General features: G+C 38.3%; 1 protein-coding gene across 1 annotated transcript; it reads left to right on the top strand.

Moving 5' to 3' along the window:
• The first annotated feature begins 16733 nt into the window (after window positions 1-16733).
• On the top strand, window positions 16734-51699 carry slc7a11 (solute carrier family 7 member 11). The gene is made up of 12 exons (XM_008419872.2): window positions 16734-17254; window positions 19988-20114; window positions 28045-28160; window positions 28869-28994; window positions 37913-38012; window positions 40553-40597; window positions 45544-45667; window positions 49085-49188; window positions 49784-49880; window positions 49997-50146; window positions 50567-50741; window positions 51242-51699. Exons 1-12 carry the CDS (start codon window positions 16975-16977, stop codon window positions 51295-51297), a joined length of 1500 nt encoding a protein of 499 aa, XP_008418094.2. The 5' UTR covers window positions 16734-16974; the 3' UTR covers window positions 51298-51699.
• Window positions 51700-72089: the final 20390 nt, after the last annotated feature.

Below are 72089 nucleotides of genomic sequence, written 5' to 3'. Positions count from 1 at the left end.
GTAATGTGAATGGGCCATAATTAAGAAGGACGGGACAGGATTTAGGAAAGACTATGGAGTAAGACTTCTGGTTGGCTTTTAAAATGTTTTGGTAAATTATTTAATGGCTCAGAAAGGGAACACAGGACCCATCTAGGACTGACCATGTTTGGTTTAGGAGAGCAACAGCAGACCTGGACTGAGGAAGCTGTCAGGCAGTGGAAAGGAGCCATTTACAGAACATCATCAGTCCATGAAGGAGAGAAACGGAGTCTATTTCTCCATGGTGGGAAATGGACTCACCTTGGAGGATGGCAAATCTATTACTGTGAGTCCACAGCAGTAGTTAAATGTTTGTTTCTGTTATTATTCAACTATAATTGGAGCTGTTAAAGGTAATTGGACATGAATTAGTGCTCTACAAATAAACTAACTTAAACTGAATTTCACACATTATTTTAACTATCCTCCATTCTTGGTGCAAAGCTCAGGAGGAGAACTCCAAATGTCACAGTCGGACAGTGGGGTGGGGAATGGGAGTTTGTCTCATCAGACCGTCAGTTTCCGAAACCACACATGCAAAAAAAATCTCATAAAAGCGCACACAGGGTCAGAGGGACCCTGCCGGAGCGCACAGAGTGTAAGAAATCTGTGGGGCCTAAATGACCCCTTCTTTTAAGGCTATGGGAAGGTTAAAATGACAAGTCTTCAACCAACTAACCAAACACAAAGTGAAATAGTTGTATTCCTAGTTGTGTTTGAGAGCAACAGATAAGACACATGTCAAAAAGTGCAAACACCTTTAAAATTTTGATAAATTCTGCTGAATACATCAGGTACTTTCAAACCAAGATAAAAGGATTATATTTTTTAATCCACAAAAAATAATTACAACTAATCGCAGCAAAACAATATCCGGTAACACTTTATTTGAAGGGGGCTGAATAAGACTGACATGACACTGTCATAAACATGACATAACACCTGTCATGAACATGAATGAGTCTTCATGAATATTTATGACTTGTCATAAAGTGTCATTCGGTAAATTATGATACTTTTAATACAAAGTTGACATTATTCAAAATGTCTTTGTTATGACAACTTGACATTAACCAAGAAATCATTACTGATATAAATTTGTTATAAACGTATTACTGATTGCACTTTAAAAATGAGGTAGCTTTATGTTATTAAAGGTAAAGTTTAAACAGTAATGATTTGCCACTGTATGATTTTGGTGCTAATCCAATACCAAATAAATACAGAGCTGGAATTGTCAATAACAATATAGATCACAAAACTTCTTTTAAAAAAGGTAATTATCATATAATAATAACTAATTTGGTGATTTGACTTCAATTAATTGATAAAAAGGATTATGACAAGTTTTTTCTTAATTTACTACTATAAACAACAAAATTGCAGCATAGACATAGGATACTTTTGTTATTAGCTTCTACTAAATAAAATTGTTTATTGTGACAATTGAGGCAGTAACTAATATACATGTAATTTAAAAAGAATATTGCTTTTCCATCAATAATTAATAATATTCAGTGATATTCATATTCCAGATTTTAGGTATATACAGTTGAAACCAGATATTCACATGCACTGAATAAAAAGACTTAAGCAGATTTTTCTCACTGTCTGAAGTTAAATCAAACCAAGCTTTTCTTGTTTTACTTCGGTTATAATTAACACAATTATTTCTAACTGCTAAATGCAAATACAAATGCAAATGTAAAAAAAAATTGTTATTTTCAAAAATATTTGTAATTTTCCTTTCATTCAAAAGTTTACATACATTTGGTCTTTTAAAATGTATGACTTGAGTCAACCTTTAAGATTTTAAGATGAACAAGTAGACATTAAAGTGTCATCCAAGCAGTGAGTTCATCAAGAATGTAATACTTGATGAATGTGTTTCAGCCTTTTCAGTGCAGAACAGCGCCGCTTTGCTTACTAGCTTATTTTTCTGTATGCACATTTAGTTTGTCCTGGGCTGGTGGACTGAGGTGCCTCTTTCACTTAACTAACATATGTGTTTGAACTGTGTGAAGATTGTGGAGTACCTCACATGCACAGGGAAAGCGTGTAAATGCCACACATAAAAGTCCCAGGATCTTCATGTTGTGATGCATCAAGAATTGTTATCAAAAGTTAAAATAGGAGAAATTATAGATGTAAAATTCTAATTTTGCCAAATGTACATATGAACTGCTATTTTCTACTGAGACCACAAATAAGTTTGAAGTATCTGGTCACACTGACATCAAAGGCATTTCCAAAACAATTATTTCTGATCAGTTTGACACTTAGAATTGCTTCATTATTGGATTTTGGCTTAAAGTACTGATTAATAACCATAACTGACCCCCACCACCTTCCTGTCTTTGCACACATACTATTTTCTAGTATCAAGATCCAAACCATGTTAAAAGCACAAAATCACACAAAGAACCCCAAGAGCTCCAGTTGATGTCCTAATACCCTCCAGGGTAGAAGCTTTGGCAATTACTGAAACAAGTTGGGAAAGAATGAAAACAGGAAGAAAGCACAACAGAGAATGATAAGTGAGTGTGGCTGTTCCGCCACTTATGAGATGTGTAGAAAATTAGATTTGCAGTTTCCCTCTGAATGCTGTTGCACAGCTGAGGGCCTAATAAATGACCTCGGAGTTAATGCATGTGTGACTCTCTCCCACTCCCTCACACTCTCAGAGTATTGACTTTTTCCTCACTGTGTTTATTTGAATTTCTCATTATCTTGATATTTTCAGAGAAGCTCATTTTGGCTTATTGAAATTGTTTGCTTCAGTGAGTCATGAAGCCACTGTTGGATTCAGGAGAAATCCACTGCGAGAAGAAGAAGCTGCTGTCGGGAGCCTGTGATTTATAGGATCTATTTAAAAAAAGAAAACAGCATAACCCACAGCTGTCAATGCAACAAATGTTGGGCTGCTGATTCCTCCAACTTGACGTCTAAAAGAGAATTTAAATAACTGACTATGTCTCACTGATTGGTTATGTGTATGTAGCACACATTACACATTACCCATCAACCAATACAGATTTTCTTCATATAAACTTGATATGTGTTTGAAAAATATCTCCACTTAGTCAGTTTCCTCCCTTTCACCTTCTCCATCAACATAGAATGCCATGGTACATTAGAGGTAAACAGTATATTTGCACAGTTTGAATGAGCTCCAAGCCACATGCTGGAAGGTGATGTGTTCAGGTGTGTTGTTAGGAGGAGGAAAAAATCTAAAATGACCATCAGTCACTGTCTCACGACCCTCCCAGGTTCACTACACAGTATCAGACTTCACATAGACACAAATCAGATTTCATACTTTAAACTTAATCGTCCTACAGTGGAACAAATAAAGAAGTAGTACCGTATTTTCCGCACTTTAAGGCGCACCTAAAAACCTTCGATTTCCTCAAAAGCCGACAGTGCGCCTTATAATCCGGTGCGCCTTATATATGGACCAATATTGAGCCACAACAGGTCTAGCAACTACGGTAAGCAGCCGCCGACTTTATTTTCGCCCGTAGAAGAAGAAGCGCGTGGTGCATGCTGGGATAGTTGTCAGAACGCTGGTTTGTAATCTATTAATAAAGTTTGACTGACCTATCTACCTACCGACCTGATAATCAGGTCGTCTGCAGGTCATTTAGCACCAGGTTCTCCACGAACATGCTGTGCACGAACGGCATGTTCGTCCACGTCTGGCCACGCCCCGGCCCAGTCACGGAAGGTTCTCCTCGCCGACTGGAGTCGGACTGTTTAGTTGACATTCCCTGTAGTGCAGCTCCATCTAGTGGATGCATAACGTAACTCAAGCCTCTACTGTAGCATCTATTCTATGCACCTTATAATCCGGTGCGCCTTATAGTGCAGAAAATATGGTAATTAAAAAATAAAGCTGAGCTCACCTGAGTTGACGACATTATTCAAAACCTTTGTAGATGAGTTGGCATGGGTGTATTTTGGACCATTAGTCAAGAACAATTAGAAAATCAAACAATATATAAAAAAAGTTTGGAGAAGATAAACTTAAAGGTAGTTTAAGTTTCCTATTTTGATAACAGTATTCTTGATCCTAATGTGATGGTTGAAGAACCCTGTAATGGGCCCCTCTACCACTGGCACTGGTTGTCCCCCGTCAGCACCTTCACTGTATCCATAAGCTTTAGCAATAAAGGAATGTTACCTGATTGGCTGCGGGGGTCCAAGCGTGGCCTGAACTGAGGGACGTGGCAGCAGTGCTAGGTCAGGTGTTTGATGCTCTGCGTCCCTCCCTATGCCTCTTTGACCTGAGGCTGTTGCTCTACTGATGAGCTACAGTACCTTTGCTCCACGGACCACCTACCTCTGCAGCAAAATGCCTGAGGCTATGTTGTTTGCTGGAGCTGCTGCAGCCTACAGGAGTCAGGGTTACCTGCCCTTTGCTGACCCAGGGCCCCAAAGTTTGGAAGGCCTTTATTCTTATCACCATTCTTTGAAACTCTACATGATAACTCCACATCTCTGATATAAGGTGGAGCTTGGGCCACTATTACTGGGTTAAATTGTAAGACAAAGAATCTTAAAATCTATCAGAATTCACAGGTGAAACCAATAATACTCATTGATCTGGCAGAATAAGGTGTAACATAGTCCGTTCGTTTTACCATCATATTTATTTTGCCTGGAAGTATATATAATGTTACCAACTGGTCCAGCCAGAGCTCTAACATGATAGAGATTCTGTAAAGTAAACATTAAGTTGATGGCAAGGTGGCCTTCAAAACATTAAAGATTTGAAGCTCATCATCAAAGATAATTTGTCAAAATATGAAAGGAAGGACACACCTGGACAGATCATGAGTCCATCACAGTAGATAACATCTGCTTATAGTTATTATTTTTTAAATGTGGCAGAGTGAAGTCATTTGTTTTTTTGACTCATCAACTCAAACATGACGACGTTGTGGTCCTAACCTGCTTGGTCATGTGGTGAAACTCCAACAATCATTCTGTATATTTCCACACTTTTTACTTTTGCATTCTTTTCCTAGACCTTACTGGTGTAGAGCAGTCTGTGTAAAAGTATTGGCCTCACAGTTTATAGGAAGCAATGATGACTTGTAACGGTTACAGACGATTTTATTATTTAACGGTGGCTTTAAAGGTAAAATATTACCTTTAAGAGGTAATATTTCATTACTGTATGTAATAGGTTATAGGCCAATATATTGTCTACCTTTAATTACATGAGTGAAAGTAGTTTTTGTCAGAAGAAGTAGATTAGGAATGTTTTCTCTGTTATAGCCTTGTAACATCAACACAGCGTAGTGGTGTGGGGGAAGTATAGGAGCAAAACAAAAGTCTGTGCTTACATGTCGGTTCTCTAGCTAACTGATCATGACGTTGTTTTTATTTCCACTTATTTCCTCCACATTCCAGTCAAACATACGCTCTAACAACAAGAGCTCTAAGCCCGCACACTGAGGTTAGACGGGGGTGAGTTCTTTGCAGCAAAAGTACGAAAATATTTTTTGCTGAGTTTTAATATGAGAGAATATTAAAAAAAGACTATGTATAGTATTTAATGACCTGTGCAGATATCCTCAAAGCGCTATTAAATGAAAATACTCTGATATACGCATGGATGGGAGGCTAGTTTGATGGGGTCTGAGTTTCTTATGTCCTGACTATATCCCTGTCATGAGTCGTGGTTTGTTGTTGATGAGGATGAGGAGGTAGGTTATGGTGAAAATGAAGGTTTTAATAATGGTAATGACGAGAACAGAAGTCCAGGCAGCACAGGTGAGCAAAAGGCAAGTAGTGCTGTATGGAGGACCAAAACTGACATAATAAGAAATAAAAGCATAAATATATATTTAACTTTTCCTTGTCCTTACACATGAGTTTCCGTCAAGTTAGAACAATTTCACACCTATTTTGACTCAGTTGGTCACATGACCTAGAAGCTATTGAAGAGAAATACTAAATTTAAACTAAAGAAATAGGTAACAAAAATAAAAATTTAGTTAAAATGGAAGAAAAATGGATGTGCCTAATATTTACAGTTTAGTTAGTACAACAATTACACACTGATTTCTAGTCAATGTGGAACACAATATGGAAACTATTGAAGAAAACATATTATTTAATATTAAAATTATTTAAAATATTGAATATGACTTGACATTTTAGTAGAGGGTTATGTAAAAGCATGGATTACCACTTTTTTGCTAGTTGGTCACAAGGTAAGGCATTTATTAACATTTGTTTGACATGAGTGTTCAGTTCGGAAATTTGTTGACAGCCCTAAGTCAGTGTTTCTCAACCTTCTTTGGGCCAGCGCCCCCCAGCCTTTATCCAGGTCCCTCACCGCCACCCACCAAAAAATTTGCAGGCTACTTTGCACTGACCATTTACAGACGTCTACGAAAAATGCAATGAACATTCAAGTTAAAATTGGTAGGCCTAACAGAGTGGAAAAAATATTCTTATTCTTTGCCATTTTCTAGTTGTTAAATGTTCCACAAAATGAGCAGATAAAAGATGTTCAACATGTCAGTTTAAACTTTGAAGTATTTGCAAAACAACTGAGCTCTGCAACATTAAAACATGGATAGAACTGTAACTACATTAATCATAGCTCTTCTTCTCTTCAGTGTTTGTCAGTTTCTGGTGGTGCAGCTCTGTGCTGCCTTCAGGAGAATGGGACATCAGAGTATCATCCATAAAATTTCACCCACATGGCATTTATTGTGCAAACCAGAGCTTTCAGTGGAAAAACAAATGTTCCAGATCCTTTTAATGCCACACAAATATGAGACAGAAACATGGATTATATCTTTATATAGATCTATTGATTTATAGATTAATAGTTTTACTGGACAGAATTACAAAGAACAAATCTGGTTCTTAATCAAATCCTAATGAGTCAAATTGAAAGTGTCATGGAGTCATCAGCCTCATGACATCAACACTGACATGAAAAATAATATTGAAGAAATAAATATATCAAATCTAATTGAAAACATAAATAAGTGATAAGTTCTTTACTGTTATGGTCTGTAAGATATATTTATTCTCAGTACTAGATGTGGTCTCAACAAACCCATGACATTTCAACAATATTTTTTTGCCTTTTATCTGGAAATAGTGTCTGTTTATTCTTGCCATACAGTCCTCTGTATTAATTATTGCTCAAAAGGTCTTGTCATACCAGTTTATTCCTCTGTATTTACTTTAGTTTCTTAGTTTATTCTTGCATTTTGTTCTTCATTCATTTCCATTTAGTTTCATTTGATTAATATTATTCTCTCTTGGTTTATTGCTATGTCCACTTTACTTTCTTTCCTGTTGCTACATTTATTTTATCATTTATCCATTATAAAACAAATAATATAAGACAAATAATCTTCACTCATCACATCGTCATGATGTGTTTCACATCATGTGTTGATTTTTTCACTGTTCAGCGTCGGATTCTCTGTTTTTATGCCATAATTCCCATCTAGTTCGTCGCTCAGTTCTATGTCCCGCTTCTCCTGTTTCAGAGTTTTGCGCAATGTGCGCGTCTCTTTTTTTTTTTTTAAGCCCCTAAGGTGCAGGGCAGCTGGGAAGAGTATCGATGGGGAAAAGGCAGACTGACATAAACCTTTTAAAACAACGGAAACAATTTTTGCATTATGAAATTTAAAAGTGCTGTGTTGTTCCATCACCCCCGTTTCATGTCGGACCACTTACAGCACCGGTGTTAACGCTATAAAATGAACACTCTCTATTGTGGTATCACCATGGAGGGATTTCTTTATTTAAATGGGTTCATTTTTCAGAGGGATACACAGTGAGGGTATCGTGATTTTAGCTACCAGTAGCAGGAGAATGGAGCTGCGCCAAGAAGCTAACAGAAGCTAACAAACACTGAATAGAAGAAGAGCTGCCATCGATACAGTTGCAGCCAAGCATGGTTTAATGTTACACAATACAGTTTTACCAAGTTGCTCAAAGTCTAAACTGGTATTGTTGTGCATTTAAGGTGTAAAGTTTACCTTCAACCAAACGCCCCTCAAAGGCATCCCAGCGCTCCCCTTTTGTAAAAATGTCCGCCAGCGCCCCCGGCTGTCCTCTGAACACCCCCTGGGGGGCGGTACCGCCCACGTTGAGAACCGCTACCCTAAGTGAACCTCCGAGTGCTTGAGAATGTTCATAAATTGTTGATTTGATTTATGAACGATTTAACGTTCATAAATCAAATCAACCTTGAGCTAAGCGCCGCTTGCTCGGCGGATATTGGATATTCCAATATCCAACTCGAAACTAACTTCACTGCAGTCGGTAACACAGTAAAACCACTGGGATAAAGTTTGTTTTGGACTGTGGCCTGTAAAGATGGCACTGAGCGACTGAGCGACTGCGCGAGACGTAAACGCCCCACAACGTCTGACGCAGTGACGTTGGTTCCAAAGCTCTGTTGGCCAATAGTAGAGGAGCTGGACATAGAAGGCAGATCTCCTCATGCACACGGAAAAGTAAAAACAGGAGAGGAGGCAATGACAAAAGAACGAAGGCTTTTATAAGGAAAAGACAAAATAAAATATTTACTTTTCTTGACAAAAACGCATGTTTAGGGGAAATGAAAAAGAAAATACTGATAGCAAGTCAAAGTACCACATTAACATTTTACTTAAGTAAAAGTAAAAAAGTCCTGGCTTTTAAAAATACTTAAGTATTAAAAGTAAAAGTACTCGCTGAATGCATCACCTAATCGCTAATATCATTAAGTGTGCCGATCGTATTTAATTTTAATACATCAGAAATGTGCCATTTTAATGAACACTACCACAGATTAAACGTGTTCTTATTGTGTTTATTCTCTGTAACAGTTTAGACTTAGATATGTGATTCTATGGATTATAATTTCAGGGATGGAAACATCTTGTCTCCTGTCCTAACATAACATAAACTTCATTAATGACATTTATATAGAAAGAAATCCAACTGAAAGGGGATGTAAAGAAGGTGTGGGCGGGGTGGAGGACATGCAACCAAGGAGCCATGTAGCAGAGTTGTAGTCAAGACCACCGAACCCGAGACCAAGACCAGCACCCTGTGCTACATGACACAATAAAATTAAGTTTACCAATCAAAATTGGTTTTCAGATTGATCTGAAAGATCCACATTCTCATAAAAACACCTAGATATTAAATACTTAGAGCTGAAATATATTTAACCAGTATCAATTAAAACTTACTTCATTCTGTTTTGCTTTCATCGCTGTGCTACAATCCGCAGATGTCTCCTGCTATTCCTAGAAAAATAACATCCTGGGCGGTTGCCCATATTGCCCATGTCAGAAACCACAACAGAAACATTGCAATTAACGGTAAATATCGTTCAACTATGAACACTGTCCAACGGCGCAACAAGTAACCAAGCAGAATGAGCACCGTGACTGTTCTCACCCTCCCTCCTGCTGCGATGTTTGCCACCATGACAGGAGATGAAATCAATCAATGAGCAATGAGCATGCTCTGTGTTCATACGTTCAACTTTTACTTATTCGGCGATTAAATAAATTTGTGTTTGTGTGTATATATATATATATATATATATAGCTACTGCAGTGTACACAAGAACAAAGAACGGCTCTCAGTGAGGCTTCAGTCCTTAGGACTTAGTAAAGATCCGTCCAGAAGAATCGGATCGTTCCTGAATGTTATATCACTATATTGCAGACTTTGGTAACAGCGTTGTCCCATGCGACACCTCAGTCAACACACAATAATTCAGCACATGAGTGACAATTTTTTTTATCGCGGATGCAACATGTGTCTCTGTACAGCAAACTTTGCTAGCATCACATCCACAGCGCTTACCTTTCTTTAAGCTTTCTTTCCAAGTGACGCTAAAAGTTGGACAAAGTTTCTACCGTCTGTGAAAGCGAAGCGACTTGGATGTAACGAGTAACGCGACAGTTTTGTAAAAATGTAGTGAAGTAGAAAGTATAGATACTTACTGTAAAATGTAGTGGAGTAAAAGTAGAAAGTATCCATTATTAAATCTACTTAAGTAAAGTACAGATACACAAAAAATGTACTTACTTCCCATCACTGCTGAGAACCAACACAGGTGCTACTGAGTGTCACTGAACGCCTTCGCATGATATACTATCTTAAAACTTCCAAATCATCTTAAATTCTGTGAAATCTTTGTTTAGTACAACTGCCATTCTGCAAAAACCTCTGTGGATGCAGAGATCCAGATATGTGCTGGAGCTCAGTATAAAAGAAGAGACCCCTCTGCCTGAACACTTAAGATTCATTAGTACATTATGCAAAGGGCAAAGTTAAAAAGGTATTTTTGTGTTCAATAGTTCAAGATGGACGTGGCCTGCATACCAAACAGTATTTCTTGGAGCTCGGCTGCTTGTCCTTGTCTTGTTCTTTCATCTCATTCAGCCTGGGTAAATGTGGAGGATGTTCTCAGTTTCTGCTTGTTCTTTTTTTGAATCTTTTGTTTTCCCATTTAAACACTTGTCCTCTCAACTTTATTTATCTGCATGCGCAGAGGATATTTTTCATCCCACACAAAGAGTACAAAAGACAAAAAAGGCTTTTTATTCCTCCAACCTCCCTTTATGCTGTTTGTCACCAGAGGCAGTTGTTCTCTGATGGCTCCTCTGAGGAGATCTGTTAGTGACACATTAGATACACACAGCGCAGGTTCAGCACTTATTTTGAACAGAAAAGTATTTTAGGACTTCATTATCCAACGGCGTTTAACTGAAGTCCTAAAGGGGTGCAGGTTGTAATGTTTTTTTTTTTTAATCTCTTTCTCACTGTTTATTTAATGTCACATGCTGTTTTTATTTTAATTATGTAAAGCACTTTGAAATGCCTTGATGCTGAAATGTGCTATACAGATAAATTTTGATTGATTGATTTATCATTGACATGTTTGTATACAATTTCAATAAAAAAAAGCCTAATTCCAACATCTATCCACCCCCACAATCAATACAATTTCAGTTAAAAATAAACATTAGAGAGAATAGTTTGATGCTAAAGCAATCAGTGTGGATTTTACCTTTTTAATATTAAAATATGGATCCGCATTTTACCAAAACTGTAAACCAGTTTATGCTCTAATGTGAAGTGGAAGGTGGCCAGTAAAGCTAGAAGTCCTTGCAGAATAAATTTTATAAGTCCAGTCATGTGCAGGAAGGTTTGCAGAATATTTCACTTTAGTTGGCATATTTTAATAACTGGAAAAAAGAAATGTAAACAGTGTTGACAGATTATTGTGAGTCAGGACCATCTATACAGCTGTATGCCTGGGCGAGAGGGAACAGGTGGCCATGGTGGAGTGAGTTGTCTTCTCTTAATTCAGCAGATTAGAACATCTTCAGCTTAAAGGAGGGGTATTATAAAGCTCAAAAATTATATATTTTGCATATCATATTGTAATGTTATTCCCTTATCTAAAACATACCTGGTGAGTTGCTTTGAATCTTTCATGCATGTAAGAAATCCTTGAATCTCCCATGGCAACCATTCGGGGTGTTTTAAATCCTGCTTATATAATGCACCATCTATTTACTCAAAGCTTAACCTCAGGTGAGCACCTGCCCACAGAGCAGGTGCAACCTTACCCACTCAACTCCTCTAGACTAGCGGCAGCAGCAATTAGCAAACATCCAGTGGATCTGAGCGTCTGTTGAGCTCTAAGAATGACTTTAAATCAATAGATGGCATCATGGAGAAGCATTGTTGTGATGATGTGCTGAAGGGGGAGTGTTGGAAGGGTAGGTTATTTCACGTTATCAGATACAGCATTTTCATAACAACTGAAGGAAACATAGCTACTGTATTGTGATATAAAATGGCACTATGTGCCTGGAACATACATACCTCTCTCCTCTCATCCCCCTTTAAGAACACAGGGAGCTGCCAGGCTGAGAAGTACATAGAAATTAGAACGCCCCCTTCAGTTCAAATGCTCTGTAACTGTGTTAATTATTAAACAAGCTAAATCTGTCCAGAATTTGTTTTATATGTTATCTTGCTTTGTCTCCAGTAAATGGAGCCACATTTTTATCAGAACAACCGAAAGTGACTCTTAGATCATGAAGAGTTACATGATGATAAACTGCCAAGGCAGAGAGATAATGAGATAATCTGAGGCACAACCTAATGTAGTGTTGATCTGCCATCTTGGTCAGATGTAGGATGCATCAGACATACGGGGATATTTAAAACCATCAAAGACCACCTAGTGTTGTATGCCAATATAGTTTGGACTTTAGACCTGTTTAAGAAAGGTTTTTAAAATGTTTTGGCCTCACATCATGCAGAGGGAAACTATAGAAACAGACTACCCTTCTGGTGGTTCGACTCCATTTCTTTTAATGCTATGAATTAACTAGAAAACATAATGCTGTATGTTAGTTAGTTACCACCAACTGCTCTTCCATGTCAGTATGGTTGTTAATGCATGTGCTTTTTGGAAATGATTGTGCAAAAGAGGCAAGCTCCAGCGTGTCAAAGTGAACTTGACAAAATCAGACTTATTATTGTGGCCTTTATCCACCACAGTGGAGGAGGAGACTGCTTCTCCATATGCATGATTCAGCCTGGAACTCCAGTGTTGCAGTGTTATTTCTAAGAAGTTGCTGGCGCTGTCTTGGAAACGATCTGAACCTTAATCATTCTTTGGGTGTCCCAAATTCTCCACTTTGCGCAACAGTGAGGATTTGGCCTTGAATTCCCCCAGTACCCTGTTTGTTACCAAACCAAACAGGGCTTCTGGTACTTCAGGGGAAAGGAATGTGGAAGGCGTGTGTGTGCTTGCCCTACAGCTACATACACGCTGAGCCAATTATGTTTCTCTAATTAAAGGTAAGTGAGTTTCCCACAGCGCCCTGGAAACTTGCTCACCATGTGAACGTAAGAAATGGTGTTTATACTTCTGTGTGTGTGTGCGTGCATGTGTGTGTGCATGCCTCAAATGAGCCAACCTTTTCTGATTAACATAAAATGTTATGTTCTGTAAGTGCTTTGTACCCCTCTGATTGAACGAAAGGATTTCACAGGTTGCTGAAGATGAGGTTCATCCCACAGTTCTTGTCTCTCTGCCTCTGACAAATACAATACATTAACAAAACGTTAACACAGCCACATAGTCAAATGTAAAGCTAAACCTGACTTTAAACACTTTTGTCTTGGATAACCTACCATCGTGAGAAATTATGAGTGGTGATGAACCTTTATTAATAGAAGATTTTTAATCAGAATTAAGAGTAAATCGTAGATTCTGACTCTCTTTCTTCTTAATATTTACTGATTCAAAAGTGTAGAAATAAACACAGATTGCAAAAACAGCTTTAGTTTGTCTTCACTTTCCCCTAAATGCCTATGAGCTGTTTGAAATATGGGACTCTGTTCGCTCTATGGAGCAGATATGCCTTTGGGTCTATAGGTTCATCATTAGACTGGAGAAAATACTTTGGTTTGCTTCGTTAATAAGTAATGAACTTTAACTTTTAACATGTGAACTTGCACTCATAAATTTTTTTTTGCAGTTTTTCTGAGCACTGTAACTCTTATCTGAGATGAATTTACTGAGTCACCATGGGGATGACTGGCTGCTTTCTCAAACGTTTTCTTCCCCTGAGTACACTTTTGGTCAGAATGGCAATAAAGAAACTATAAATGTCATTATAATATTCTTCAGATTAATAACCAACAATTGTTACTTTTCTAATATCAGTACTGATATCTGTCCACCTCAGTAAAGATTTTTGTATCTTTCATTATAATCCTTTCACTGATGATGTTACTAAATACATTAAAATCCAGCAGTTATTTCCTTTCTAAAAGCTATTAAAGTAGGATAAATGTATTCAGGTTTCCCTATGAATGTATATAAAAAATGAGAGAATCAGGTCAGTATCGTCAAAGGAGACATGAGAAAATGTTATATTCCCATCTTTTCACCATTTTATAGCACTTTAGCTGTCACGATGTCGTAGCAGTTTGTTATGAGACAGATAATCTGTGAAAACAATCAATCTCCTCCACCTCCTTCCTGAATTACTATTACTGGTTAAAGTAATGCACCATTCTGACCAAAACAACCAATCAGAACTAGTAGGACACTCTTAGCGCTGTCAATCATCCTCATTCACTCACTGCTAAATGTGCTAATGGTGGAGAAACAACATCATTACAAGAAACTCTTTATCTGCCAGCACCACATGAGATGGTGATTGACAGCACTAAAACTCTCCTGCCACTGACTGGTTGTTTCTAGCACTGGGAGAAGGCAGAGGAAATAGATTTTTTACAGATTAACTCTCATACCATACTGTCACAACATACTGACAGTTTTAACAAATATGTAAAAAACAAAACAAAAAAAATTTATAAAAGTACTGTAGCTTTAATTTCACTCAGGAGAGGACGGCTCAGGAGGATGTGGGTTAGAGCTGCTACTGACTGACTCAACTGTTGTTAAGTGGTAAAAGGTACAAAGGACAAGTTAAATATATGAATATGTTAGTAATTCTTTTCCTTAATTCATTAAATGCTAGTGAAATGGAGGCAAACAGTAATTTGTTGCTAAGCTAACTATGCTAAATGGTTGATAATCTCACACAGTCTACTCACCTCTCTTGGAGAAAAACTGGGTTATAAATTAACACTCTTGCCTTTTTCTTTCTCTCCCTCTCAATTTTTATTTTTGAAAACCAGATTTTATCACTTTTCTTAGCAGCATAGTAACTGCCACAGTTGTTTGTGTTTCCTACTGTCTGCTGCTAACAGCGTCATTCTCAAGCGCTCCAAGCAGGAACGAACCATTTCATGCAGATTGAGGTGAGTTCAGGGCAAAAACGGATGTGTGTTTTTTGGTCTGGGAGTGGGAACATTAAATTTTTACTGCTAAAAACAGTCTTAGAAAATACAATATGATTAATTTTGTAATTGACAGGCCCCTGATTTTTTTTTATTTCTATGAGCAAAACATAAATTATTAAATTGTGGAGGGCCCCCTGTTGGTCAGGGCCCCTAGAATTGTCATCACTTTCCCCTCACTGGGTACAGCAATAATGTTCGTGGGTCAATTTGACCCATGAAGTGTTTTATCATGCAATAGTGTCAGAAACCAAAAAATTATTCCAAAACATTTTTGTATCTGATTATTAACTCCAATACTAACCATTTCAATCAATATTTGTGCAATGATGTTTTTTTTATTTCTCACAAATAAAGGATCAATGACGACAATGTACTTATTTACTCATTTGGACATAAAAAATGGAATTTACATTTTTTATGTCCACTGAAAAAAACTTAGACACAAAAAAACAATAATTTCCTTGAAATTGATCTTTTGTAAAGTTTTTTATATTACATTTGATTTTTTTTTTTTCAAGGGGTGATTTTTATAATTGAACTTGAGACACGTATACTGTTCAGAGTCAAATTGACGCGTTGATTAAAATCAAGACAAATGAGTCATGCAGAGAGTATTTATGTTTTCCCTTCACTTCCTCTGAGTGTCACTCAGTGTGGGTGGAGTTTGCCCACGGGAACAGAAAAGGTTCCTGTTAGAGTTATTATGTTTGTTATCATTCTTATATTTATATATTTAGAGGTTTAGTGTTCAAACTTGTTGAAACTTGGGAGACAAAATTAAATCTTCCTTAATCAAGCATGTTTGTACAGATGGTGACTTAGATCTTCCTGGGAAAGTCCTGAGCTGTAAAACCTATCTATGTGTTAATTTAGTTTCTGTGTCTCCCCTCTGTCTGTCTGAATTCACATCCTACTGTGAAGATAGGATGTGGGTTTCACCCCCTCCATTCCTGTTCACACCTTTCTCTCCCCTGCTAATAAAAGAGACAAACAAACTGAAGGTTTTCAGAACGCTCTATGAACAGCTCGGAGGAGCAATTGATAGAGTCTTCTCCTTTGCAAAGTTTGTCATGAAATTCATATACGTTGTCTGTGGTTCTTTTATGTAGGTTCTAGGAAATTACCTATCAGTTCCCGTCAAAAATTGTATGAACACCTGCTTTCTTGCAGTTTCCTAGTGAAGTAAAGAGAGTAGGGAGAAAGTGGGCTTGTGTGTGCGCGGGTGTGTGTAGGTGTGTGTGTGCAATTTTTAAAAAATTTGACATTTTTTTAGAAATATTTTTTACCCTTCAACTTGACTGCTGGGTCAAATTGACCCGAACAGTATCGATGTAACATGTAGATGCAGGAGGGGTTTCAAATGTGTAAAATGAATACATTTTCAATGTATATGTAGAGTGCACCTATTAAGACAAATAGAAAAAGTTTCATGCAAAAAAGAAATACCTAAGCATAACGCCAAACCTGGTTGGGGCTGATCAGATAAGTTAACTTAGTCGAGTTTTCCATGTGTTGTCAGCCCCTACCGTCATATTAAAGCAAGTTCTTCTTGATATCTAGAATATTGCAGTTTCTCACCAAGTTATAGAAATTGGATCTTGGGACAGACTGAGTTAAAAGCAAATGCAGTGAGCAGGTTTAAATAGAGGGAGAATCTAGAAAGCCGAGGAGAGGACATGCACTCCCTCTAAACAAGTTGCCATGTCATGATTACCTTTCACCAAGTCAGCACAACACCTCCCCTCTGTGAGCCACTGCTAGTTTTAGAGAGGAGGCATGGCTCAGAAAGGGGAGGGAGTACAAGCAACAAAATCATGGGGCAAGACAAAAAGACAGAAGTCAGGGAGACAGATGAACACAGACAAAAAAAGTTGGGTGATGTCAGAGAGTTGAATGTGGAGTAGCAGATTTAAGGAAGGAGCATGAAAGTCTACTTATAGTGTGGACTGTAACAGTGAGGAACTTTTTCCTCCCTGGACTAGTCGTACCCTCATAGGCCCCACCAGAGGGACATATCCAACCCAAACAGAAACAGAGACTGTGCGCCAGGTAGTGTTTAAGAAGATGAGGAGATCTATGTCTAATAACAAAGATGGGGAAACAGCTTCAAATGGACAAACGTTTTCCCAAAATGGAAAAGATCTTGGAGGAAAACTCCAGGAAGGTGGTGGAAAGAAGGTGGAACTGGGCAAAAAAGTGACCCTGCTGCGAGGAATCTCCATCATTGTTGGGACCATCATTGGAGCTGGAATCTTCATATCACCTAAGGGAATCCTGAAACATTCTGGCAGTGTGGGAATGTCCCTGACTGTGTGGATTGCCTGTGGTGTCCTGTCACTTTTTGGTGAGTTACATTTCTGATTCGTGGGTGGCTTCAGAGGAATGGGTTCAAGACCTGGTCATGTTCAGAGGACAGATAAAACCTAGAGGGGAACAAGAGCAGAACACCTTCTGCTGAAGCTGTAAAGGAGGACTGGATGAAGCACTGTACCATCAGTTAAAAACAAACATTAACTATGATTTGTTCTGTTTTTAAATTCACCACATTGAAACGCATGATGTAACATGTCCTAAACACACTAGTGTTATCTTTTAGCCTTAGGCTTGTACACAGGTGTTGCTTAAATCAGTTCTCATTGGATTCTTGTTCCAAATCTGGTTTCACAAGATTGTAATGTAAGTTATAATATATCTGGTGTCTGTTTGACTTGCAAGGACTTGATGTTTTAAGCTTCAACTATTCCAATAGCAAATTAATCCAAGCAGAAAGCATGGATCATGATGGGCTGAACTGTTTTCAGGTCCAAAGCTAACAGCCTTAACAAAACCTGTTTGTGTTGTGACACGTTTTATTCTTTGACCTGGATCAGTCTTTATCAAAGTCTCATTTTTATTAGCTGTGCTTACTTTCACTGGCAACACTGTAGGAAGAGGCAAGCAGCTCAGCCATAAAAGTTAGTTTGAAATACTGAAAGGAGGTTTTTACTTTTAATTAACACCGTTTTGGATCACAAAGCACCAGGAACTCCAGGAACCCGTTCATGAGCCAAAGAAGCTGAGCTGACCCTTCATATCTTTAACAAAATATTATGTCCATATTCAACATAGTCACACTTAACTTTGTCGTACCGATGATAACAGAATCCATTGTTTCCTCTGTAGAGTTAGCTGAAGTCTAAAAGAGATAATGCATCTCAAGGCGGTCCATATTTGTTCCTCCTTTGCTAAATTTGTGATTAAAGCCTTTGTTGCTCATGTGAAAGGTCATGAGATGCCCTGAGGACTGAAAGGTTCACAAATACTCAGTAAATTGCTTTCAGATCATTTGATCAGTTTTTTGTCCAAATGATGAAATACAAAAATGTCTTGGTTGGTTTCTAGTTGGACTCAAATGCAGGTAGAAAAGAGAAGTGGTGGGAGAAGAGAAGTTTTTTTTGTTTGTTTTGTTTTGGGTTTTTTAAGTGATTAAAAGATAGAGGACATTGAACAGAGCTGTTGCCTTGCAGCAAGAAGGTTCTGGGTTCGATTCCCGGCCCCGGTCTTTCTGCATGGAGTTTGCATGTTCTCCCTGTGCATGGTGGGTTTTCTCCGGGTACTCCGGTTTCCTCCCACAGTCCAAAAACATGACTGTCAGGTTAATTGGCCTCTCTAAATTGTCCCTAGGTGTGACTGTGTGTGTGCATGGTTGTTTGTCCTGTGTGTCTCTGTGTTGCCCTGCGACAGACTGGCGACCTGTCCAGGGTGACCCCGCCTCTCGCCCGGAACGTTAGCTGGAGAGGCACCAGCAACCCTCCCTCCCAACCCCACTGAGGGACAAGGGTGTAAAGAAGATGGATGGATGGATGGATGGATGGATGGATGGATGGATGGATGGATGGATGGATGGATGGATGGATGGATGGATGGATGGATGGATGGATGGATGGATGGATGGATGGATGGATGGATGGATGGATGGATGGATGGATGGATGGATGACATTGAACAGACAGTTTGAAAAAAGCTGTCCAGCCTAATCTGGACCTAACTAAAAATAAAAGCTTGCTTGTTAATTCATTTATGTGATCAGTCACATTTGTTGATTTAATTTTTCTAGCCATTACTAGAAAAGATTACTCAGATTACTGTCTGAAATAATTTACACAGAACCCATCAGATAAGTCCAAAAGGCATCACATTGTGCCCCGATCATGATGCTTGTTTCTGAGATGTTTTAGCCCACTTCATGTTGTCAGGCAGGTTCTAGTGACTCGCTGATTGTACAGGTCTGACCGTAATCAGTCTTGGATCTGACTGGTAAAATAGAACACAGATAATTCATATTTTTCATAATAGACCAAGTTAGATTGGATAACTTTTTACTTCTTTGGAGATGAAATTTTAATTTTATAACGGGCTTTTGTACTTACTCAGGTTTTTGTCTGGGGTTAAATTCTTCCTCACAGAGAAGAGAAATAAATGACCCAACCTGACATGTGCCAACAAACAGCTTGTTGGTTCTTCTCCACATTATTGCTAAGTTTCCTTCCCACCTTTACCAGCATGTGTTCCTTTGCAGATTTACACAGAGGATTAAATCCAGTCATGTTCAACATTGCTCCCATCTATATACTGAGTCTATATGATGCTTTGACTCAATTGATAATTAATTAGCAGTTGATAACTGAGTTAACATTGAGTCACGTCAGGCTGATTGCTCCACCAGCTCTCAGTCCTTAAGTAACTCTGCCCAGTGCTGTACAGTAGCATGGCTTTATTATATTGTGTTGTTGAATCCCTAAATCCTTCAGTTTTCATGCTGTAATGAAAACTCCAAGCATATTATCCTTAAATATTATACTTCAGCCTCTTCTTTACTCTCTTTATTTCTCTTGCTCCAAACTCTAATTAAAATTCAACTCTGCAGAAGTCCCTTCCTAAAGCTGCCTCAGTTCTGGAAAGCCTCCTAGCATCATATCCTGTAGGGACTTCTGGGTCTAGAGAGTATTATTCTGTAAATGTGACAGTTTCTGTATCTGTATACAGTATGTCTTCTTGATATTCAACCAAAACTAATATGTTACCTTTGTCACTGCAGGAGCACTGTGCTATGCTGAGCTGGGGACTTGCATCAAGAAGTCTGGAGGACATTACACATATATAATGGAAGCATTTGGACCTCAGATGGCTTTTATCAGACTTTGGGCTGATCTCATTGCAATAAGGTGATGTATAGCAAATCTTGTCAGCCCAATCTGTAAATAAAACAGACAGTGACCAATGGTTTAACACTAAGTGACAAATGGTGCCCTGTCCTTCTTTCATGCTCGAAGTTCCCACACATTTCACCCAAAGCCAAACAGTCAACATGCAGTGCTGTGGTTTCAGCACGTCGGTATGTGCAGGATGTCACCCTGCACCGACCACCAGGGGGGGACCTATCCCACTTCAGTATACATCACACATATATATCCAGTCATTTACATCCTAAATGTTTCCAATTATTTTGAATTATTCTTCAAAAAAGATCCCATGACTTTAAAAAACTTCCCCCGGGCTGCTGGTAGGTAGAGAGGTAACAATGGAAAATAGGATTCAAGCCAACGGTCCATACCGGAATATGTCCTAAAAGCCTTATTTCCAGCAAATGCCTTTATTCTGTCTCCTACAGTCTGAAATAAATTAATAAATGTATCTCTGACCAAATTAAAACTATGTGCTCAAAACAAAAATAAAATGCCATTCTGTTGGAATGTCACCACGTTCAGCCTTTCATAAGCATTTTAATTTAACCTTGACATTTTAAAGTCACTTAAAAAAAGTTATTTTAATAAATTTGTGCCACGTGCAGGTTTTCATTTTTTATTCAACCATGCTAAATTTGACATTTTCATTCTCGGTTCATCTTCTGGTTTCTTTTAATGGGCTTTGGTCCTTGAAACAGCACATATGTTCAGAAGTCTGATCTTAAATGAAAAGTGACCCAAAGCTGTAGGACAGCTATAGCTATAGTTTACAAATGCTAAGGAACATTTTCTGCTCCTGATTATAGAAAAAGATCAGTTTGTTCTTTATATTGGTTTAAAACGTTTTCTCAGTAAACCCACCAGATTGCACCAAGTCATTGACTTTCAGCATCCACTCCTGTGCGAATGCACAGTGACAGTAGAAAATTGATTGCATTGAACTGCAGAAATCCCTCATGCTGACCATGCATGCTGTAACAGTGGAAAGAAAAACTTTCCTTTCACAGGAAGTAATCTCCAACAGAGAAGACAAAGCAGAGACACAAGAAGAAGAAAGCCTCCACTCCCCTCAAGAAAGGTGTAAGAACAGAATAGAATGCCAGACCCAATGTAGCTTCTATGAAAAGAAAAAAAAAAAACGTCACAAAGTTAAAAAGCTCAGACTGCAAAATTGGAGAGTAGTAGGAGAATGTGAACAAATATTTATGGAGCTGATTTACTTAATCTCATCTGTTCCATGCTTTCTGCACAGCAAATTCAAAAGTGTTAAATTTCCAGTGTAAGTGTTGTATGTTAAAAAATACAGTGTTAATTCAACACTTGTTTAGTCTAATTCAGCCACATGAGTGTTAGTTTCCCTAAAGAGTTCCAAGTATTGCTGACCAATCAACACTGGACAGGATTACTGTCCAGTGTTGATTTCTAAATTAACACCAACACTAACTCAGTCTGGTGTTGATTTAAAAATCAATATCAGTTCATCCCACAGTTCCAACATATTTGTGACATCACTTCAGGGGAGGAGCTACAGGTATGGTTGGGGGTCCAGCAAGCCCCTGGCCCAGGACTAGAGGGGGCCCAGATGGAAGGCAGAATATTCATTAAGAGATTCAATTATTTTTTATCACATCTGACAAAAGTTGTAAAAGAAGTGCTCTCTCCTGTTGAAAATTGTGTATGATACCCAAGTAGCTTATATAGTAGGGTGCCGTGCCCCATTGTTGACTCACAGTTGCTAAAATCCTTAGCAGACTGACTGATTTTAGTGACATAGTGGGTGTAAAATATTGAATAATATGTTGTGCTACACGACTGGCTTTATTTTCACTCTTACATTTGACTTTATGACACACAAAACTACAAATGAATCGTCCTTATTGTCTCCAGCTGCATTCTGGGTAAAACTTGTCACCAACGACATCATCAGTCACTTGGAAACAGATGACAAACTAGCAAGAGCATTTCTCCGGACTACGTTAACATGTTTTGAATTTGTGTTGTTTCATCATTAGTGACCAGTAGCCTGGTGTTTCTGTTCTTCTCTTGGTTTGTTGTACTTCATGTCAGATGGATTTCAGAATCACATAGTTGCTCTCTCTGGTGATGAAACTTGTTAGCTCCGCTGTTGCAGGCATGTCTATGTTGTAAAGTTAAATTATCATGAGCTTTATTATATGGGCCCGGTTATTAGCCCCGCCTCCCGGCCGACGCTGACTTGTTATGCTACTGCGTCACATGTTTGCCTGAGGAGCAGAGGCAGCAGTATGGAGCTTATTGTAACAAGGTAAGTTCCATGTTAAAATGATCATGTTTTTGACTATTTCTTATGGAGGCATTCACTTTCTGTTTATGCAAGAGTATCGATTCATGTACAGTACATAGTTTGCTTAACATAGGTTTATTTGTTTGGATATCACGGTATATATGACTGTTTATTATCTTAACCGAACATTAAAACTGTCAGGAAAATCTGGAGGGTTAACATTTGGGTTAACATTATTTAGCTGCGGAGGTCGTTTTCTTTAAGTCTTTAAGTTTTTGGCTGTAGACTGCAACTGGGGGAGTGGCTGTGCTGGACCTTTGGCTTGATCTATGCCACAGGTGTCAAACTCCAGTCCTGGAGGACCACTGTCCTGCAGCATTTAGATGTGCCGCTGCTGCACCACACCTGAAAAGAATAATTAGGTTATTAGCAGGACTCTGGAGAACTGATCTACACAATGAGGAGGCAATTGAGCCATTTGACTCTGGTGTTTTGTACCTATGGCATATCTAAAAACGGACTAAATGTTTTTTCTTTGTTAGTATGTTTCAACACATTTCTTCAGACAGGTTGGCACAACTTTTAATGCTGTCCAAAAAAATTTTTATAAGCCGACTAATTTCATTAGTAATTATTTCTTACTTTTTAATGCTTTATCTTGTAAACCAGGTGGGCAGAGTAATTTGAATGAATATGATGGTGACACACACAGGTGGGTCTGATTAGTTTTGTTCATACTTCTTTTTAAAATATTTGTTCATTATCCTAATGTTTCTGCTATATTTCCTGTTTTTCCTTCCAGCCTGGAAGTCTTCCTCATTCATGTTGGCGAAAACAAGAGCAGCACCAAAGACCATCACAAGACCATCCATGGCTGCTTCCAATGAACTTTCAAAGCACACAGTGCAAAGTACCATGAATGAATGACCTTTGTTGTATATTGCTGTCAGTGCTGTTTGATGTTTTGAAATAAAAGTAATTATATACTGCAACTGGTGCTGGTGTGTTTGTAGACTCAAGTAGCATCTAATGTCTTTTAAAATGAATTTGGGGATTATTGATGGCCAGTAGTTTCTGGGGGAAAAGGTTTTAATTGCTCTAGTGGCTTTTATTTGGTAGTAAATTGACAAAAAAAGTGGTTAATGAGAGAAGGGGAAGACTGGGAAGCAAACCCACGACAGCCGCATTGAAAACTAGATCCTCCATATGTGGGTTGTGCATATGGACAACCCACATATGGGTTGGGTCCATCCAGAGTGGACCAATATAGACACCAGGCCCAAATAATAAAGCTCATGAAATTTTAACTTTACAACATAGACATGCCTGCAACAGCGGAGCGAATGTGGTGGGATGGCGTTCCACCCTCCCCCACTATGTGCACCGTTGATTGGTGGGGGGGGGGGGGGGCGAATGCCTTTATAGTTGGGCGGGCCGCTGCAGGGTGCATGCGTCTTTGTTTCTCCCACTGTTGCTACGGTCGGCAGCTACGTCGGCTTGTGGGTTTGGTCGACTCGTCTGCGATCGTAAGTGGTAGTGATGGGAAAATGAAGCCTCATGAAGCAATGAACCTTTCCAGCCCTTTGCTTTGCAAAAAGGTTCGTTACTCGATGCTTCATTCATGACTCACTAGTGACATCTGCTGGTGAAACTAACAGCCTTTTCACTCAGTTGGATCATACTTCCAAAAATTACTAAATGCAATATTGTCACAAAGTTTTTTATCAAACTCATATTTAGTAACAGGAGAATCAATGAAACCATATTTAATTGTCATATGTTTTAATTATTAAAATGATTTGTAGCCAATCTAATCCTGGTTTATGTTGAACGTCAGTGGTTGTGTTGGGTTTTCTTTTATGTCAGACTTATTTGACCATAAAGACATTTGATGTTTTAGTGTCTTGGGAGTGCAGTGCGTGTGACTTCCGTCTGGTCATCACCTGCTGACCCGCTTCCTCCCGGGTTAGGCTGTGTTTTCACCCCTGGGTAAGCTAACTGCTATTTAGCTTTTGATTTCTTTTATCTGGATCCACTGTTAATGGGTTTTTCTGTTTCGGTCACCTGATTGTGTTTGGAGCTGCTGCGCTTAGGACGCTCTGCTGTCTTATCTTGTCTTACCGTTGTTTGTTTGGGCTGCTCTCAACTAAACCTGTTGCTGTGTGGGTGGGGCGTTACTCCTCTGGCCCCGTCAAAGGACATTTGGAACTTTGATGACGACAACTATTCGTTTGAAGTATTTTCTTTTACCGTTTTTTTGTTGTTGAAGTACTAATTTGTTTTCTTTTTGTTTGATTTATTAATTTCTTTTGCATTTCATGGGTTCTTTTTGTTTTCCTAATTTCTTTTGCATGTTTGTTCATTTCGTTTGGAATAATTGAACTTGTCTGTCCTTTTCCTTATGTGTTCCTTTTGTTCCAGGGACTGAGTATTAGGACCGAAGCCTCATTTTTAAAAGATTGTTTTTAATAAAATATTGTGCACTGCTAAGTCTGTGTGCGGGTGCATCTTGTCACCATAAAAAAAAAAAAAAAAGATCTACACCTGCAGGTCACACTAACAAGTTTCATCACCAGAGAGAGCAACTATGTGATTCTGAAATCCATCTGACATGAAGTACAACAAACCAAGAGAAGAACAGAAACACCAGGCTACTGGTCACTAATGATGAAACAACACAAATTCAAAACATGTTAACGTAGTCCGGAGAAATGCTCTTGCTAGTTTGCCATCTGTTTCCAAGTGACTGATGACGTCGGTGACGAGCTTTACCCAGAATGCACCTGGAGACAATAAGGATGATTCATTTGTAGTTTTGTGTCATAAATTTAAATGTAAGAGTGAAAATAAAGCCAGTCATGTAGCACAACATTTTATTCAATATTTTACACCCACTATGTCACTAAAATCAGTCCGGTAAGGATTTTAGCAACCGTGAGTCAACAATGGGGCACCCTACTATGTAACCTGTACACTATTTTCAACAGGAGACAACACTTCTTTTACAACTCTTGTCAGATGTGATAGAATTAAATTTAATCTCTTAAGGCATATTCTGCCTCCCATCTGGGCCCCCTGTGGGTTCAGGCCAGGGACCTGCTGCACCCCCCACCCTATCCCCAACTCCTCCCCTGAAGCAATGTCTCAAATATGTTACAACTGTGGGATGAACTGTTCTATAATTATTTCTAAATCAGCACCAGACTGAGTTACTGTTGGTGTTAGACTAAACAAGTGTTGAATTAACACTGTATTTTTAACATACAACACTTACACCGGAAATCTAAATCTAACACTTTTGAATTTGCTCTGTATGCTGTGTACCTATTTAGGACCTAGCAGATAATGTGAGGAACTCTGAGGCTTTGTCTGCCTGCAACCTTTGGGATATCCAGATAAGAGCAGAGAGGAGAGAGAAGCCCTATATGTGTACACTGCCAAGCCAAAGCTGTGCAAACAGTCTAGTGGTTATCCTGGCCTGACCAGTTTTATACTGGCCCCCGGCAAGTAGGATTGCATGAAAACCATGGGAAGAGACGAGGGTCAGACGCAGAGAACAAAAGGAGATTTTGTCAGCTGCAGCGCCTCAGCAGTTGCTCCGGGGAATGAACAGGGTGTTCTGCTGAGCCATGGATCAGTCTGTGGAAGCAGCCAAACTCAGAAGCTCTGTGCTACGGTCGCTTCACTCGGTGACCACAGGGTTCTGGAAACAGAGGAAGCTGTATCTGACACACACTGACCCAATAAAACCCAGCAAAACCCCGAGCTTAATTCAGCAGAGGTCCTAGCAATTAAAACTGCCTTAACATTATCACAGTTACATTTGTTTCATGTTGTATTGATCCTAAGGCAACTAAGACTTAAAGGTCATCACTCATTCCTTATGCAACATACATGACTTTACAAAGGTATTCACACTGCTTGAATGTTTCCCAATTTGTTCTATAGCAGAGGCTCCCAGCCCCGGTCCCCTGTGCCCTCTGTGCCCTCTGTCCTGCATGTTTTGTCTGTTCCCCTTATGTTGCACACCTGGATTAGATGAATAGGTGATTAAAGGTGCACTCACACCAGATTTAGTCTGCTTTAGTTCCCTGGAAAGTCCAGTTAGTTTGCTGAAGTGTTTAGTATGTAAAGAAAGGCGCCTTTCCTTAAAACTGAAATTTTGAGCTTAAACATGCAGACATGCACATACAGGATAGCAACAAAACAAAGCTGAGAAACGTTCAACTTTTGGCACTGTCATTGGTATCACACCCTGTGTGTTTGATTCACCCCAAGTAATAGAAAAGCTTCACTGTCCATTGCTCCCTGTGCGTCCTGCAAAGAGAGACTGCCGGAAACTTTGGGGCCATTTTTCTACCTGTCTTGTGCGTATGTGGACTGAATTTGTTGACAGTTCTTTTCATTTCAGCTCAAACTCAGACAAACATCATTCTTGAGTATTATCACAGACCACAGTTTGGGTCTATGTCTGGAGTTTGACTTAATCAGGCTGCATGGTGGATAGTTGGCAGATTTTATGACTCCCTGCTTACGGTCTCTCTGAACTTCAGTTCATGTTATGTTAGGACAGGAGACCAGATGTTTCCATCCCTGAAATTATGATGCATAGAATCACATATCTAAGTCTAAACTATGTTACAGAGAGTAAACACAACACACTTTATCTGTGGCATTGTTCATTAAAATGGCACATTTCTGATGTACTAAAATTAAATATGATTGGTACACTTAATGATATTAGCGATTAGGTAATGCATTCAGCAAGTACTTTTACTTTTAATACTTAAGTATTTTTAAAAGCCAGTACTTTTTTACTTTTACTTAAGTAAAATGTTAATGTGGTACTTTGACTTTTACTTAAATACAGTTTTGTCTGTGTATTTGTACTTTTACTTAAGTAAATATTTTGAGTACTTTCTCTACCACTGTTCTTCACTAATGTTCTCTAAACTATTGAAGCTTTTACAGAACTACTGGATTTAAAATACAAACAGGTAGACTCTGTTTGTAAATTAAATTGTGCTGTATTTTTTTAGCGTATGCTCACCTCACTGACGTCTGATAGGAATTGCTTTACGCTGGGTTACAAGAGTAAAGAGGACTGGACACAAAAATCTTTAAATAATTCCAAAAATATCATGCATTATTTTGCTTGCACTTTACAATAGTCCAAATATTTGTGTGTGTTACATAACATACCAGTAAAAAACAAAAAACTTTGTGGTTGCAACATTTGGAAAATGTCCAGGGTGTGTGTACTTTTAAAAGGCCACTGAGGATCAACTCCAGACAAACATTAATGTTTCTATTCTTGTCTCATTCTTAACAGATTTGCAACAAATCTGTATGTTGGAATCAGTGGAATAGAAGGCTATTTGGGGAAAATAAAATCTATTTGGTAAACGTAGACCTTTAGATTTAAGTATGTGAAGCTGAAAGCATGTGAATGTGGATGGAACCAAAACTACAAACTGAGCTGACAATGTCACTGTCAGTGAAAGTGTTGGATCTGTATAACAACCCAAACACACAGCGTGGTTATCAAAGTCCAAACACAGATAGTGGAAAATCTGAGGGTTTTTCAGCTGTAAAAGTAATTTAGTCTCACAGTGTAATCTGATATGAATGTATTGTATCCTACAGGCCTGCAGCGCTGGCGGTCATTTCTCTGGCCTTTGGGCGGTACATCCTGGAGCCGCTCTTCATGCCCTGCAGTATCCCCCCCATGGCTGTGAAACTGGCCACAGCCATCGGCATAAGTAAATATGACAGCTATTGCTTTTTTACCTTTCGCTGTCTATGTGTCAGATTACTCTATAATCTTTTTGGCCTGTTGTGGCCTTCTATGTAAACACTGACTGTACAGATGCACATAATTCATCCCACTGATCAATACACAAAGTCCCATTTTGGAGGCTACATGCAGCTTTCATTTAAACTGGATGTAAATATTTCCATCGAAATTTAGACTGCCTGTAGCTCAAACAGTTAAGCCCTTAGTATCTTATCTATAAACCCAACTCAGACCAGAGCAAATTTGTGAGAAGCTCAAAGTCAATAAATAATTCCTGAAGGCCAGAAAGCCAGAATAATTCAAATGCATCTGGACATATTTCTCTTGTCTTCATAAGAGAAGACAAGAGACTTGTTCCTGATAGATGTCATTAAATGTCTATTGCACATGTAGAGTCTTTGGAAAGTTAGTTTTTAGGCAAAATGTACTCAGATTTAAGCCTGTTTAATTATAATTTCAAACACATCAGCTGCATCCTGTGAGGAAGCCAGAAATTATTTCTTTGTGGATGACTGCAATGAGAGGAAAGAATGTTTCTTCTCCTACTACACAATATAGCCATTGGTTATCATAGTTGCCTTTAGGCTTAAAGCAGACTCTCACAGTATATGTGTGTCATCAAGCTGTGTCAGTATGAGAAGGTAAGCGGCCACTGACTGCTGTTTCCCTGCAGCTTCTGTTGTTTATCTGAACAGTATGAGCGTCACCTGGACAGCAAGGATCCAGATCCTCCTCACCATCAGCAAGTTAGTGGCCATCACCACCATCATACTTCCTGGGATGTTCCAGCTCTTCAAAGGTAATACTCTGTCATAATGAGCTATATAAATCTCCACAAACAATGAGACTTCCTCATTCCATACTCAAAAAAAAAAAAACTCAGTGAATTGTTGAACTAAATAAATTGAGCTATGTCCAAATTAATTAATATAAATGAGTTGAAATTAGGGGTTGCACAGTGGCGCAGTTGGTAGAGCTGTTGCCTTGCAGCAAGAAGGTTCTGGGTTTGATTCCTGGCCTGGGGTCTTTCTGCATGGAGTTTGCATGTTCTCCCTGTGCATGGTGGGTTTTCTCCAGGTACTCCGGTTTCCTCCCACAGTCCAAAAACATGACTGTCAAGTTAATTGGCCTTTCCAAATTGTCCCTAGGTGTGAGTGTGTGTGTGCATGGTTGTTTGTCCTGTGGGTCTCTGTGTTGCCCTGCGACAGACTGGTGACCTGTCCAGGGTGACCCCCCCCCCTCGCCCAGAACGTTAGCTGGAGATGGGCACCAGCAACCCTCCTGAACCCACTGAGGGACAAGGGTGTAAGAAAATGGATGGAGGGAGTTGAAATTACGTGGTTTATCTATAATGAAACATTTTTATGAAGGAATTTTTGATGAAAAAGTGTTTGTGGTTTGTAATTGAGAAGTTGTGGAGAAAAATCCTTGAATAGTTTTGTAACTATAGATTTTTCAGAAATACAAATCAGCAGTTACAAATCTTCAATACAGTTTGTGTACAAAACACAAGTTGTATTCTTTGAGTCCAACTTTTAAAGAAATCTTGCACTTAATTTTGCCCCAAATGACCTAAAACAAATTTGCATACCTGTGACGGAAAAAAATAACTTATGACTGATGGAGGATTGTTGCATTACATCAATGGGTGTACTTTCTTTATCTTTAGCTGTAAGGTGATATGATGCAGCACTTTACCAGCTAGTTTGATATTTGTTATGCTGTTTTATGGGTAGGGGTACACAGAGGTCGCGCTAGCCTTTTTTGTTCTCTGTCATCTTGACCGAAAGGATTTTAAAAAATCGGTCATTTACTATTTTTACCCGTCAAATTAAAATCACATTAACATCGGCTATTTAACCACATTTTTATGCAGTTCAGTTATTATTTACCGTGAATCCAGATCCCATCACACATAAAGCAGATAAATGCATGTAACTTTTTCTCCATAGTGACAAAAACCACTGACTGGCCCCAATAAATTATAATAAACTAAATTAAACGATTACATCACTTCAGCTGCTGGGGTCTGAACACACAGCTTCACAAATCCCTCCTGTTCACATTTCCAGAGAAACCGATCTATTGAACTTTTTATTTTATTTTTATTTTATTATTCTTTTTACTCCGTGAAAACGTGCGCTTTTACGAGGATTTTTATTGAATTTTTTTTGCATGGTTTCTCTTCCCCAAAACTGACGGATGTTACCTCTGCAGCGCTTCTGAGTGCCGCTCTCCTTCTGGGTTCGGGACGGTAACGTCTTCAGCTCCATTTGTTAAAATCGCAGGATGAGTTAAGTTTAATTCGTCGCAGCAGCGAAGAATTAAACTGCGGCTGCTCATTCATTTTTTATTTATTTTTTTGGTATTATTATTTTCTAAGCCCTCTTCTGACACATAACATGTGATAAAATTATTATTATTATTATTTTTTGTACAACATAATAAGCCCTCCGGTCGCCTTGTTACCTTTGACCTTTTGCCCGAGACGCATGACGCAGTTGCCTCTCGCACAGTGAGTTAAGGCGGCTAACTGGAGCTTAACGTAGCAAACGTTCCAGATTACAGAACAGTTTTTGGTGAATAAAAAAACGTTTTTTGTGAATAAAGTGGGGTAGACTTGCTGCTTGTCAGATGATGGAAAACGTTTAACGTATCGTTTCTGCTTCAGCTCGGAGTCGCGGTTTAAGCAGAGAGGTAATAAAATACAACAGACACTGACAGGCCTCTGCGTCTGCCTTTCTCTGAAGAACTACTGAGCGGGAGGAAACAGGCAGGTGAGGAAAAACTGTTCTTATCTATCGATTCAGTATTTTTATCATACAGACATTAGGCTGCTGCTGTTGTGCTATTAGCTAGCTGCTAGCTAACAACTTTGCTAGCAAAGCAAGATAACTAAAAGCTTCTTCCCTGTGTACGAGGCACATCGCCCGTCTAAAACATATCATCTCCCTAATGGACCTTACCAAGCTCCGCCCAGAAACGCCCCTCGAAAGTCCCACATGACTACATGTCTCACAAGCAAAGCCCCGCGGTGCTTAGCTTCTATGTGTAAACATGGCATTTTTTCATTTCGACTGACTCTCTGCAGAGTATTTCTGAGTCGATTAGTTTAGCATTTCTGCCGGATTTTTACAAAATATCAGCCACGGCAATGGACAGGGGAACCAACAAGTCCATGTCATCTTTTTTTGGACGACATCAAGGTGTTTGAGCCGCGATGCCTCCAACATTGTGCGCGTCACAGCGAAAAGCTACCTGTCGATGAGGAAAACAGCAGATCCTCACACCCTCAGCATAAATATAGCTGTGGACAAGATCACTTGACACCTATTGTTCTTGCAAGGCTGGGTAAGTCGGGCATTCATGATTTAGAGCAGTGGTCCCCACGGACCGGTACCGGTCCGCGCAAGAAATAATTAAATATTTCCGTTTTATGTATTATTTGAGTCTGGAGGAACTTTTATTTTGAAAATCCTTTAACCAGATTCTCTCGGTTACTTGCGCACCAACACTGAGGCCACAAACAAAATGAGTAAGAAACAGATCAGATGTCTTTGGAAAGTTTATTTGCGAAGAAGAGGTTTTATTCTCGTTCCCAGACAGGGAACACCCTACAGGCTGCGATCAAAGGCCCAAGACAACAAACGTAAAATGGGCATTAGCCAATGAAACGCGGCCCCTGTGGTAAGGTCCATGGATATGTCTTCCAATTTCCTTTCCTGCATAATGTACATTGCATTTATTCTGGCGTTAGGTAAATGTATCTTGAAGGAGAATAACACTTAAATAAAAGTCAAACAAGGATATTCATTTAGAATTAAAAATAACTCACCCTGAATTACCATGATAGATATAATGTATGTAATAAAAGTGACATTAATGAAGGGGAAAAAACTCAATCCAGACTTTAAGTTTAGGGTCTGGTTTGCAGAGTATGAAGTTACATTTTCTCAATTATTTAATGGAAAAAAAAAAACTAACCTCAGTTAAGTAAAATAAAATTGTAATCAAAACTTTTGGAATTGTAATGATTTCTTTTTTTAAAAAACAAATCGTTTTGTTTAAAAAACTTTTTTTTTAAATTAAATAACTAATTTTTGTCTTGTGAACTTAGAAAGTTATTTGCCAAACATAAACATTTATTTGCATACATCAGAAATATTTTGTTGTGATTTTGGGCCCTGCCCACAATGTCATGTTAGAATCACAAGCAAAACTTTGAGTCAAACAAAAACTTAGAATAGCAAGAAAAGATTTCTGACATGCACCAATAAGTTTGTTTTGCAAAAAAAAAAAAAAATCACTTCATGAGACAAATGTGATTTAAATGTTTAAAAAAGTTTTTTTAAGCAAAACTCAGTAGACTTTTCTCATGGTGACATGCATTAACAAATCAATTTTTGCTTTTGTATTTTTCCGTTTTTCTGCAGTTCCACATTTGATGCAGCTCTGCTTTCCTGAATGGACCATCTTCATCTCCACTGCAAGTGTAGCAAACAGGCAGATCTTTGTTTTATAGATTACTGTACACTAAAAGGTTGCATTGTGCTCTTGTTTATATTTTTAATAATGTAATTATGTAAAGACAAAATATGTCTGGTGGTCTATCTCTGATTTACGTATCTTGCAAAATTGCGGGTTTGAATATTGCAATACTTTCCTATAACAAAATAGACCAGCAAAAATAAATTACTAATAAAATATCTTACATATGCATAGTTGTATGCTCTATATAGAGATTTTACTTAGCTTTGATTGTATATCTCACAATTTTGTAATTTATCATTGTCTATTAAACTCTGAAAGCTGAGTGGCTTTGTTAATATTCTGTCCTAAAATGCGGTTAGATGTGCCCTTTTCTTTTTTTGAGCCCTTAAGTGGTCTCTGCACGGCCCTGTTCTACACCTTTATTTATTTACTCGAGATAAACTGCCGGCTCCTCTGTTTAGACTCTAAATTCATTCAACATTACATTCTCTTTAGTTTTCTCTGTTCTGTATGTAATGGAGACTGAAACTAAACACGCCATTTCTACCAAAGGTTTTGAATGGGCTTCCTAACGCTCCAAAGCCTCCGGTCCATAACTCTTCAACACGCTGTCAGCTCCCGGTCAGAGAGACGCATTTAGTTCAGTGTCCGTGAGATGATATTCAGAAAGGATTCTTTTATTGATTGATTTTAGTTTCCTCTGCGATGAACTCTTTGCGTAAAGTCTATAATGTCTCCATGTGCGCCAGTCAAGGGTGTTAATTGTAACCTGTCAAATGACCAACGGGCTTTAAATTTTCCCGTTGTTTAAAAACATAACAGAAAATATTCCGTTAACCCGACCTCTGGGGCTACACAGTAGTGCAGTTGGTAGCACTGTTGCCTTGGAGCAAGAAGGTACTGGGTTCAAATCCTGGCTGGAGGTCTCTCTGTGTGGAGTTTGCATGGTGGGTTCTCTCCTCCCACAGTCCAAAAACATGACTGTCAGGTTGATTGGTCTCTCTAAATTCTCCTTAGGTGTGATTGAGTGTATGTGTGTGAATGACTGTTTGTCTCTGTGTTGCCCTGTGATGGACTGACCTGTCCAGTGTGACCCCGCCTCTCACCCGTTGACTGCTGGAGATGGGCAGTAGCCCCCCTCATGACCCCAGAAGGGATCAGCGTGTATGATGATGGATCAATCAATCAATCAATCAAATTTTATTTGTATAGCACATTTCAGCAGCAAGGCATTTCAATGTGCTTTACATAATGAAAGGAAAAAATAAAAACAGCATGTGACATTGAATAAAAAGTAAGAAAGAGAAAGAGATTAAAAAAAAAAAAGATAACATATTTTTGTTACGGAATTTAAGCGCCTGTCGTCGCCGGACTCCGCCGTCCGTTTAACACGGGTATCATTCAGGCCCCGTCGCCTGACAGGACGGAATGGAAGGATGTTTTATTGGTAATGAATGTTTGTTCAACATGACAAAAGTTTATTTACTGTGGAAATTGTTTATCTTTTAGTAAGTCAAACTAAAACTACAACTGTTATAGGAAATTAAAACTAACTTAGTAAAGCAAAATTCAATGATCACCACTCTTAACTAAAAGTCATTAATTAGGAGCTGCAAAGTATTTTTGATTGGTTTTACTAAATACAGTTAGGTTTTATTTATATACTAAACATAAGTCAGTTTGTAGAAATTGTTGACATAACTGTATTAAGTAAATTGAATAAGTTATTTTTTGAGTGCGGAACACTTGCAGTACTCCATCTGCTTCCATTAAGTGTTGTTGAAAAACCCTTCAGGGCTCACACTGAGCACTCAGCCACAACAACCATCAAAGCTTCCTTAGTATCATGCTCAAGCATGCACTGTAAATACCAGCTTAGAGACTCGCAGGCTGTGACGCACAGCTGTACGCAGCAAGCAGCAAGCACAACATTTCACAATGTCCTGAAAGGAAGCAGGTGTTCAGAGGAGCTGCTGCTCTCCCAGTTTTTGACCTCCATTTTAAATATGGTTATTTACTCTAAATGATTAATATAATCATTTACAGGATATGACACAAAGTTGCTTTGATTTCACAGTTAAAAGAAAAAAAAAAACAAGAACTTTTACATAAATTCTGACTGACTCAACTAAATGACCTCACTTTATTAATCTTGTGCTTCTGGCCAGCAGTAATGCATCATTCAATTCTTGTTAAGAATTGTTAAGTGGATTGAAACTGTTGGCTATTTCACATAAGAACCTACAAAAATATGACATAATTGTACTAAGTAACATAAATGAATGCTATCTGTTGGAGGATAAAATACAAATATATATTTAATTAACATGATAACCATAAACTGTGTTTTTTGCTAACTCTGATGAACACTCTTAGTTTCCCCTAAATTAATTGTGGGATAAATTCTAAAGTTCTGATTTACTTAGATATTTTGTAAACTTTAGTTAAATAAAGTTTGACATCCGTGTTGAAGATTTGGTAATCGACTGTTGAAAATTCTTACAGTCAAATAAGAGCATAAATTAATGCTCTTATTTGTAGGTGAAGGTGGTTTACGCAGCAGATCTGTTTCCTCTCCTCATGTTTTCTCTGTTTTTAAATAAACTTTCTTAAGCAAGTAGTAAGTACACAACAAAAAACTAACCTTCGTATTTAGGTTGATGCCCCCGTCAACCAGCATTAGTGGTTGGAAAAACAGGAGAGTCTTTGTGTTGCAGCAGCAACACCAAGTATTTCTGGCACTGCTCAAATCCAGAGTCATGGAGTACCTTTGAGAGGAAAGTGTCCTGTGGCCTTAATGTACGAGGAGGATAAGAGCACATAAATAATATCCTTCCAAAACATGGAAGATCAGATGTACAGCAGGAATTTAGTTCCTCTTTACTATTATGACACAAAAAGCTAATACCTAAACTTGGCTAATGATCATATTAGATTTTATAGAATTCATAAACAAAACCATCTGATTTCTTTCCCCATTAGCTAGGATTTCCTGGCCTTCCAATAGGAGAGCAGCAGCCGTCCTTGGAGTTTTAGCTATTTATCACAGCACACTATCCAACTGTGAACAAGTTATTAATCAAAAGAAATTAATTAATTTAAGTTGATTAATTACTCCTTTAAATACCAGAGTGTATCTGTTAAACCTGCGGCACTGTGACTTCACTACTACAGAATCAGATTTTAGCCTGGAATGAACACATTTTAATGAAACCATTTTAACTTCATAATTCTGAATGTTTGAACTCAAGTAATAAAAGCTGTACATGTGTTGTGTTTGGTCTAATGTCAGTCAGTGTGGAAAACCATTTATTAAATGAAGTTGCTCTGAAAACTCACCTCATAGGTAACAAACTAATGTAAAATAAATAAACTAACAGGGTTAGCTTGGCCTGTTCTGTAGAATACCTACTACAGCTGGTAGATTTCACATTACTTTTGTTCTTTCCTGCTTATCAATACACAGACTTTATGATTCTTAGCAATGCAATTAAACAATGTAGATGAATTATATTGTGGGCAGCATTTGCTCATTCACAGCTTAACGTTGATCCCACTTGAGGGCTATTTTTCAACCTTTGTTGGCAGAACTCTTTCTCTCCAATCTAAATGAGAAAATTGTTCCTCCACTCATTCACTTTATGGCTGATTTTATTATTATTGTTAATAAATAGGATGCTCCTGTTCTTGTGTGCAACTGCAGCTACAGTCCAAACCAGAAATTTACATACACTAAATAAAAAGAAACAAACCTCTCATGTTTTAGGTCAGTCAGAATGATCAAAATTATTTCTATTTGCTAAATCCCAGAAAATGTAGTGCAAAATTTTTTAAAGAGATTTGTTTTTCTGTCTTTGAATTCAGAAGTTTATATTCATTTTGTGAGTATGAGGAAAAACTGTCTTTAAATTGTATGACTTGAGTAAAACCTTTTGAGTTTCCTTCCATAAACCTCTGATAGGTTCACTGTCACATTTGAGTTAACTTGAGACTCACCAGGAACACACAACCTCATTGTTTGACACGATGGGAAAGTCAGCATAAATTAGCCAAGATGTCAGGAAGGAGAATAATAGAGCAGATCCAGTCTGGGTTATCCTGAGGAACAATGTACCAATGCTTGAAGGTGCTGCAGTCATCTGTTCAAACAATTACACACAAGTATAGTCATGATGGGAATGTCCAGCTATCATAGTGCTCAGGAAGGAGACGGGTTCTGGTTCAAACTGGGTTGTCTCCAGAACAAAAGGCAGAGACCTGGTGAAGATGCAGCTGAAGCTGATAAGACAGAGTCATTATCCATAGTGAAACTGTCCAGTACCGACATGAGCTGAAAGGACACTCAGACCATGGCAAACATGTAATGTGGTTTGATGAAAAAGAAGTGGAACTGTTTGGACATAATGACCATCAGTACATTTGGAGAAAGCATGGGGAAGGTTGTGCCATCCTAAGTGTGGAGTACGGTGGTGGCAGCATCATGTTGTGGGACTGTTTTACTGCAGGAGGAACTGGTGCACTTCATAAAATAGACGACAACATGAGGAAAGAACATTATGTAGAATTATTGAAGCATAAATTTAGGAAATAAAATGTTGGGGACAGATTTTAATCAGCATTCAGCCACAGAGGTTACAGAGTGACTCATAGGAAACACACTCAGTGTTTTGGTGTGGCCATCACAAAGCCCTGACCTCAGTCCTATGGAGAAATTGTGAGTAGATCTGAAATGTGTGTGTGAGCGAGGAGGCCTGCAGACCTGACTCAGTTCCACCAGCTCTGTCAAGATGAACGGACCAGAACTGCAGCAAACTATTATGAGAAGCTTGTGGAAGGAAACTAAAAAGGTTTGACCCAAGTCACACAGTTTAAAGGCAATGCTAACAAGTAGGACATGTATGTAAACTTTTGATTTTGAAGAAAGTTACAAAAAATTCTAAAAAGTCTTCTCAGTTTTCTGGCATTTAGTTAATAGTCATATTTGTTGTCATTTTAACTGACTGAAAACTAAAGAATTTAGTCCTATTTAACTTCAGACAGTGAGAAAAAATGTATGTGATTTTTAATTTGCTGTACTTAAACTTCTGGTTTCAACTGTATACATGTATCATTATGTGACTACAGCACTCACTCTTCACTTTAAAACAATGAAGGTGTTTCAGAACACCTAAAGTAGGTAATGCATGTCCTTTTGGAATATATGTGTGTGTCTTTGTGTGTGTGCAGGTGAGACCAAAAACTTTGAGAATGCCTTTGATTTGAGCGAGCTGCAGCTGTCTGGAATGCCCCTGGCTTTCTACTCTGGGATGTATGCATATGCTGGTTGGTAGGTATGATCCACACAAACAGGCCGACACATTCAGGCAAAATTCACAAAACAAAGACAGACGGTCAGTGTTTTCTCAATAGCAGACGACATATTTTAATCCTATCAATCAGCAGATAAAATTTGGAATCGTTAGATTTTTGCCTAACATAAAAGAATTATTAATACTACTGGAGTGACTAGACCTCCAGTGAACAGATGCTCAACAGACACTCATCTAGAGTGGCAGCCAGAATTTTTAGCACAACCAGTGAAGATGTGTTAAAAGCCTTCAAATGAATTTAACCTTTATGACAATAAAATAATTTCTCATGGAAAATATAGAAGCACATATAGGGAACATTCTTTCATTCTCTCTCTATGTACTGTATAACTATACAGTAAATATGGGGTAAATATGGTTCATTTACTCTGATCCAAATCTGTTGACGAGTTTGTTAACTTGCTGTTCTTCTGTTGGATTAGTTTCTTTTCACACATAAAAAACTCCAACAAAGCCTAACCTTTCACTGCTGACCACATAACAACGTTCAGTCTGATTACTGGTCAGATATGAGAAGAGAGAACCAAATGTAAATACAGGAAGCAGATTCTGCACTCTGAGCTGGGGAACACATCATTTAATCATCTCATTAATTTTGACCATATCAGGCAAAATTATCTGAAAACAATTATTTTGAGATGTTTTGAAAGTTGCATGAGGTTTAATGCTTTATGGAAGAGATGTGCATTGTTTATTAGCTTAGTTTCTCAGCCACATCTCACATTGCAATGAAAACCTGCTAAGGGAAGGCGGTTGGCTAAAGCTGGTTGCTGAGTCGGACTGAGGTCGGCTCACGTTCACAGAGCAAATGTCCTGCTCTACGGTGGAACCACACTGAAACCACCTCCTCCAAAAGGTCCCAATACGGTTAGTTTAGGTCTGTACCAGGTTGCTGTTGCTGTGTTCACACGAAGGAACCAAACCGAGGAGGGAAACAAAACAAAGTTTGTAAATGTCAAAGTAAATGTCAAAAGTTAGTTTGACATTTACTAAACACCTGAGGTTTTACAAGACCCATGTAGATGGATGTTATTTTATTACTAAATTTCTGGTGTCACACTTATGGACAATTGGAGTATTACATCAAACAACCCCCTTCTGGCATTATGAGAGCCTTTTAGATGAGTTTGTGCTTCAACACAGCTGAGTCAAATGTCTTGGTCATTAGCAAGGTTTTGAACAATTAGCTTACAGACTTAGGAGGTGGTTCAGCTGGGTTGGACCAGAGTCACATCTACAGCACATGTTCATCCTCTGTTTTACTCTAAGCTCATCTGAAAGTGAGGCTGAACAGTTCAAACTTCATCTGGCCTCCTCAACACACACCACTTCAGGTAAAGTACCAGCAGGTGAACTCCACTCGCTTACTTTTGTAATGGTAGGGCAAAAAGATTTCTGTTTTTTATTTTTATACATGATTGGCTTGTAGATTGTATCTAATGGTTGCTATGGAGATGTGGTGACCCCACAGACCCCTCTATACTGTTGCTCCCTAACAATCTGATAAACCTAAGAATGTAATAAATAAAAAAATTAATTTAATTTTTACCACCACTGATTCTGTTAAAAACATGTATTTCTTGACAAGAAAATCTGTCCCCATTTCTTTCTGAATTTCCCAGTGTGTGATTAGGCGGCAGTAGTAAACGCTGAATTTATTTGAAGGTTTTACGCATCTTTAGCAGTTCTGCCAAAATAGTTGACATCTAATAGACTTTTATTAACAGCCAAGATTGGCAAGAATAATTAAATGGTGTTCAGGGTCAGACGGATCGATCTTGTTATAAGTGCCAGAGCAGTGATGTGTGGGCAGTTCTGGGTAAGAATTATAATTCATGCTGAACAGTTTCCATTTGGCTTTTATAAATTAGCTTTTAACACTGTTTAAACATTAACATGATTTCCAGAAGGCATCTTGTTGTACTGGAACAGCCTGAACACTCCCATGTTCTAATAACATGTTAGATTAAGCTACATGTTGTTTTCTGCTTCCAGAACAAGACAAATATCTTCATATTTACTGTTTGCTCTCAGACTGAGAATCATAGATTTTGTTAGTGACTTCTTGTAATTTTGCATATTTACACGCTTTAGTTTGTGCTCCTTTCAATTTTCAGCCATTTGTGTAGAATTATATCATGTAATGAAAATGGCTAACACTCTTGACATCAATGTGGTTTAAATATTTTATCTTAAGATTTTTTTCAGGTCTATGAAGAGAGACGTAGCAGAGAATTAAACCAGACTAACAGTCATGTATAGATATGATATTAAATTATGGCCCTGGAAAATATAATTTTTAAATTGCATAATTAATGCTTAATTTCCACTTAAATGATCAACATAAAAATATGATTGATGAAATAAAACCATTGTAAATGGTTGTATTGGAATTGTGTGAGTCATTTTTTCATATCAGTACAGGAAGTGCTTGGATCTTGTGTCTGTTGCTGCTTGTATTCTCCTTTAAAGCTGTTTCTTCTCTGTGTTTTTCCAGGTTTTATCTCAACTTTGTGACAGAGGAGGTTGACAACCCAGAGAAGTAAGTTCCATATGCTGGCTGATCTGTCATGACACTCTGGTTAATGTGATGAACTTCATGCTAGCATAATAGTCAAGACCACCTAACTAAGACCAAGTCGAGATTAAGACCAGAGTGTATCGAGACCGAAACAGGACCAACATGACTTAGTAAAATGTGAAACAAGACCAACAGCTTCTCAAATTCATTTGAAAGATTCACATTTTCATAAAAACACCTGAATATTAAAAATCTCAGAGCTGAAGTAAATATAGTTATTTCAGCCCATAACTTTATTGTCAGAAGCTTTATGCAGCACTAGCTCAAGTTGGTGTAACTTAATATTAAATCATCCTGGCTTGTCTTATGATTATCATAAGAAAAAAATTAAACTTAGAAGAAGTTGTCACTGCAAGACCTGTTCCCTTAATCTCTCAATTTGCATTTGATTACTTCCTTCAATATGTTGACTATATTAGGTGACATTAGCTTAACTTGTGCAGAGGAGGCAAGGAGCTGACAGGAAATACAAACTATGCCATGAAACACACAGTATTTACTCTACACAGGTGGGTAACTTAAACATTATCACTAATATTCACCAAATCTCTGTATGTGAGGGCAGGGTTAATCATTTTGGTACAGAGGCAGATTGCTAACATTAGCTAGCTAGCTTGGCTAACATCACTTACGCCAGTGTTTCTCAACCCTGGTCCTCACCGCACCCCTGTCCTGCATGTTTTAGGTTTTCCCCTTCTGCCACACCTGAATTGTATCTCTGGGTGATTAACAGGCTTCTGCAGTACTTCATGCAATCATTTGAATCAGCTGTTCTGGAAAAGAGGCACATCTAAAACATGCAGAGCAGGAGGACTGAGGACCAGGGTGGAGAAACACTGACTTAAACAGAACGTTGTGCTTCCTTCCTGAGTGACGATAAGAGTTCGATGTTGTGGCCACCATTTCTCACAGCGATGTACTGCAGAATTTATAATTTGCTCTATGCTTTCTTCTGGAGGTTGTTGATGTTGTTTTATAATATTTTTTTATGATTAATGTACCCAAATACTGTTACTGAACATTTTACCAACACCCCCTCCTCCTCCCAGAAAACCACTGCTCACTTTTTTGGAGTGTGAGTGAAAGTGGCTGGGGATGAGTGGGAGCAGTACAAAAATACTTGATTAGTCATGAGTCACATTATTGCTTGCATTTGAATCAGGATGTTTTATGTCCAGTGGAAGCAACAATATTAAATAAATTGGACAACTTAGTGATATTTACAGTTGTGGTCTTGACTGCTCTTGAAATAAAATCCCAAGTCGTCAGTGTTTCAGACCGAGACAAGAGCAAGTACAATGTGATCTAGTATGAGATGATACCATCAAAAAGTGGTAGTGAGAACTAAAACACTAGTAGAAACCCAGAGGAAAAGGTTTAGGTAAACTGACAAAGTGACATGCAAAGATGGTTAGAAGGATAAATATAATGTGAAGAACTAGTGTCTGATGCTCTCTGCACTTCTCCCTCAGAATTTGGTGCATTTGAACTTTAGTCACCTGTAGTTCAGTTTCTGCAGTTTGATTTTCCTGCAACAGCTGCCACAGCAGGCTGTGCTCAGTGAAACAGCTGAGATAAACTATCTGTGATCAATAAAATACAGACAGAGAGAAGCCACTGACCACAGAGGCGCTGGCAGAGGAATCATTGGGATGAGAGAAGAAAAAAGTCATTTGAATGAATCCAAATGTAATCTTATCTAGCTCGAAAATAGTATGGAACCGTCAGAAAACCACAAAATGCCACACAAACACTTCTGCATCAACTGCATCAAATATGATGAACATATTTGCTTCCGCTTCATTACCTCGCAAAGAGAAAATAAAGGTAAAAGACTTATCATTGAATAAACACTCAACAGCAACAGAGCAACATGAAAGAAGAAAGAAACACACGGAGAACTTGAAAACAGACCGTTAACCACTGAAGGGACTGCACAGTGTGTTTTCCATTTTAGTGAAACTGTGTCAGTGTATTCTGAGAACATTCATCTAACCCAGTGTTTCTCAGCCTTTTTTGGCCCAGCGCCCCCCCATCCCATATCCAGGTCCCTCACCGTCCCCACCAAAGAATTTATAGGCTACTTTGCACTGACCATTATTTTATCATTAATATTACTATCACTATTGTAAATGTTTTAATTTGTATGCTTGTTTTTGTATTTATCATCAAAAATTATTTCCCAGAGAACAAAAAAGTCATGGGAATAGAAATAATTTTCACAGGTGTCTAAGAAAAATGCAATGAACATTCAAATTAGAATCGGTAACAGCAGCCAATCAGTGGAAAAAATATTCTTATTCTTTGCCATTTTCTAGTTGTTAAATATTACACAAATAACCAGATACAAGATGTTCAACATGCCAGTTTAAACTTTGAACTATTTGCAAAACAACTGAGCTCTGCAACATTAAAACATGGATAGAACTGTAACTACATTAATCATAGCTCTTCTTCTCTTCAGTGTTTCTGTCAGTTTCTGGTGGTGCAGCTCTGTGCTGCCTTCAGGAGAATGGGACATCAGAGTATCCTCCATAAAACTTCACTGCATTTATTGTGCAAACCAGAGCTTTCAGTGGAAAAAAAAAAAGTTCCAGGTCCTTTTAATGCCATACAAATATGAGACAGAAACATGGATTATATCTTTATATAGACCTGTCTATTGATTTATAGATTAACAGTTTTACTGGACAGAATTACAAAGAACAAATCTGGTTCATAATCAAATCCTAATGAGTCAAATTGAAAGTGTCATGGAGTCATCAGCCTCATGACATTAACACTGACATGAAAAATAATATTGAAGAAATAAATATATCAAATCTAATTAAAAACATAAATAAGTGATCAGTTCTTTACTGTTATGGTCTGTAAGATATATTTATTCTCAGTACTAGATGTGGTCTCAACAAACCCATGACATTTCAACAATATTATTTTTATCTTTTATCTGGAATTATTGTTTGTTTATTTTTGCCATACAGTCCTCTGTATTAATTATTGCTCGAAAGGTTTTGCCATACCAGTTTATTCCTCTGTATTTACTTTAGTTTCTCAGTTTATTCTTGCATTTTGTTCTTCATTCATTTCCATTTAGTTTCCTTTGATTAGTATTATCTTCTCTGGGTTTATTGCTATGTCCACCCAGGTGAAAAAAAAGTATACTTTAGTATACTAAATCTTAACATACTTTATTATTTTTTAACCGGTTGCTGCGTGTTGCAGACTTCTGCCCAGGTCCCTCTTGAAAATGAGATGTGGATCTCAATAGGGTTTACCTGGTTAAATAAAGAAAGTAAAAAAAAAAGACATACTTTATTCGCCTAAAATTTAAATGTAATTTAAAACATAGTGAAATTACTAATTTTAAGTAGTCTTAAGTGAATTTAAAAAAATCTGTTTCGAGCATATATTTTAAAATATACACAAAATATATTTTAAATATACTTGAGCAAGTATATATTTACACTTGGGCAAATATATATTTTGTTCACTTAAAGTATACTTTTATTTAATATATTAAAAACTGTATTTTGGTACAATTATATTTAAGTGTGTTTAAAGTTATAATTTTGAAATTGGTACAAGCATACTTTTAGTATATTTATAGGTAGTACACTTAAAACTTAGTATCACTAGCGGAACATGTCAGCGTCGGGCCGGCGGGCGGGGCCAATGACCTCACGTGTATCACCTGCGCTGCTGGAAACTGTTGTGCGGGGAGTGGGGGGTTTGGGCCGCGTTTCTCGTTTCATTTTTACCCATGAAGCACATTGGCTAAACCTTGAGTCAAACAGTCACTGGGACTGACTACTATATGTTCCATTGAGAGACAGTAACTTTAACATTACATACACCTTTCTGAACAGGCGAGGGTGCACTTTCTCCGTCTGTAATCAGATATTAAAGCGACTTGAAACCATTCCTCCCTCCCTGGCACCCGCCCAGGCCGTGGGGCAGCCGCTCTCTCTGCCCCCCCTATAGCTCCACGCCTGCTTAGTATACTTAAAGCGTACTTTCACAAATGTAAGGATGTTTGAAATATATTTAAGTATACTTTCTTTTCACCTGGGATGCTCAAACAAGATAATGTTTTAATCAGGTCTTAGTTACCGTAGAATGAAGTCAAACAAGACAGACATGGTTCGTTAGTTCCACAGTTACTTCCTTCCCTAAATAGATACACATAATCCATAGTATAACACACTTGGTGGGTGTTCTAAATACTCCACTGACACACTTCATTATCAGTATGCCTCGTCTGGGCGCTGTTCAGAACAATCAGCTCAGAGGGAGCCGACTTCTCTGTGGCCTTCAGGTGACTGGAGCCAAAGGCAGGTAAAAGGATCAGTTATCTGCTCAAGTTCTGTTCAGTCTGACCCAGCTGGTCGTATTTATCGAAACCATTGAGTCATAGCTCTTAAAAAGAAAAGTTTCATCAAATTACTTCTCCTTACTTCAAAAATTCAAACTCATTGCCTCAAAAATGAAGTTTTTAATTAATTAACTGATTAATTAACAACAATGTGTGCAATTTTAGTCAACACTACTTTAGTTAAATTAATAAATCTAGGAATATTTTGTAATTTCTTAAATTACAAAATATTTGTAATTTTGTTTGTAAATACAACTGAAATCTTTTTGAACCACCATAATTTTTTTATTTAAATGTACTTATAAAAACGTACTTATAAAATAGTTGTTCATAGACTGGAAATTCTTGATTGCATATATAATTGTGTATATAATAACATAATATTAACATGACGTAATATTAGACTGAAAATGTCTAATTTATATGATAAAGTCCCTTTCGACTTTGTGTTACCAGCTCATTACTAAAAACAGAGACAGGAGAGAGGAGCAGGTCAGAGAGATGCTCATCATAATCATGTCTCTGCTTTCAGGACCGTTCCACTGGCCATTTGTATCTCCATGGCAATTGTGACCGCCTGCTATGTGTTGACCAACGTTGCGTACTACACTGTGATGTCAGCAGAGGAACTCCTAGCCTCAGAGGCTGTTGCTGTGGTAAGACCATCATCCATCCATCCGTTCGTCCATCCAACCAACCAACCAACCAACCAACCAACCAACCAACCAACCAACCAACCAACCAACCATACATTCACACATCCATCCATTACATTAAGAAGTTAAATTAGCATTTCCGCTATGGATTAAAAACATGTACAGAGGAGAAGAATAAAATCACACATATAACCCAAACAGCACTATTTTATTTAATAAGGTTTCGGCATGATAAAATATAACTCAAGAAGAGTTATATTTTATAAACTAAAAATTATGGACTCACCCAATCTAGAGGTAAAAAAGAGAAAAGAATCACAAAGTGAAAGTACTCTGCTGCAACTCCTTCAGAATTTTTGAAGGCCACTAAATGACCACAGATCATTGTTGTAGAAATGTGAATTATAAGATAATTCCATAATTAACAATAATAGTTAAAAAGTGTGTTAAAGTATGTTTAAGTTACAAAGTCAAAATATCCAGCTGTTAAGTATGACATTTTTATGAAAGTGGTATTTTACTTTCATAAAAGTAAAATATTTTTTTTTGTATGAAAAATTAATTTCATAAAAGTAAAAGCAGTAAAATCTGTTTACTATTTTTAAAGTAAAAAGTAAATGAAAGTAAATAAAAGTAGATAAAAAGTAGTTTCCCAAAGAACGAGAATCCAGGAGGCTACTCTGAGATTCAGGGATTTGTGATGGAGATTTTCAGCATAAAATCAGAGGAATATCTTTCTGAAGAATCTGCACTTATTGAATTATTGACCTAAAAGTAATGTTAGTTTAACAAAGGGATTCAGAGCCTGCAGAGATCTGGGACTTCAATCACAGGGCTGATGGTTGTCCTGTTGGTAACCCAGCCTATGTGGGGATATGAAAGATCTCTGAGGATCAGCTAATTAAACCCAGTCGCTGTTTACCTGCCAGATTATGATCAAAATCTGTCTGATCAATGTCTACCTGCTGGAGATCAAAGGAAAGATATCACTTCAAATCAACTGCACATGTATGCTAAAAATAAAAGGAAGATTAATAAACATCATATGCAGCCAGCTCGACCTCTGGAGTCAGCACAGAGCATCATTCCTGTAGTGATCTCTACTTGGGAAATATTCTGAAGAGGATTTGAAGGAGGGAAGATATTTGGGCTTAAATAATGAAAACTGATTTAACCTGGTGGAAATTTACCAGAAAGTCAGGGAGTGCTAATATATTTGAAAGTTTGTCTTTGATACATGATTGTGTGGTAATACGATCACAAATGGTGACAAAAAATTTTTGGTTTGGATCATTTGCTATAATAAAATATGAAATATAAAATATTAAGAATTCAAGAAATGAACTAAAGTCTTTTAAAACAATAGAATATGATATACATGTCGGCAGAAAGTCCTTTGTTCTCCTATCAGACGGATAGGTCTGAACCTATACGCTGCAGTTCCTGCACTTAGCATCTCATTATTAGTGAAGCATTTCTGACGACTTTGCTTCCCCTCTAATGCAATTGCTTCAGCCCAACCCTGGTAATGCTAATCACATCTCAGACATTCCCCAATAGCAGCCACAGTTCCTTATTAGGCTGCAGGATGCTGTCAGTGATTGAGTCTTCCTCAGCTTTAAGGGCTCACAGATCCACTAAGAGATCCCTGCCTTTTTGTAATGTGGTTAGCTTTATTACCTTGTGCACAATGAGTGTTAAGAGCGCCTTAAGAAAGGTGTTAAGAGCATTTCTGTGTTCTTACAAGGTTGATATGATAAAAGGATTGCAGTCTGTTTTTCCTCCATTAGACAGTGGGCAGAAGTTTACATTGAAAACTTAATTTAAAATTTAACTCATGTGTCAGACTTATGTAAAAGAAGCTTGCAGAATTGCCTAATGAGTAATTTTAGATGACCTTAACAGGATCTGCGCTCGTATTATGTGGTGTGGAAAGCAATGAAGAGAGAGAGGACATGGATTATTTAAAAGTCTTTTTAATTTTGCATCTTACGCAATTAAGCATTAAGTACCCATTAGGAATAAAGTTTCATATTTACAGCTAACGATCAGAGAAAATTGTAGAGGATTCCAATGCTAATCAAAACATTACCCTGGTCTGAATAACATTTGAACAGAGAACATTCTGTCCTTGGATGATCTATGTTTGTGGTTCTCTGGTTTTATAAACAAAATATTTCTAAACTTTTAAAAGTCACAGGAGTCACTAATTGACATTGTCAGCTAATTAGCATAATTGTTTGTCTGTAAATGAATGGAAGTCTAATGGATGATATGGAAGCAACAATGATTGACTGAATATATTCTGTGTTGATCTGTAAAAAACTTTAGCATTAAAAAAAAGGTTATTAGTTTTAAGTTTAGTTGATTTGTGGTTTTAATCCAATGTCAGTATTCACAATTACTAATATCATGTTAGTCATTTGTGGCTGCTGTATCACCAGAATCTGCTGATCGTTGAGCAGAGTTTGAGCCACAAAGTTCCAATGACCTCAGGAAAAGTTACTAGATTTGTTTCTTCTCACGTTAAATAAAGCAGTCACCAGATTCTGAAAACATGCTGAACAGAACAACAGGCACCACACCGATGAAGATGGAACTGATCGAAAAGATGGAAGTGATCAACTCTTTTAAGATATGAACGTCATCTCGGTTTGGACTCCTCGGTGGTGTTCAAACTATTTAACATTTCTCTTTTTTCCATTCAAAATGAATCATTACTTTAGTTTAAAATGACAACTGTACATGTATTTAGTTAATTCAGATTTTTCCCCTTTACTGACTATATTGGCACATGCCAGCAATGTCTGTGGCTAATATAAATTTAATAGATTCATGAATTATAATTAGCTTTGTCTCCCACTTCTGCATGACCCATTTATGACAATTACTGGCAGCAGTCCTTTCAATCCTCTAAATTAAGTCTAATTAACCACATTTAATAAGATAAGACTAAAAAAAGTAACAGTCTTCAGTCATGACCATAAATTCACACAAATCTGATGTGACCTTTGAAACTCGTGGAATATATTTGAATTGTTTTAGTTGATTTCTCTAGTTAATCACATATCTAGTCATTTTAGATATATTAATGTTTTGAATATATCTAAAATGACTGAGTACTCAAAGCACAACATTTATGTACCTGGAAAAGTCTTTGGATAATCTTGAAAACCTTTAGATAATAGCTGTTTTTCTACCCTGGGCATGTCGAGGTGGAAGGAACATCCTGTAGTTTCACTTTAACACTTACAACCTTTTTACATAGTACAGCAGCACAATAAGAAATATGTTTTAATTAAGTCATCAACCACTTGACCTAATGTCATTATCTACACTTTAATCACTGCCTCAGCTCTGAAGCAGCACATGTCCTACTTTCTTATTTGTATCCCTTTTCTCAATTACATTTTTTAGACATTTGCAGAGAGACTCTTAGGAAACTTCTCAGTTGTTGTCCCGGTGTTTGTGGCCTTGTCCTGTTTTGGTTCCATGAACGGCGGCCACTTTGCTTTATCAAGGTAAAGATTGTCTTTATTTATTTCAACCTGGTTCTGGACTGAGTTCAAACTGCAATATAAAACCATCTGTACACATTTGTGACTGGGCAGGACAAAACCAGGAACAAGTGTCCACTTTGGGTTATTTAAGGGTTCTGAAAGAGTGGGTTCTAAATATTCTAATAATGTCAAACACATAGAAATAATAATAATAATAAATAAATAAATAACTAGAAAGAAATTACCGTTTTAAACTTTTGGCACTCTGCAAACAAGGTTAGTGGACAAAACAGGCCTCAAAGATTTAGAAGAGTTGTTCTGTCCCTGCCTGATGAGCTGTGGGTGTTAACAATGGCTGTTCATTTACATTACTTTGTAATAGTCCCACCAGCATTGACTGGTGCTGCATCGACAATCAAACTTATCAGTTTGACGTGAAAGTGTTACCCAAGGATGTGTCCACTCTCAGTTTGCATTGAGTCCTCTTTGAATACATTTTCAGTACACATGGACCTCTGCAGAGTGAAGTGTTCCCAAGTATGTGGGAGCCTTAACTCTACTGTCAAACTGCTCCCATTTCTCTATGCTTATATGAGTTGGTGTTTGTGTTATCTAGAATGTTCTATGTAGCTTCACGTGAAGGGCAGCTTCCTGAGGTCCTGTCTATGATCCATGTCCGCAGACACACTCCACTGGCTGCTGTCCTTATACTGGTCAGTGCGCTTTCAGTTCTTGTTTTTTCTTCAACAGACAATACTGACATTTTGACATTATTTCCTGTATGTCATCTCATGTTTTAATAACAAGTTGTGTGTATCTGAATTTGCAGTATCCCATGACCATACTCCAGCTGTTTGTGGGGGACATTTACAGCCTTCTTAACTTCATGAGCTTTCTGCGGTGGCTGTTTATTGGTGTGGTGGTTCTGGGTTTAATCTACCTCCGATATACCAAACCAGATCTCCCCCGACCCTTTAAGGTCAGTGTCTCAGTATTTTTAACCAACTATTGTTGCACAAAGTTGGTTAAACTTTGTGCAGTTTCATGCATTTTTTAAGTAGACCTTTTGCTGACTGCTAAGATTTTAAATTGCCAAGTCCTGCAGCCTTACCTGTCCTTTAGTTGGTTCATATGCCTTTGAATGTTTGGGTTTTATAGCACAGGTTATTGGTATTACTCTAATAATTAGAAAACTTTCAAACTATAGGCTCTTTTTGAGTCATTCAAAGAGACAGTCAGTGCCAAGAATAGATCTCGTTCCCCTTCTGTGGTATTTTTGTTCATTTTCTAAGAAATATTGTTTTTCTGATCTGCAAATGCAGATTGTGGGAACTCTGAAACCACACATCAGTTTAAACATACATCATATTACATCAGTTCCATCTTGTCTCGTCCACAGGTGCCGCTCTTCATCCCTGTGGTGTTCTGTTTGACATGTTTCTTCATGGTCTTCCTGTCACTGTACTCAGACCCATTTAACACAGGGATTGGATTCGCCATGTCCCTCACTGGCATCCCTGCCTACTACATTTTTATTTACTTCAGCAGACCAAGGTGGCTTCAAAAAGCTTTAGGTAACTCGGCACAAACATCCATTTCATATGATGGCTTCTTTGCAAAACGAATGTCTGTCGTGATTGTGTGGCTCACGTGATTCTTGGATCTTACGGTTGCGTTCCCCTGAGCCAGTGAGGGCTGAGGGAGTATGCAGGGCAGGGATGCTCTCATGAACTATCTGGTCTTCATAGAACTAAAGCAAGACCTGTATGGCCTGAGAGATGTTAATGCCAGGGACTACAGTCCTTTAAAACTTTAAAGACACCTAACTGATAAGCTCTCCCCTGTTAAACTTTGATATTTTTGTCCTTTGTCACTTGATACCAAGATATCTCTACATCAGGCATTGAAAGAATTCATTAACATGATCTGACAAAAATGTTAAATAAAGTATATACTGTATTGCTTTGATGAGCTCTGCAGAATTAGTTTTGTCTATAAATGTGAACAGAACATTATTGGTTGGTTGTGAAATGGAAGGAGTTATTTGTAAGCTGTTTTATTTCTGTACCAACAGATTCCTTCAACAGAACGATGCAGATCATCCTGGAGGTAGTACCTGCTGACCAGTAATAGTGGACAGTTTGGTTTCAGCTGAGGAATGATGAAAGACACGTCTTATGTCAAATATGGCTGAGTTAAAATCTTTGTATAGATGTTTGTTTTTACATTTATCATTTTGTATTTTGTGTTATATTTTAGTTTAGAGTAAAAATTTGTCAGTAATTATGTGATATTATAGGACCTTCCATGCACTGAAACACAATAATTGCTAATGGGTTTTTTACAGTACTTCTTAGAATGATTTATCTCAGAAATTAGCAATATAAACTTTAAGTCTAAATAACCACATACTCATATTTTTATTTATTAGTTTTATTGACAATTTATCAGAAAATAAATGTCTTAACATGAAAATTTTCTCCAAGCAATTGGTCATCATATCTCCCAATAAAAGCGTATGAACATGCAGAATTTTCTCTGTCATTTCTGAAAACTTTATTCACAAGTTTGAAAATCATGTCTATGTGTAGTTGTGTGTCTGTGACATTTTGTTAATATCTGTTTAAAATATTTTTTGCATTTGCCTTATTTTCTGGATTATACGTTGCACTCTTTCATAGTTTGGCTGGTCCTGCTACTTATAGTCAGGTGTGACTAATATGTGGGTTTTTTTCACTTCACGATGCTTTTTTTTTATTGATGACTTAAATGTGAATTCATACTGATTGACGTGAAGCAAGGAGGAAACATTACTGCCTGCTTCCACAAGGAGAGCTAAGCTAGACTGGTGCTTGAAGAGCGTGCTGCTGGGAGAGACAGGGCAGCTACGTCTCCACACCTGACTTGTTGCCAAGGAGATGAAAATGAATAACTTTGCAGGCGGGCATTCTTGGTGTTACCTGCTTCTTGCAGTCCAAACTCTTCTCTATCAAAGCACAGACATTAGTTCGTCGAAAACTTCAAACAGATTTTAAGCCAAAGTTGACATTTTCTGTGAATTTGCTGAAAAGCAGGAAACTGAACACAGCATGTCATTGGATCATATGTTTAACATGAACAAAGCCCACCTCATGTTGGACAAGTTATGCATAAATGTGACTTATGTATGTTTTTTTCCTCTTCATGATGTATTTTTTGACTGATGCGACTTATTCTACGGAGAGACATAATGCGTAAAATTTTTGAAACTGTCACTGAGACTGACTTCCTTCACCATGTTCACACCACACTGACTTAGTTTTCAGATTCAGCTTGTGTATGAAAGGTGCTATGTCTCTGTCTGTTCTCCATCTGTGTTAGCATGCAGATGGTCCAGCTCCACCATTAGGACCTTTGCCATTAGACTCAATCATTATCATGACTTTCCATCACCACCCTGACCTTATGTTCCCTTTCTCCCATTGCATTTCACATTTGCCAGTCAGATTGCATCTGCACCACCATCCTCCTCCTGAATCAGGAATGAAGCGATTTGGCCCGATGTGCCCTGCTGTGCATATGCTCTCACTCCAGAGAACTATGTGTGTGTATTTGTGTGGGGTGTGTGTGCGTGTGTGTGCGCGTGCGCGTGTGCGTGCGCGTGTGGGTGTGTGCGCGTGTGTGCGTGTGCGTGCGTGTGTGTGTGTGTGAGTGTAGTCTGTTGATGTCTTTGCTCTCAGTTCCCCCCTGGGTGGGATTTGCAGGTAATCTATCTGTGTAACTGCTGCCCCATGGCACAATAAATTCCCTCTCTGCTCTGTGTCCTGTAAATGGAGGGCTTTTACTGTTGATGACAGGATGGCAGGCTGGAGACAAAATGCCTAGGAGCTTTTACTTTAGTGCTGAGCCACAGAAAATTTGGCCTAAACCCAACCAGCATCAGGCTTTGGGTGGGAAGCAGGCAGTTAGCTGGACGCGCTGCAGGCAAATGAAGATTCACCACAGCGCCCATGCTTCATGGACTGCCATCGCTGGACTTTTAAATGGCAAAGTAACATTTACTAAAAGTCAGTTGAATCAGGTTCAATAATGAAGGGCAAACCTACCACAGGAATATTTTCAAACCTTGTCACATTCAGAACCGTCCAACTCAGCAGCTGACATTTCAGCTCTTTAAAGAATCAGACACCAACCTTTTTACTGGATTAGTCTAGCTGAATGTTAAATGACACTTTCTAATCTTAATAATCAGTCAGAGTGTTTTTAGTCTTCAAGCCACATACACCAATTAACACACATCCACTCTTCACTGCACAGTATTGCAATGCAACTTGGAGTTTCATGTGTTTACCAAAGACACTTTGACATGTGGTCGATGAAACTGGAAGAAAAACCCACAACCTTCCAGTTGTCAGGGGAATATTTTTCTACTGTGGGTCTGAAAATCTGCTAAATGAGCAGGAAGTGTTTTAATTAATAAAAGATTAAAGTATAAAATTGTGTACTTCTTAGTTAAACCCAATTATGTCACATGTGGCCTTATAAGATTACAGGGCGTTTGCTATTAGAAGACAATCATGTAAAAAAGGCTAAGTGAATGGAAGACAGTCCTTTAATGCAACTTGGAGTTCCTTAGCATGGCTCTAATACTCCGTCGTAGTTAGTGAGACCCTTATGAACAAATTTAAAAACTTCAACATTCAAAAATGCATCTATAAATTATCAATTGAGGACTAATTTATATTTCTCAGTACTATAAATCATCAGACTTTTATTAAAACATTCCATAAGATGGTTAAAGCTAGTAAATTTTGTTGAATATAATGTTCATCAAAAAGACATCTCAGCACAAAAACCTGAAGGAATAAAGTCTTAAAATGCAAACAGGCTCTAACAGGAGCATTCCTCCCTTTTATTGAAACTCCAAAAGACTACTATAAAAGGACTGCATCACTTCATTATTTAATACAAAATAATACCAGATATTCTTAAGAGCACATTCACACATATAACAGAGGTGGTATGAAGTAGACTCAATAAGTTTTAGCTCCTTTAGAAGATAAACTGGGTTCAACATTAGTCTGATTTTCCCAGTCACTTGGATCAGATCCTCCAGGGGAATTCGAAGGCATTCCCAGACCACCTGAAAGACATACTCCCATTTTGTTTGACACAGTTGAGTCTGTATTGGTGATGTTGGAGTTCTATAGATGGAATTGTGTCCCTTGGATTCCCAGGAATTTTGGGGAAGATGGTGGCTTGGTGGCACTTAGGTGCAGTGAGGGTCAACCTGTGCTTGTCTAACATCATCACACTTGAGAATTACTCTCCAAAGCAAGTATCAGGCTTCTTTGTCTGATTAGTCTTTATTTGCTGTTTTGAACATTTGGCCACATTCCCCAAACACTATCAATCCACCTCCAAGGTGCTGTCTTGTCTTTGTCTGTATGTGTAAAAATACCAATAAATTCAGGAAAATTTAAAGGGGACTCTTTTGTCAGGTAGTCTTCTGTAGTCATAGCGACTGGTACAGTATGTATTAAACCAGACATTAAAAAGAAAAAAAAAAACAGTACAATGTCAAAACACATCTTAATGAGGAAGCTGATTAAAAACACAAGAGCAACGTCTTCAAAACACACACAGTGATATCTGAGCTTCAGATTCATTTTTGGTCTATGTTATGAAGTCAGTAACTTTTGTTTGCTTACACTGAAAACAAAGAAGGGACCTCTGGAAGTACATTACCTTGATGTTTGCTGTGTGTCTGATTAGTGCCAGCTGGTGCAGTAATATCAAGAAGATAATTAAGAGCTTAGTTTGCAGGAAAAATAAAACAGTGTGTTGGTGGCTAAAAGATAAAACACACTCACACACACACACACACACACACACACCCACACACACACACACACACACACACACACCCAGTGAGACAGGCTGGGAAGGTTGGTGAGCATTAACACTGTTCATATGGTAGACAGTAATGTGATTCCATTTACTTCTGTGTGTTTTTTATCTGCTTGTGTGAACGGAGACTTTTGTGATGTGAGGGATGTGAGGAGTGAAATGAATAGACTGTTACAGGCGTGGACAGTCATCATGCACAGTCTGTTCACTAGTGATGGGTCCAGCAACACCGACGCGCCGGCGCATGCGTCAAGCCCATAGACCAACACCCGTGTCGGTGCGCGTATTGGTTTCAGCAAGTCACGTGACCAATACAGGAACTGTTTTGAAATGACACTGGATGCCAAACTGTGTTTATAAGGAAGCAAATCTGTCAAAAGCATTTTCCAAACAAATTCTTGATCTTTTACATTGTCATCTATGGAGCAGCTTCAAAGGAAATGTTTCCTCTGTGGGACCATTTTGATCTTATATTGGAAAATAATTTTTTTTCATTTTTGTCGTTTCATCCGGTTCTCATCAGTTTCTACTTAATCTATCTGAACCCAAATTCAGCTGAAACTGACTTTTAGTTTACTTTCATATCATGTTCTGCAGGTTAAGTGTCGCATTTGTTTCACTAAACTGTCTTATTTAAATAAATCCACCTTTTCAATGCTGAGGCATTATGAGGCCAGGCATGAGAATGAAGTCCCAGATTCACCTATAAACTCAGATATGCAGCTATTCTACAAATTACTCAGTTGCTTATTATAAATTATTTTATATACAGTGAACCATCGCTGTAACGCGGTTCACTTTTCACGGTTTCGCTGCTTCGCTGATTTTTTTGTGCAGTTTTTTTTCCAGTGTTTTTTGTCCTAATTGACCATATGATTGGTAAAAACAGTCTCCGCGCTACCTGAGTGCCAATAACGTTACGGTGTTTAATTGGCCACTCAGGAGATGGAAACTGAAACTTTCAATGTCTGCTGGAAAAAAAAAAAAACTGTGGCCAGAGGCAGAACAAAACCTGACTGGAGGCTCGTTTGATGAGATCCGTCGCTCTGCCGTAGATCCAGCTGTGAATCTGTCGGAGCATCTGGAGGAGACGCTGTAATGACATGACTGCGGATCACATTAATGCCCGATTGACGCACACGCACATCCGCTGACCTGAAAACAGGTTTTGTTCTTTGGTTTCAATGTAGAGTATTTATTTATGCTGTGTAATAACTGTAAAAAATAAAGGTAACTACTTCACGGATTTCGCCTCACGGGTTATTTTCGGAACGCAACTACTAAGAAAAACAAGGGTTCGCTGTAAATGTAGTTTACTTTATTGTTTTCTACAGCAGAAGTTTTGTCAAAAAGCGTAACAGCCTTAATTTCAAAAGGTTGTAAAAACTTTTTTTTTATAAAAATGTGTGGGGGAAAAAACAGTCCATGCATCCTCATTCCAAACACATTCACTTACATTTTCACTTTATGGTACCATAAAGTACCATAAAGTCACATTCTTTATTGACTGTATATCAAATATATTTTAAATGTAACTGAAGATATGACATAATACAACATATAATATTCAATAAAATACAAAGACTTAAATCTTATTGTACAGACTTGATCATCAAATCACTACGTTGCCTGTAGGAATTTTTAATGTCCAGCAGGTGTCAGTATTGAGTGACACAGTATCGACACAGAATCAATACAGTGTTGCTATGAGTCGAAACGCCTCATGACGCCTCATTTACCCATCACTACTGTTCACAGACTGGATAACAATAACATACTCTGCTCTGGAATACACACAAATCCAGTCCATTTCAATTTAATATATGAAAGTGTCAACATTGACTATGACGTGATCAGTTAACTGATTTAAAATCTAAGGTTTGAGTTGCTTCATGAGTGATTTTTATGTATCATCAATGACATCCTGTCAGTTTTGTGAGAATATGAATATCAGACCTAGAAAACCCACGACCCACAGTACATTTGTTAGATTCATGTTTTGGTGTAACCAGCCCTCCTTCCAAGACTCTCATCCCCTTCCTAGTTTCAGTATATTGTTTTAGTTTCTGGATCTTCTTCAGAGAATCTCTCTGCTCTCTGTGCTTTGGGTGCTATTTTGGACTTTTCTGGACTCTTAATGAGTCTGGAAGACATAGTCTGTTTGTTTCCAACCCATGTAGAAGACTAACAGCCAAGCATATGAGAGTTAATGAGGAAAAAGCCTGCCATTATTGTCAAAACAACTTGGCTGTGTGGGAGTCACACACTCAATCATATATATTTGTAAATAATGTATTCTATCTTTTCAGTCTGTATAGTTTTCCTGTTGTTTGACCATGAAGGGCAGAATATATGGAATGAAAACAGAAGCATCTGATTTCCAGCATGTTGTGGTTATAAACCATGTGTTACCAGACACCAGAGTGTTAGCTGAGGTAAAGTCACCAGAAAATGCAATGCCAACGAAACCATTAAATATTTATGTTAATATCAGAACTTTGTTTGCGGTAAAAGTTAATATTTTAAGGATTTGATTACTCCTGCTCAGATTTGTAACTTAAAGAACAGATGAAATATGTTGCTTGTCAGAGGACAGTCGTCTTACCCTGCCTGTCGGTCTCGACTGGAGGAACATAGGGGAAACTTTTCTGTTGCAATCAAAACGAGATTTATTGACTTGAAACTCACTGATCAACACACTGAAGGTAAAATCTGTCATTGTTTTCATGTGTCTATGTTCCCTTTTCATTCAGGATAAATAAACTATTAAATAAATGATTGCCTAACTGTCTACAGCTATTGGAAGCTGTTGAGTCACTGGCTGAAAAAGCAGCCCAGATTACTGTGGCTTTATTAATTTACTCTGACAGCTTGGATGGGTTCGTAATATCTCCTCTCCTCATCACCTCTTCTCATTTCCCTTCTTCCAGCCTCCTTCCCTGCTCCATCTATTCTTCTTTGTCATCATCCATTCTATTATTTTCTCCTGCAGTTGACTTAGGATGGACCTCAATCCCCAGGCATGCCTGACCTTTCACTGTTATCTGAAAACAACGACCAGAGCAAGACTCTCGCTCAAACAGTATTTCACATTTTTATGAGGAGACCCGTTCATGTGCAGTTCACAGTACAGACACATGGGGATGCTGCTGAGCTTCCTAAATGTTGGCTGCTTTATCCCCTTTCACGATGGTCTGAAGCGCAGACTAGTTAGAAACAATGAAAGAAACTGCCACAAGCACTCCAACAATGCATGGAGGATCACACAAAACAGAGACAATATTGAGTTACAGCAAATGATTTGAAGGGAAAAGGGAGAATTTGAAGGCAGCTTTTATTGCACAGATCAATGGGGACGTAGAAATGATGAAAAACACATCTCACAATGAGAGGTTACCTTGCAGAAAGTCAGTGACTCGTAACACTTTGGAAATATGTTGCCCTGCTGCCAGGAAGCTTTACTCCATCAGACAATACCCCAGTAATTTATAGATTCAGCAGAGCAGGCTTTTAACCTGTCAGAAGTTGCTGCTGCTTTCATGTTTTCAGCAGACTAGAAACACACAAGAATTCTTCTTATATCAAGCACATGACGCAGGAAGGATAACAATGTAAGATGCTTTCATTTTCTCAGCTCCTGATTACACATTGTCACAGAAACTGTGAAACCGTCTTCCCACTTGACTAAACCCCTTTAATGACCATTAACGTCTGTCTACTGCCATCAGTGGTTATGTGGGTTCTCACCATCCAGCTGCAGGTCAAATAACTCTGCAGCCCATCAAATCGGAGGCATTTTTAAGAAGTTTTGAACACTACATGCTTTTATTGAACAGGAAATAGGGTGAAGAGAGAAAGGGAAGACATGCAGCATAAAGTCTGAGACTGGGAAATGAACCCAAGACATCCAATAATAAGACCACAGCCTCGGCACACAGCACCCCTAGAATCAGTGTTATCATTTCATCACATTCAAAAGAAACATGGTGTCAAATCATAGAGAATTCTGTCCAAGAATCTATCTAAAACCTGCTAGACTGGAGGTGCACCGCTCAGAGATCAAAGTGACTTACAGAGGGTGACTCTCATGGAAACAGCAACTGCTGGTATTTCCGGACGTTGATGGGGGAAAGTTTCATGTTTGGATGAGACAAGATATCTTACTCTGCTATAGTTGTCATGCCAGGGCACTAGATGGCACTCTGATTTTAGCATACGATTGCAACGTGAATGCTCTTTGACCTTTAGCTTCCACCTCATTCAGAAAACAGTAACCTGTCTCTGATGAACCAGGTGCTCATGTAACTCATATACTCCATGTCAGAGGTTGTTAAACTGAGCAGGTTAAGTAGCACACAGTACAATGCTGCCCACCGTTATTTTTGTTATTATCTACCTTTGCATGTGCAGAACCAACCTTCAGCTGTGGGTTCTTAGCATGTCCTTTTTCACACCTGTGGAGTACTTCACACCTCTGTGAAACTTCCAGAAATGTCCACTTTGAGACCCTGTTTCATAAAGTGGTAATGTTAGAGACTTGGTAAAGAATGCTTGAACTTAAAGCAAACATTTGGTGACTGTTGTGCTTGTAAAACAAATGTCAAAGGTTCAGTAATGGATGGAAGCCAACAAGAACAGTCTATGGATTTGTCAATGCTGTGGGAAATATTTTTGAACCTCCTCCATTTTGAATCACAATTAATGTCTTTCTTACATGTGTGACTGCTTTCTATTATATTAGCAAAATGTATTCATTCTCTCTAGCCAGGAGGCATTTATAGTCTGGCTCATACCAGCTTTGACTTTATTTTCATTAATCACTTACTTACTTTGTTTCAGAAAAGTTCCTTTAATAGAAATAACATTTATAGAAAGCAAAATGGTCCTATTGAGCTGTAAGTTAGCAAAGACGTCCTAAGAATAAAGAGTTATTGTATTCATATACATATTTTTCCCTTTGTTACACTGGAACTATGACTCAACTGAGTTTGGGGGGAAGAGTGGAGGGTGTGTGTGTTGGGGGGGGTTCCTGCAGTAAATTGTGATTAATGGTGCGTGTGTGTATTTGCGTGTGTGCGTGTGCGGGCGTGGGTGTGTGTGTGTGTGCGCGCGCGCGCGTGTGTGTGTGGTGGACCTTGAAGACAGACGGTCGTCCCAGTAACCGGTAAGGAGCAGGGAGTGGACCGACTTCCCCCAGGTAAGAGGCGTCTGGCCACAGGGCTAGTCTTGTCCTAAATGGAAATGACAAGAGTGCGTGTGCCTCTGTGTTGTTTCCTTTAAAGCAGGGACTCGGTGCATTCTGAAGAGCTTCGGATTCTGTTTGTTCCTGCATGCAAATGTGTTGCAGAGGAGGCTGAGTGGCCTGAGGCTACAGCTGTCAGAGAAGGTGACTGATGTATGTACATTCATGCAGTCACACACACACACACACACGCACAGCGCTCATAGAGTCTGTGTGACTCAGGTTTAGTGAGTAACACCCCGTATGGGAGTGAGGTAGGGAGAATAGCTGATGAGACAATAACTAATTCAATCTGACCACAGCCCGCTCTGGAGGCATTTATGTGTGTGTGTGCGTGTGTGCGCGTGTGTGTGTGTGTGTGTGTGTGTGTGTGTGTGTGTGTGTGTGTGTGTGTGTGTGTGTGTGTGTGTGTGTGTGTGTGTGTGTGTGCGTGTGCGTGTGTGTGTGTGTGTGAATGTGCATGTGTGTATACAGTATTGTGTCACTGCATTTTCTTAATGTAAAAAAAGTATTGATGAAAACTGTGAGGGATGGAGGGACAGGTTTGCTTGGCTGACAGTGAGAACATCCACTGGTACCCAAATTTAACTGTGATAGAAATTCATCTTCCCTAAAGAGAATAAAGTCTCCTTTGCCCACATTTTACTGTACAGGCGAAGCCTTAAATTTATTCTTCTGTAGTTTTAGAAATAAGGGTTTACTACTCGGCACCCAAAATCCAATTTCCCCTGGAACCGCATGAGGGGAATCATTTCAACCTCCTGTGAGATGTTGTAGGGACAAGAGAGGGACAATAAAATTTGAGATCTGCCATGTTTATAAGCGTGTTTAAAATGCTTTCTTTGTTGATTGAAGTGTGAAACAAATTAAGCACATTTTGTGAAACATCATCAACACATTGTCGTGCACGCTCCCTGGTTATGATTTAGGAGCTTGTTGCCTTAATTTGTGGTGCATATTTGACAAGATGTCAACAACTTCCCTGAGAGATTCTGGTTCATATTAAAAGAAAGCATCATGTAGCTACTGAAGATTAGTTGGTTGCATATCCATATTCTATCACATACCAAAAGGTATTGGATTTAGATCTGGTAAATGGAGGCCAACAGAGTGTCTCATTGGCATGTTCAAAAACCCAGTCGGGGATGATCAGAGCTTTGTGACAGGATGCCTTATCTTGCTAAAGCTAACCATCGGACAATGGGTACATAGACCTAGTTGGTAAAAATACTCAGCCAGGCTGTGGTGTTGATGTGATGTTGATTTAATACTGAGGTACCCAAACCCAAAGTGTGTCAAGACAATATACCATGACACCTCCGGTGGTCAGAACTGCTGATACATCACAGGATGGATCTATGCTTTCATATTGTTTGGCCAAGTTTTGATCACTCCATCTGCTTCTTTGTTTGTATCAGATGTGTAAAAAGACCATGAAAGACAATTATTTCCTCAAATTTAAGGCAAGTCAGAAGGTCAACAGTGCAAATGGCAGTTCAACTCACACTGTATAATTTTAGCCTCATCAGACTAACAGCTTAAAGAACCTCACAAAAAACAGACCACAAACTAATTTGAATTAAAAATAAAACTTATCAGGAGTTTTATTTTTAAACTCCTGATTTTAAACATTGAAATTATTCTATTGTCTTCTTCTGTTGTCAGGTTTGGAATCCTTTAAGATCAATAAAATATTTTTCAATCTGAATTTAATTGCAGATTTAGAAGGAATAGAAGTTATGGATTTGTTGGAAACTTTGCAAATCACAAGTCAGGACTTCTCTCAGAGACATGAGACCTGACCTCATTGCAGGAACCTGAAGACACATATACAGGTTTATGGTTTTATTTCCTGTATGACTGGATCATCAATCCACTGCATCTACACAGACAGGAAGTTGAAGTAAATGTTTCGGTTTATTTCACATAGAAAAGCAAGTCTACAGCAAGTCTTTTGTTGTAGCAGTTTTCCCCACAGTTCTCTAGCGGTTCATCTGTGTTTATAAAAGACTCACCCTGACAAATCTTAATCCTTTTCAAGATGGCAGGGTCCAGAGACTTGCAAGTTAACATCCATCATTTTGATTTTGCTGCATTGAAAAGTCACAAAGGGAATTTGAATAAAGAACATTTTGAAAATACTCCTGAAAATATCATTTATAGCCCTTTGGCTTTCATGCTTTTGTTTTCAATGCAAATGGAATGGCACTGTTATCGGCTAAGGACAGCAGGACATCTTCTTCTAGCCTCGGGTAAGCAAAGCTACAACGATGTGTTTTCTTTTCCCGGTTCAGGCTCATCAGCTCTTATGCTGCCTTATGGGAACCATTGTTCAAACAACAGTTTGTCTGATGTTTGAACTGCACCGTGAGACTGAATGGTGTGCCAGAAACTTGTGTGTGTTCTCAACTATAATTTACATAAAATGTGCTGCAACTCATTATTCAGAATAAGAGATGGGTGTAAAAAACATTGAGAACATTAGAGGTGCTCATTATTCACAAATGACAGAATAATGCTGTTTTGTGATGGCAGATCTAATGAACAGTGGGAGAAGAGTCCCCAAAAATAAGACTGAGCCCGAGGACCTTTAATAAATTAACAAAGGATGGACAAATCTGCAAAGAAATCCCATCAGCACCTTTGTAGATTTCTCAAAAAATAAAACATAACTCTAGGAGCTTCTTTATTTCTTATTTACTAGTAAAAAAGGTCTAAAAAAACCACATACCCAGGATCAGAAATAATGTTCCTCATCCTTTTCTCTGTGTGTGCTTTGATTTCGGAAGGAATTAAACTAAGATGAAAGCTTGCCTTGCTCAGCGGCGTTCAGGAGAGAAAGGCGACAGAAGTCATCGGGTGCATATTGAAATCAGTGAATCACGTCAAAACTTTATAACACGCCTGATGTTTCCCCAGCAGTGCATTTGTCTCGAAAGGAATCCAATCAGACAAACGAAACCAGATTGGTTTGTGTGTCACGTAGTGGTGAAGCAGAACACCTGTTCAACAAGCAGCAGGCCACAAAGTGAAAGTGATATCAGCAGAGAAAACATCCTCACATCGTTCATTGCTCACGCCACTAATTCCCCAAGCAATATTTCGAATGAAAGGCAGGGCATATTCCCTTCTGTCAGCTCCAACAATTGGCTCATATTTCCACCTATCGTTGTCATGGTTACATAAATTTATGGTATAAGAAAGATATCAGATAATTTCCTGAGTTATTTCTGAATCTTTATGTGTTAGAGGAGGTGATATTGATTTCCTCTGCTCTTAAACTGAAGATTTTTCCATATTTCTTGTTCTTTCAAATGTATTTCTCAAACAAAGCTTGAAGGCAGGGCCAAAGCTTTCCCTCTGAAACAGCAGAACATTACTCAGCATATCTTAAACATAATGCCAATAACAGCAATTGAACATTATATTTGTCAGTTTTGTGTGAATAAGAATGAGGTTTTCCACCTTTAAAAAATTAAGATTATATTTTCCGATTATAAATAGCCCTATCATGTTTCATAGGCAATTACGAAGCATCATAGTTATTTATGATAAATTAAAAAATTATAATTTTATAATTTTAATTAAAATAGTTAAATGATTTGAAATGATTCATTTCATCATGACCAACCTTAAACCAAGTCCTACCAACATTACCGCCACAGTCTATCAAGGTCAGAGGTCACAGCAGCACCAGAGCATCTAAAGCAGTCCAGGCCCAACGTGTCTGACTTCAGTGTTCGTTCTTTAACAGTGGGAAGGAGAGACTTGGCAAAAAAGGCCTTCAAAGGAAAGTTTCCAGGTCAATAACTGAGCAAACAGAACATAAACATTTGTCTCAAATGTCCAAAACTATTTTGGTTCTTCCCCAGAATTATGGGAGAAAATGAAAAAAATATGGAACATTTTAATGCATCATGCAAAAACATGTTGTGGCTAAAACAATGTAGCCACCAACATGGTGGTGGCTGTTCCAATTCCAGTGAGTTTGAATAGCTTTGTCTGTAGTAAATGAAATGATCAAAAACTGCTTTATGGGTTCATACAGGACCAGAAGGAAGCAGATGTGTTTTCATAAAGTGATCATCCAACTCCATTCTGGCTACCTTCACAAATTAGATTACTGTCATTTCACTAGCAAGGACCACGCCACAAACCTATGCGTTTAAAGATTTATTTATGAATGCATTAGGGATGAAGGGGAGAGGGAGGAAGGAACAGGGATGAAGGGATGGAGGATCTTGATTTGGTCGTCTGGGAGAATGACGGAGGGCTTGGGATGTGAACACTCTGAGTGGGGGTATGTCTTCAGAAGGCGGTTAATCTTATTTATTCCAGAGCCAACGTAGGAGCCCCAAAAGTGTCTAATTTAAATTGAGATGAGAAAAGAATGAGTTTGCGAAAAATCACTGAGGTTATACGGATGCATGAAAGGTACACCTGTGATGACCAACAAACTAAAACTTGAACTGTCTTATAGGAGATGGCCTGAATGGAGGCGGCTCCTACGTGAAAGAATAGGCGGAATAAGGTTTGAGAGAGATGCTGGACTTGACTTAAATAGCTTGAGCCCGACTTAAGTGTGGCGTGGACCTTGAGATGAAATGGTTGCTGAATTTCTGATCTGAACGTGAAGATGGGCTCATATGGGTTGAGGATGGAAGAGATGAAATAGGTGAGAGAAAGTAAACTGATCGGTTAACTTCCCTGAAGACTGATATCTAAATGTTATAACGATGAAAACCTGACAAGCATGGGTGGATAAAGGATTATGCTTGAAGAAAAGGAACAGGGGAGTCAGTGGGATATTATTGAAGACTGTGGAATTGGAGATTAATGAGTTTCTGAATCTGAAGCAGAGAGTCGGAATTTGAAGGAAACGATGGAACATCGAGGATGTTCTGAGTTACTGGAATGTGAGCTGCTTGGACCTGAAATTGATGCCACACTGAGACCTGAATGAGTCTGAATAGATGAGTAAACTTCTTACGCCGTTCATGTCCCCAAAGTTTTGCTGCCGTAATGATGAGTTCAAAATGTGAGAAAAAAAGAATTCTTAGGCCTTTTGCTTCAGCTGTTGTTTCTGAAACGGCCACCAAGCCTCTGAGGGAGTTGAATGTCTTCGGATTGAAAGAGAAAGTCATTGTAGAAGAGAAAACTTGCCCTTGCAAGAGTAATTGAGGATGAGTGAGCCTTGAACAAGAGGGGCGCTGAAAATGTAGGGTTTCTCTGAGGAATGATGCGAATAGCATAGTTCATGGAACTATTAGAAACGTCCTTCAGTTGAGAAGAATGAAGTGGTTTCGGGGTTACATGAAGAACGAAAGTGAGGTAAACTGAAGTGGAAGCTCCTTCCTGAGACATGCTGATAAACACCAGAATCTGGGTGAATGAAAAGGACTTTGAATGTGCGGGTGATATCTGCTTTAGAGAGGCCATTGCCTTGGCTTGCTGAGCGAATGAATTTAATGATCATTCACTCAGCAACCTTTCTTTGGCTTCCTTGGCTACAAGTGAGTTGACTGAGTTAGGACTTAAGGAGCCGATTGAAGATGAAGACAACAATAGATTGAATTTGGAATATCTATGCGGGAGAGAAAACCCATGGATGAATCCATAAGAGATAAATTATGACTCTCCATTAGGATAATGTTCGCCTTGATTTGAAGTGAAGAAATTGTTCTAGTAAATTGGGAGTGGACTGGGACTGATGAGTCGGAAAATCCTTGCGAAGACACTGACGTGGATTAGCGGGCAGCCAGTTGCAGCTGGAGACTGAACTACCAAGATCGTTGAGGTATTGCAGATCATCTTGCCCCCAGGGATGGGACAGTGTGGCCCAATTGTCGGTGCCCTCGGAAATTGATGAGCTTACGAGAAAGATTGATGTCTGAATTTTGGGTTGATGTGAAGGGTAGATGTGGTGGGGGATAGCCATTTCTCATCGTATAGAGAGAGGGATGGATGGATGGATGAATGAATGGATAGATAGAGGGAGGGAGGGATGGATGTGAATGGATGGATGGATGGATCTGGATATATGGATGGAAGGATGTGGATAGAGGGATGGATGAATGAATGTGGATAGGTGGATGTATAGAATGTGGATGGATGGATGGATGGATGGATGGATGGATGGATGGATGGATGGATGGATGGATGGATGGATGGATGGATGGATGGATGGATGGATGGATGGATGGATGGATGGATGGATGGATGGATGGATGGATGGATATAAAGATGGATGGATGGAGGAACAAGGATGAAGAGGGAGAGTAATTGTACGAGTAGTTTCTGGATGAGATGAAGTATCACAGAAACTGTGAGAAAGACATACAGGTGGCAAAATGCAGATGTACGATTCAGATTAAAAGAAACCCGGTATGACCCCTGATAAAATGGTTGAAAAACGGCCTGTTATCTGGGCTGCAAAGAGAATGTAATGTTGATGGAAGCCTGATCTTCTAAATTGGAGAATCGTGTGAAGAATGATGGAGAGATGGTTATCGAATTCGGACCTGGATACTTCATATAAAATTCCTTCAAGGTTTGCGGCAAGATGTGGACATCCTCTACGATTCTATTGTCGAGAGAGTCATCTCTTCTGCCGTCATCTGCTGGGGCGGCAGCATCAGAGTCAGGGACCTAAAAGTTCAACGGCATGATAAAGATTGGTTCAGTTCTGTAGAAGACTAAAATAAATTGGATGGCTCCGGCTTAGCCAGAATGCTGCTGCTAGTGCTTGGCTAAAACCTAGAATATAGAGCAAATTGCTGCGGTTCTAAGGTCTCTACTCTGGCTTCCTGAAACTTAGGGAATAAACTAAGAATACTGCTGATAGTTTATGAATCCTTGAATGGCTTGGCACCAGAATACATAGAGATTTGCTCTTGAGATAATTATGTCAATAAGGTTCCACAGTGGCGCAGTTGGTAGAGCTGTTGCCTTGCAGCAAGAAGGTTCTGGGTTCAATTCCCGGCCCTGGTCTTTCTGCATGGAGTTTGCATGTACTCCCTGTGCATGCGTGGGTTTTCTCCGGGTACTCCGGTTTCCTCCCACAGTCCAAAAACATGACTGTTAGGTTATGACAAACATGACTGTTAGGATGAAATGAGGATATGTTTGTGTTGCTTGGCTGAGAGACTCTGGAAGTTTGCGGGGGGAGTCTGGCACTCCGGTGGAGGCCTACGAGTGATTTTGAGTCAATACTTCACATGACCTGGAAGCTATTGAAGAAAATACTATATTATTTAATATTGAAATGCTCCTGAAATTAAGTTAACACGTTAACTTCCACATTAAATTATACTAAATAGAATACAAGAAGATAACTGTTTCTCTGGGATCTGCAACACACTATTAAAATTATTATTGGATGATATAATAACCAAAGACCTCTACTGTCTCCTAGAGGGACCAGGCATGTTAGCAGCAGAGCTTACAAGGATCAACATTTATGAAGTCACGTGCAGTGATATAAAATGCATTATTCTAGCAGCAGTGGTGGAGAAAGTACTCAAAAAATGTACTTAAGTAAAAGTCAAAGTATCACATTAACATTTTACTTAAGTAAAAGTAAAAAAGTACTGGTTTTTAAAAATACTTAAGTATTAAAAGTAAAAGTACTTGCTATGCATTGCCTAATCACTAATATCATTAAGTGTACCGATCATATGATCATATGCCACAGATAAAGTATGTTTTTATTGAGTTTACTCTGTAACATAGTTTAGACTTAGATATGTGATTCTATGCATCATAATTTCAGGGATGGAAACATCTTGTCTCCTGTCCTAACATAACATGAACTTCACTTTTTTTGCCACACATTTATTTTGAAAGAAATCCAACTGGCAGAGGAGGACATGGAACCAAGGAGCCTCGTAGCAGAGTTGTAGTCTGGACCACTGAACCCAAGACCAAATCAAAACCAGCACCCCGTGCTACATGACAATAAAATTAAGTGCACCTATCAAAACTGCTTCTCAAATTGATCTGAAAGATTCACTTTCCCATATAGATATTAAATACTTAGAGCTGAAATAAATTTAACCAGTGACAATTCAAACTCTTCTTCATTCTGTTTTGCTTTCATCTCTGTGCCACAATACACAGAGGTCTCCTGCCATCCCTAAAGAAATAACACCCTGGGCGGCTGCCCATATTGCCAATGTCAGAAATAATAATTGTCTGCACCATTAAACATAGCAATTAACAACGCTCAACTATGAACACTGTCCAAGGCCCAATAAGCAAGAAGTAACCAAGCAGGAGGAGCACCGTGACTGTTCTCATCCTCCCTCCTGCTGCAACGTCTGCCACCATGACAGGTGACGAAAACAAAGAGCAATGAGCATGCTCTGCGTTCTTACGTTCTTGTTTTATTTATTCACCAATTAAATATAAAAATATTTTAATGAAATAAAATAGCTACTGCAGTGTACGCAGAGCATTACAAGAACAAAGAACGGCTCTCAGTGAGGCTTCAGCACTATAGGACTTGGTCAAGATCCGTCCAGAAGAATCGGATCGTCCATGAATGTCATATTACAATATTGCACTTTGGTCACAGCGTTGTCCCATATCTGCGACATGTCAGTCATCACAGATGCAACATGTGTCTCTGTACAGCTAGCTTTGCTAGCATCACGTCCACGGAGCTTACCTTTCTTTAAGCTTTCCTTCCAAGTGACGTTAAAAATTGGACAAAGTCCCCACCGTCTGTGAAAGCGAAGCGCTGCTGATTTTACATGTCGCCATATCTTATGATTTATGCAGCGCTTCCGTACTATTATATTACTGACGCTCAGAGGAAACCACTGCGCATGTCTTGGAGCTCCGCGTGCGAGTAAAGGTGGAGCCGATGGGTGACAACAGACACTAAGTCACGTTATTGCTTGGATTTTACGGCGCCACCTTAAGTCCCTGAACTTCACATTTTAACGGAAAAAAACACAATGCGACTTGGATGTAACGAGTAACGCGACAGTTTTGTAGAAATGTAGTGAAGTAGAAAGTACAGATACTTACTGTAAAATGTAGTGGAGTAAAAGTAGAAAGTATCCATTATTAAATCTACTTAAGTAAAGTACAGATACACGGAAATTGTACTTAAGTACAGTAACGACGTACTTGTACTTCATTACTTCCCACCACTGTCTAGCAGTGATCAAACTAATCACAACACAGGTTCAAGTTTTCAATAAATGTTTCCACTTTAAAGATGTTGATTCTTTTCTGAACTGCTAGAAACTCATGGCTTGTAAACCAACACAGGACAAACATTACATGTTTTATGTAGAACAACAAACTTATAATTTCATTCGCAATGCAAGCATATGCAGCTAAAATATTGCACATCTGTGTGTTACTCTCTCCACACACTGGTAAATAATGCACAAGAATCAGAAGATTAATCATACATAGGCCAGCTGTATTTAATTTGTATCTTGCATGTATCCAGACATAAAATCTTTATTAAAGATGAAGCCCATATAAATAGAAATCAGAAACAGGAGTCCTACGATAATACACCATTATTATCCGTTTATACTGTATGAACTTTCTAAGTTTGGAACAAATATCCAAGTTGCCTTTAACAAACCTAGGTGAACATGTGGATGGCAGAACAAACTTCTCCGTTGTGACATTTAGCTCCAGCTTTTAACTCTGTCTACAGTTTAAAACCAGCAACCTTGTTTTTCCAGGTTTATGGATGGTTTGCATGCATGAGAGCAGTAGAACCTCAGAACTTCCTCTGGGTTTAAAGCACTACCTAACTCAACCTAATGTACATTATCATATTCCATGTGTTACACTGTCTCAACATCAGTCAAACTACACTAACCTGTAGTTTTCTATGTGAAATGGTCATTTATGGACCAAACATCAACGGTTGCAGTTTGTTGAATTTACATTATATTCAGAAATGTGAGAACCTGACTCTGGAAAGTAAAATTGAACTTTTATAACTGTTCTCTTTTAGGTTTCTAGTTGTTTATCCATTTCTATCTAACAGAGTTTCAGACTACTGAGCGCACCTGAATATAAGCCACAACCCCAACTTAAAAAAATACATATATAGGCCACATTTGTCTATGAGCTGCAGGTCCCTACATTGTAACACGAGAAAATGTATACAGATGTTTAACTTTAAATGAAATATCCGTGGCATACAAATATGTACCATAATATTTTTACAAACAGTGTCTGTAACGTGACTGATTTAAAAAAGGAAAAGTCCTTGATTGCCCTTTTCATCTTTCTGCATACTAAAACCACTAAAGTTTCTTATTTAGTGTTGTAAACAGATTCACACACTTCCTCAGTCTTTATTTAATTGTCACTTACATCTCGCGGCAAATTTGTGTGAGCTTGTACCATCCTTCATCTCACAGAAGTCCAACATTTTGAAAAGTGTTGGCAAAAAGCCTCAACGCAATGTTGAGAACATGTGAAAAAAGTAGCTGCTTATGGTTTGGAAATTTTGGTATTTAACCGCATTAATATTGTGTTCTAGATTGTTTTTGTTTATATTTTTGGCTTTGTATATTTCGGGCTCAGTGATGGACCGGCGACCTTTGAACACCGCCTCCAGTCCAATCACCTCTGGACACCAACACCGTCAGCTCCTGTTTTTCTTTGAAGTGATTAAAAAGTAGTGAGGTGAAAAAAATATGATTTTAATAATCAAGATGAAAATATTCTAGGATGATTGTAATGCTAGAGACCAATCAAGAGCGGGCTGATTTTGTATTATTCTTTTACTAATTAGTTACAGTACAAAAAACATAATCTCTATAGTGAATCTTCCTACCTGCGGTTGTATCTAATAGAGATTTCTCTAGCATTAATTTGACCTTTGTCACATCCCTGAAAATTTCTCCAACTTCTTTTTACGTAGTGCTGAAATTGAGATGTTCAATGAATCATTCATGTCAGATTTAATGAATAGCTTCGTGCTGCCAAAGCAAGTGATTTGTTCTCTTCACCATCTTTCTGTTCATCTGTCTCTTACTTTTCACTCATGTTCTCTGTCCCTTGCATCCTCTCTTGTCTGTGTGAGAGAAAAAAAACAGTATGGCAACAGTGAAGTCCCTTTATGGGACTGATGTAGCCAATGGAGAGTCCAGTCAGAAGGTCTTTGTACAAAATCCCTGTTTTGCCAGGCAACAGGCAGCTTCACAAAGTCCTGGGCAGCATTACATCCAGTGATGTGATAATGTAACATGTTCATGTCTAACACAAGAAAAACAAAAACTTATTGAATGAAGATATTCATAAAGCTGTACTTTCCATAAGTGAACATTTTACCATCTTGATAACTGTGCTGCAGTCATTGCAGTGAAGACCAGCGTAAATGTCACCAGTGAGAATACCATTGCACCCTGGAGCCATAACTGAGGTTCGTTTATGTACTTTGGAAAAAAGTGAACTGATGTAATAAAACAAGTTTAATCAGGAATGACTGACTGAGTTAGTCACTTTCAAGATGGGTATCAAAAATCTCAAAATATTAAAAAAAACCCGCATATCTAAAAGACCAAATTAATGTTTGGTCATTTTATTTCATCCTTTTTATACTTAAAAACAATTGTCTTTTTTTAACATTTAATTTACCATTAAAACATTCTAATGGTTAATTTGCATTATTTTGAAAATTGATCAAATGTCATATTTACCCCTTTAGAAAGAAGTGGATTCGATTTAGAACGATCAGGCTTGATGATAAATACGTGGCAGACTTTCTGATTTAAAACGATGCAATTCTCTATAAATTTATAGATAT

This window comes from Poecilia reticulata, chromosome 10 (assembly GCF_904066995.2).
Source record: "Poecilia reticulata chromosome 10, P_reticulata-male-v2, whole genome shotgun sequence".
NCBI lineage: Eukaryota > Metazoa > Chordata > Actinopteri > Cyprinodontiformes > Poeciliidae > Poecilia > Poecilia reticulata.
This window is presented reverse-complemented; position numbering and strand designations above follow the sequence as displayed.

What these genes read in the sequence shown, in the direction of transcription:
- slc7a11 (XM_008419872.2), top strand. Translation starts at nt 16,975, where the DNA reads ATGAGGAGATCTATGTCTAATAACAAAGATGGGGAAACAGCTTCAAAT. An exon ending in CCTCAGAGGCTGTTGCTGTG is followed by an intron (nt 45,668 to 49,084) that starts GTAAGACCATCA and finishes TACATTTTTTAG; the next exon opens with ACATTTGCAGAGAGACTCTT. An exon ending in TGGCTGCTGTCCTTATACTG is followed by an intron (nt 49,881 to 49,996) that starts GTCAGTGCGCTT and finishes CTGAATTTGCAG; the next exon opens with TATCCCATGACCATACTCCA.